The sequence below is a fragment of the Oenanthe melanoleuca genome, chromosome Z (assembly GCF_029582105.1).
Source record: "Oenanthe melanoleuca isolate GR-GAL-2019-014 chromosome Z, OMel1.0, whole genome shotgun sequence".
NCBI lineage: Eukaryota > Metazoa > Chordata > Aves > Passeriformes > Muscicapidae > Oenanthe > Oenanthe melanoleuca.
In genome coordinates this window covers 40,227,249-40,299,337 of record NC_079362.1, presented here as the reverse complement: position 1 = coordinate 40,299,337, position 72,089 = coordinate 40,227,249, and the positions used below count along the sequence as shown (strand labels likewise).

The window sequence follows — 72,089 nt, the reverse complement described above, 5'->3', positions numbered from 1 at the left end:
GTTGTTGCTCAAGTATTTCTGACCAACAGAGCTCAGTTCAGAAAAGTCAGTACCTAGCCATCAGAAGGGTCTGAAGTAGAAATGGCTGCTGAGCTGGTTTCCATTGCACCCAGGCACCATTCAAATAAATGACTTAAATGAAAGCCAAGAAAGCAAGACAGCCCATGAAAATGTAGAAGCCAAAATTAATTTTGGATCCCCTTTTCTGAGGATATGCTCTTTTCAGTATTAACATTATTCAACATTTAAACATGCTACTAAACATGAAGATTTATTTCTGCATGCATTTTAATGCATACAGGTTTATTGAGCCAAAGACTGCTCCCAAAATATCACTGCCCTGAAAAATATCAGACACTCCTATTTGGACAATTCCTATCCCCTTTTGAAAACATCCAACACAGGAGGATATAGCACATCTGGGAACTTTGACAGCAAGGTGATTTGTTAAACTCACAAATGTTTATGTGCAAAAGAAGTGGATAGATTAAATGCTTTGAGATGTTGATCTGTTGCCCTCCATATGTGTGCTAAATCTAGTACAGCCTGTCTGGAGCTGAACTTGTGGGTGGCTGTCTAATGGGAAAAAACTTAGGCAGTCTTATTTGAAGTTCTCATGACAAGTAGACCTTTCAAAAGCAGAAAGCCATCTTCTCAGAGATATTGGCTGGCTAGGAGTTGCTCTGCACAGGGGTGGAAAGTGGAGTGAGGTGAGGGTGAGCCAGTGAAAGGGTATTTCTGAATCTCTCTGAAAAGTCCAACAAGTGGCTTAATAAGGCATCTGCTTTAATAAGACAGAATAAGAGGAAGATTATAGGTAGTGAGAATAGTCTTACATCCCCTCAGATGCTGGGTACCCCACGTTTGTGCAGCATCAGGCAGGGTTCTGTGAGTCAGCCCATGGCTAGAGCAGATCCAGTCCATGGGGAGAAACTCTCCTTTTCTGTCATTCATGGTCATGTATAACTAGCTTACAAGTAAACTGGGAATAATGATCAAATTATTAAGCTGCTTTGTGGACTCTGTCCATCCTGCCACTATCAAGCTTTCCCTGATGTGTGATTGTTGATATGACAGAAAAATTCTGAATTTTATATTCCAGAGCTATACTACAACACTGTTAGACTCTGAAACACAATGACATGTCCCAAAGCAGAAAACAGGGGTTGTTGTTGTTGTAAATAACCAAGATGTAATTGCCAAACACTGTCAGCAATAAATATGTGTCTTTTATACTTCAGGTAAACTCTAATTAATTTCTAACAATGATTCATGCTGAAAGACCACTATGTTGTCTTCCAAATTTTTGTCTTTCTTACAGGTAATATATTGTAGTTAAAAGAAATGAAAATCAAGCTGGCTGGGAATCTTGTGCTTGAATTTCTAAGAGTAAAATAGAGTTCTTACTATATTCCAGGAAAAAAATATACATAGTAGTTAAAAGACAGTAATAATTTTAATTCTGACAGACACAGTTACGGTAATGACATGCACATTTTGTAATTAAATTACAAATCCTCCAACTAAAGGTCTTACTTAAGGAGCGAAGTTGTATTTGTCATCTTCCAAATCAATCTTTTATATTAAAAAAAAAAAATAAAAAATCTGGGAATAGTATATGTCAAAATTATATATAGTTAGTTGTAGCTGAAAAATAATGCAGCAGCTTTGGATTTCTGAAAGTTCTGAGGTTTTTTCTTTTTCTCTTTTTTTTGGCCATGAACTGTAATCCTGCCAGGCACAACAGTCCCCATAGAAAGGGTGACTTGCAAGGACATGATAGCCATGTCCTGTGAGAGAAGGTAGGGATGAAAAAGGCTGCACTCTACAGACAAAGAGGGTCAAGGGTCCTCTTGAGGAGTAGGGAGGAGAGGAGAAATGTAAGTTACACAGATATGGTCTGGTGAGGTACTGCATGGCCTCAGGCGCCACTTTAAACTGGCATTAGGCCACTCTCTGCTGGCCACAGCAAATTTACTAGGTCAGTCATGCTACAGAGGAGCATAGGATAGTTCACTAGAATAATACTACATTTCCTGTCAGGTTTTTGGGCAAGAAATATGTGGTCTGTGGCAGAAGTGACACATCAGAATTTTTCTTACACCTCTGCAGTGATTGAGAGACACAGACCATACTGTGCAAGCAAAATTCACTTTATTACACTAATCACCAGTATTTATAGTTCTCTAATTTCCATACAAAATTTTCCACTCAGACCCCTTTGCTCCTGTTCTCATAGTAACAAGATCTTTTTGGTTATCAAGCCCCTGTTACGTTCATTTGCACAGCAATGTCCTCTTACATGTGCTCTGTCAGAGCAATCAGAGTGACCAGACATGATGTCCTCACTTTTGTTCTTTCCTTGAGTTTGTCTCTCCCACAGCTTCCACTGTACCAGAGCCCAGAGGTCTGCAGCTCTACAGTTCAGCTTCTGTAGCTCTCTGATCTTCCATGCACCTCTTAATTCTTAGTGGTCCCATTCTCTGAGAGAATCTGTTTCCTTCTTGCAGGAGTAAAATTGTAATATTTGTAATAGTTAAAAGAAACATGATGAAAACCCCTTCTTTCTCCCCTCATATGCTCCTTCTGTGAGCATGCCCCTCTCCCTGGGGCAAAGTGCAGGTTCTCACTCTTGAAAAGTCATCTAGTCTCCAGTTAGTTGCTGTGATTACACTGATCTTCATCCTCCTTCCTACCCTCAGTTTCTATTCTCCCATGACAGGTTGCAACCCAGAGATGAGCTCTTCTCTTTGGTATCCACCATTGTATCCTGCTCCCATGCCACCAAGAGCTCCTGATGATGACCCTGCCAGCCACAGACGTGTGATCTCTGCCCTTTTTTGTCTCACCCCAGAAGAAATGGCCCAGCAGGGTCAGAGGTCAGTCACTGAGGACAGCTAATGCTCCAGCCTTCTCTCCAGGTGATGCCTTCTGTGGTGGCTGTTTAATCCCTTTGGGTCATTTTCATAACAGAATCAAATGGCATCTTTTCACAGCTACTATCTTAAAAGGCTCAGTCCCAGGCATCTTTAAAGCCACTATCATTTATTTATTCCCATGCTTAACTGAAAGAGCCACACCAGAGTCTTCTTGATTACCAGCAAAAGCCTTCCCAGGCTCTTTGGAGAAGAAAGGGTCTGAGCTGCCAAAGGCTGCTGAGCTACACCATATAAACTCCTTTGTAAAAATTAGCTTTGAGGTCACAGACAGAATGAGGAATCATGGAGAAATGTATATCCTAGAAACTCTTTCGAGAGCCAGCTGGCAACATTTGTTGAGTTGTGCTTCAATACACTTGGTTACCATTGTATTATTACCATTTTTTTCCCCACCAGTGAAATGAGGTAGGTTGCATAAAAAACTGCTTTTCTAGAAATAATTTCTGTCATTTTTCCTGTGTTACGGTCCTGCTACAGATTGTACAGAGGAAGTATATTATTACCATAATATAAGAATAGTTAAAAATACTGAGAGTTAGCAATCTTTTAGTCTTTGAAAATGCTCTTTGCTAGAATTTTCAGAACTTTCCTAAATATTGTGACCTATACAACAAGAATCCCATTTAAAGGGTAGCAAATAGTGTTTCAGAGAAAAACCTCAGCAAGATGCAGATTCCCTGTTCTAAAATTATTAATTAATTAATTAGCTGATGGAGCACTAAAAGACTCTTCCAAAAGCTATTATAGCTCCTGTCCAAGCTCAATATGATTTAAGAAATCATGAAGTTCTGCTTTAGTTTTACCAGAAGAGTAATTTAGTAAGCCTTAAATTATTTTAGTGAGGCATGAGGAATGGTGTTCTTCTAAAAATTTTGAACATTTCAATAGAAAATATTTTTCTTCTCTTCCTTTATCACAGACTACATAAATTCCATAAATACTTGAATGTATTAGAAGCTAAATAGCTACTAAGTAGTTTGTCATTGCAATTTACTTCTTATAGTTCTATGTCTACAAGAAAATGAAACAAATCTAGACTTAATAATATGGAAACAGGAGCATTGTGCCTCCTGGCAACAGTCCATGCATATGATATGAGCATGCTGCCAATGTACAATGATTACCTCTGCAGGTAATTTTTGACTTCCTTTATAAATAAGAGAGATTAAGAGTTTATGAATGATTGCACCTTCAGATCACATGCACTTTCTGTGATTAGAGCGTGCAATAAAAATTTTAGATTTATTCACACTTGGGTGATCATACTGTATACAGATAACTACTCAGATATTTACTTTAAAATCAGGTTGACTGCCTTCAACATTTTCTACTTTTAATAGTAGCCTGGCTGTCAGGCCAATCAATACTAATCAATAATCAATACTTTGAGAGCATGAGAACTCTCTTGAGTCTGGGCTTTTTTTTAGTGTATGCCACTCAGCCTGGCTTTAATCGCCAAATATGTACTTAGATACAAATAAACTGATGCTGATACACCATGTCCCTGGGCACTACTCCTGCAGGTCAGAAGGAGTTTCCAAAGCATTGTTTGCTTCTCTTCAAGGCCTGACATCATTACACTCTAATGCCAGGCAGTCAAACACCCAGCAGAGCTTCTACCCACACTCTAGCTCATATTTTTAATCTTTTTACTGGTCGTGACAGAACCCTCAGTTCAAATCAATTAAGTGCCTTTCCATGAGCAGACCCAGCACCTCCAGCCTGGAAAACATCTCATCAGGTTGCAAAAGTCACCCCACTAGCTTGGTTCAATTTCATTAAGCCTGGGTCTCGTGTTTCTGGTCTTGATTTCCTCAGACTCTGGTTCAGTTGGATGGACACATAATAAGGTTAAACATCATGCAGCTACTAGCTTTGCATTAAGCTGAAGCTGCAAACCACAACTTTTTAGTAAGTATAGTGCTCAGAATAATAACATGAGGATTTTGATTGTAGTCTAGATGCAAACTAATCCATTACTGAAGATAAGGAGTATTGGCCAAAGCAAGGCAAGATGAACAATTGTATAAAGCCACTTTATAATCCCTGAGTTACATTAAAGTGCACTTCAGAAAACCATAGAGAACATGTAATTACAGAGATATGAGGGTTTTTTCCTTCTCTCTGCCTCGTTTATCTAGAAAACAAATTGGTATACATTTTGTTTGAGAGGTTTACCTTATTTCACCCAGTCCAGCTTTTAATTATTTTTTTTTTTAACTTTGAAACAAAATACAGGCATGTTAGTTCCCTATGGTAAAGTTTAACAAGCTCTGAGGTATGGGTCAGCTTGGAAGCTGAAACAGCTAATGGTCAGAAGTAAGGCACAATCCCAAACAGCTACAGTATGGCAACCTCATTGTGGCATTTGGGGCTGAGCTTCAGCGTATTTGAATTTTGGAGAACAAGCATTTAACCATGTGCTACTGACACAATCCTTTCAAACAAAAGACCTTTTGAGCAAAGTACACAAGCTTTGCCTTCAGGAAACTTGGGAGCTGAAGACCTGAAACAAACTCCCTTTTGTATCAATTTCTTTTATTTCATGGCAAGTTTTTTTTTAATACAGCAAAATTAGTAATGTACCTTTTCCTTATCCTTCTGTATTATATTTCCATCAATGCCTGCCTCCTGTATAGGCTGCACAATTAATAGTTTAGAACCCCAGAGCAGTAAATATTAATTAGGCACTTAAATTATTGTTTTGAAAGGGCTTTTGTGATATGGAGGACAAGTTTTTCTGTCATCTGCTCAATATTTATTTTAAGCATTTTAAGCCACCTCAGGAATATTCAGTGCATGAAAACCCTTTTATGTCTGAATGGAATAAATTTTGAAGTCCAAATTAAAGTTATAAATTGCATTTACATAGTTCATTCTCCACAAAAGGGCATTTGTTTTGCATGTGTAGCTTTTAATATATGCAAAGGAAGGTGAAATACAGCACATATTGCTAATCTGGACAAAGCAGAGTTTTTAGAACATTTCAACCCCAGGCTGATGATCTTTCTTTCGGCAGCTGTGTTTCACAGTTATGCAGCATGTACACACGTTCTCAAATAAAAAGGGTCATGTTAAGTAAACTCAAACTCACTTTGTCTCTGAGAAATATAATAATGCTTCAAAAGCTATTATTAGTATTTTGGGTTTTAGCATAAATAGGAAAAGGCAACTGGGGATAAGAATGTCTTTGAACAGAAGGTTAGGCACTACTGTCTTTCCTTGTTAGCTTGAAATGTCTGCAAGAAAACAAAGCCAAGATCAAATACTAATTAGTATTATGCTTTGATTTAGAAAAAACAGAAAATTTCCTAGAGTTAACCAATGCACTTAACCATTTTGCCACATTTGAAATTGGTGGAATTTATATGGATAAGTCCACCTGTCATTTTGAAGTCACAAATCCCACTATAATTTTGAAACTATGAAGCGACTTGTAAGTTTGGAAAGGTTGATGTTAGCAATTTGTTTGCAAAATAGAAAAGCCTTAATGTACCCTACTGCTCAGTTTTAGAAAACCTGCATTGTATCATACTAACAACAAATAGTGTTCACAAGTATAAAGGATGGGCACTTGATAAGATGTTAGTTGGCCCAATCCTAAGTGATTTGTGTTCTTTTAGATGCACTTAAGAAATCAGATTCCCTTTTTTTCTCTTGTCAGCCAGTGCTAGTTTTTTAGGTCAACACAAACATTGAAATTATCCTCTCCCTTCTGCCTTTAACATGTTTTTTCATGATTAAGGAGAGAAGCTAAATCCAAAAGTGCCTACGAGTAGCTACCTGGCAGTCACATAAAATAATTGATGCCTAGGCATATTTTAGTGAATTAGAAAGCAATATTTATCTATTATTTATCTATCTATTTATCTATTTTAAAGTTTGTTGTCTCTATCTCTTTCAGCACAACATATATACAAAAATTCAATAATTAGAAGAGAAAATTATGCCACTTTCTTACTGATTTATGTCCTATAAACTCACACAGACATATAAATAAAACTTAGGATGTACGTGGTCAAAAGTTCTTGAACAGTAATTATTATTAGTATTTGTATTTGTTACCTGAGGGCATATTTCTGGAGCCTGAATACTCCTGCATTGCCTTGCTTCAGTTATGGGTCAGCTTTCATTTACTACTGCCACCTCATCATATGTAATTTCAGCTTTCATTCCAAAAACTCCCTAAATAATCATGTCCCATTAAAATTAATTCAAATTCATACCAAATATATAAAAGAAAACAAAATTAGATGAACAGCACAGTGAGGATACAGGCTAGTACTTTGGCACAAAGTTTTGTGTCCTTGCATGGTCTTACCCCACACCTCAATGGTCCATGTTACTGGGGCCCCTCTTGCAATGATGCTTACACATTGGTCCTCATGGGGAACAGCTCTCATGTTTAAACATGTTTGCACCCATGACTGTGTAGGACCTCCAGTCAGCAACCATGCTCTCTTCTGGGTTTTGTCTTTTTGGAAAACAGCCGTGAGAATGACACCAGTAAATTGTGCAGACCTGGCAGCTGGGGTCATCTCAGAAAATATACTGTGTTAAACAGAAAGTAGATGTGCTGACTGCCTCTTAGAAACTGTTCAGCAATGTCTGCCCTATGTCAGAGCCTACCTCCTCCAGCAAATGACATGGTGCTTTCTGAATCTGGAGGAAATATTATCAGCAGAAAGCACATTGCAGTTAAATTTTTTTTTTTTTTTTGGTAATGACTAGGTGAGGGTTCATTCACTTCACTCCAATCCCTCACCCTCTGTGGAACAGTTAGCAACTCTAATTATGATATGGATTTTACTGTTCATGGGCTTGGTCTGGTGGCTACTGCAGGACTTCTGCCATATTTCCAGAGGGACCAAAGCAGTTTTGTACTGCAGTCCCCTTAGTTAGGGAAAACATGATGGTGTCTTCCTTTCCAGATGGAAAATCAGTCAAGGAAATTTGCAGCTGGGATAATAAAATAAAACCAAAAGTACTGAGTCTGGTTGGGATTCAGTTAATTCTCTTGTAGCAGCTTGTACAGTGCTGTGTTCTAGATTTGTGGCCAATGCAATACTGATAACACAGCTGTGCTGCTGAGCAGTGTTTTCCCAGCACCCAGGGCTCCTCTGCTTCTCCCTCTGCCACCCATCGAGGGGGCTGGAGGTGGGCAGGATGTCTAGAGGGGACACAACAAGGCAGATGAGCTGAGTCACCCAGGAGATATTCCACATCAGGTCATGCCACGGGCAGCAATGAAACAAAGAGGAGGGGATTAGAGATGCTGGCCATGTTTTGCTTCAGTCTGCCTCTGAGAGGTGCTAAGTGGTTTTGCACCTCTTGTTTTGTTTCAATGCAATTCTTTCTTCTTCCACTCCTCCTTCACTTACTGAACAATTTTTAGCTGGATCCGAAAGGCTTTTTGCCAATACACTTCTATGCTCCCCACTGGAGGAGGGGGCAAAGTGAGAAAACAGCTGTCTGATATTTTTGCTGCCTACCAGGGTTAATTCAGGTGGTGGCAATTAATGTTTGAAGGGCTGAAGTTTCTGTTATCCCTACGTAGAGCTCACTACTAATAGCAGGGGTTGTAAGAAATAAAAATGTTAAACCAATCCTACTCACATTGAATAAGGTAATTCAATTCTGCTTTTTCCCCTGTTAATGATATATAAATTATCCCTTTTTTCTTATAAATACTTGCAATGTGAAGTATATGAAACTTGTTGTTTCAAAGACTTTGATTATCTTTATTACAATAATTTTAAAATAATGACTGCAGAACAGTCAAAGTGCTTTCCCCACTCTACTTCTGAAGATATTTTCTCTGGTAATGGAAAAAACTGATGTCTCACTAATGTTGCACAGAGCTGTGTAGAGGCTCCTAACTTGACAGACTGTAATGTCAAGTGGAGTGTCCTCACTGCAGAGTCAAGCAAGAGCTTTTTCTAATACAGCTGACCAGGCAAGTCACCCTTTCACATGTGTGAAGAGCAAGCCTGTGCAGTGTTGGTGGGCACTGGCATTTGTAAATCAGATGTTTTGATGCTTTAATAAACTCAGATGTTTTGTGATTCCTCCATGCTGACTCATAATAGAGAGTGCTTCTTCCTGGATGTGATATGCCTACCCACAGCTGACTGACATCAGCTGCAGCCTCACTGCAACATGGAAGACTTAAAAAGCTGAGCCCAGGGTTTAATATCTGGTCTACAGTGCAAGCTGGCACATCTAGAGGGTCACCGTGAGGATGAGAAAGGTTTTAGCTGGTGAAGAGGAAGATCTATGTCACCCATTTATGTCAATTTAACCCTATTGTAAATATATATGCACTACACTAACTGGTGGCAAGTTCTGCTACTGTTCAGACAGAGAAGTGTACTTGGAAAGTACACCTAGGTCAGAAAACATGAAGTGCTGTGAGCATATTGTGCTGAAACCTGTCTCTGAGGAAAGTACAACATGGGGCTAACACACAGGTCAGGATATTCCAGCATGTTGTAGGCTTTCATCAGAAAGTAAAGTCTCTGTACAGCTGCCTGAAAGGAGGGTGCAGTCAGGTGGAGGTCAGTCTGTTCTCTCAGGGAACCACTGACAGGACAAGAGGACACATCTCAAACTGCATCAGGAGAATTTTAGGTCGGACATTATGGAAAGGTTTGTCACAGAGAGGGTGACTAGGCATTGGAATGGGCAGCCCAGGAAGGAGGTGGAGTCACCATTCCTGGAGGTGTTTAAGGAAGGACTGGATGTGACACTCACTGCCATGGTCTAGGTGACAAGGATGTTGGGTCATAGGTTGGACTTGGTGATCCCAGATATCTTTTTCAACCTAGTTAATTCTGTGATTCTATCTTCTTCCTTCACTCCTGTGTTGAAGGACCACTTGACTAAGACTGGAGCTGTTCAAGCCCTTATTTAACAAGCTGTAACTAATAAGCACATCTTTTACATTTTCAGAGTTTAAAAATAACCCATTGGATAAAAGATGGTTACCAGCAAAACCATGCTTTCGTTCAACTTTTGCTGTCTCTCAAACTGCACAGAAAGCTCAGGCTGTGCACTGAATGCCATTTAGCTCTCTGATGCCGTGTCCTGCTGATGCACTTGCTCTCTTTCTCTGTGCTGTAATATCAGATGGCTCCCACTCTCAGCAAAACTGCTGGCAGTCAGCCATTTGGAATGGACAGCCACAGCATGCAAAGAGAGTCTTGCTCAGCTAAATAAATGGAATTTACTGGACAAAGAATCATTAAAAGCTGGAATTTTCCTGGGAAGTGGAGTATTTTTTATTTATTTTATGTTTGCAAGGTGCTTTTTTTTTAGTAATAGTAAAAGTTTGCAAGTTCACTAAATAAAGCTTCACCTGCACCATGATTGTTACAAAATACTTATATTTCAGAGAGAAGTATGCCCCTGTTTGACAAATAAACAAATACATAAAGGATAAGCTTTCAGTCTTACTTACAGTTCTCACAATAGGGAATGAAGAATGTTTGTATTAGTACTGGATGCAGCTTAGAGTTGTATTTGAAAGAGAAGAAAATCAGTGAGCATATAGAAACTAGACCCTCAGGAAATTGTTGGAGATTTGCTCTTTGTTCTGTGTGATTTACATGCTGCAGCAAATTTGCAGGAGCACAAGTACCAAAAGCAAGTAAATTCACCACAGAAAACTCCATTCAGAATAAGGGCTGCAGAAATTATAGTCACTAAGTTCTGTTTGGCAAATATTCTCATTTCTTTCATTTGCCTTACCTGTGGCTGACATTGCTCATCAACTGCTTTCTATTCCAGATATGCTAAATCATTCAAAGTAAAGAAATATGACCATGAACTAAATTATTTAAGCTGGATCTTCCAAGTCCTCAGACTTAAATAAAGGACTTTTGTTTCTGGAATCTCTGGATCCAACTACTCATATTTCAGCAGCTGTTTTCAAATCAAGGACTTAAACTAAAAAAAAAAAAAAATAAAACCTTTTTCCTCCCTCCACCTTTCATTTTTGTTTTTGTTTTTGGGCTTTTTTCAGCTTTTTTTTTTTTTTTTTTTTTTTTTTTGGTCAGTGGATCAGCTTTCATTTGAAAGCTTCCAATGAAACTTTTGGAGCTTCAATAAGTAGAAATGCCAAGTAACTTGAAGCTGCATCTAAAAGAATAGTGAAAGGAGGCAAGCATCAGAAAATAGTATGCATATTGCATACTACATATGTCTGTGTAATACAGACATAATGAGAAAGGTCTAATTAAAGGATTTTTGTTGAAATAATATTGTTCAAACAAATAACAGGCCTTTTTTCCCCTACAACTGCTTTTCCTTACTCTGCTACTGTTGTATAATAACCCTGATCCAAAATCCTCAGCTTCCCATCTGACCCAGGTAAATCCCTTCTCCCCTTAAATCCCACAAATTAACCTCTTGAGTCTTCTTCTTAGGTGCTGTGCATGGACTGTGGATAACCACATCTGCATTTTCTGTTCTAGTCCTAGTGCTGCAGCCCAGGTACCATGAGTTGCTTGTGCTGCTTTCAGTTTGAAAGTATGTTCATGTAGCCCTGCATGCGAGGGAAAATAACACACCACAGTATTACTAACATTTTCAGGGCATTCTCAGGCCTCTGGTCTGAGACACACTCTGGTCACAGGGATTTTTTAAGTGCTTTAAGTTCCAGAAATGCAGGTTATTACAGAAATTACAATAATTATTGATCCATCTCAAATTGTGATTTCTGAAACGTAAAACCCAAGGACACATTATTGTGATGGAGAGATAAATCTTCCATTTTACAGCTTTTACAGAAGAAATTGCCTCCAGTCCTAATGCAGGATATGCTAAACATCAGCATTTAACAGAGCAGCACTGGAAAATAGAAAACAGGCAACAAAAAATATCTGGAATGTATGCCTAGAAAATAAAGCAACAATATTAAAGCAAGGTCTCTTTAAATTCAAGATAAAGGCAAATAACTTGAAGAAAACAAAAGGCCTTTAGAAAAGTTTAATAATTGAAAAGAAATTTAATAAATTCAAAATAAAATACAGTAATAATGCAAATAATAATAATAATAGTAGCAAAAAGGAAAAAAACAAGTGATGCACAATCCTCACTGCCCACAGAAGGATGCCAGGCCCTGTTCCCACACCTAGACCAGCTGCCCTTCCAGGCAACTCCCCCCAGTTTATACACTGGACATAATGTTCTATGGTGTGGAATATCCCTTTGTGCCAGCTGTGCTCCCTCCCAGTTTGTTTTGTGCTCCTGCTCACTGTCAGAGCATGAGACACTGAACAAGTCCTTGACTCAGGATGAACACAACTTAGTAGAAAATCAAAATATCAGTGTGTTATCTACACCATTCTCATCCTGAATCCAAAGCAAAGTCCTGTAAACTGCTGCTGAGAAGAAATTAACTCTATCCCAGCTGAAACCAAAAGAGAAAAACATTTATTTTTAACAGATGACAAAACCCATCAACCTGTGAGCTGCACTGTGGCTGAGGTAGTAACAAGCATTCAGCACCTCAGGGTTCCAGTGTGGCAAGCTGCTTGAGAGTCACTTATGATTGCCATAGCATCAACTCCTCAATAAAAAAAATTTTACATTACTACAGCTCCCAGTAATGATTTTTCTCCTTCAATAATATAACTAAAAAAATTCCATTTGAAAATCCTTTAAGCTTTAAAAGCTTCATTATTCAGATATTGATGTCATTCTTTGAGTTTCTTCAGGGAAAAAGAGGCAAAACCAAAAGGCTTTATTCATTAATTCAGATGTAGATCAAAGAAGAGAATATGTTAGTTGCTTAGACCTATATAAACACATATTTACTGTAGATATTTTCAATCTCACTTCAGAGTGACCTTGGAAAGACTGTGTCAAATGTCTAAGCCTACACAGTATCTGTTACATGCAATCTCCTTCCCATCAGTTTTCCCTGACAGTGGCATCTCAGGAGCTCACATACATTATGTTTTTTCCATTCATGTAGTTGCAGTCATAAAATGGCCAGTAACTTAATCAGTTTTACATATACAGATCTATTGCTTCATCATTTTACAATAACACATCACACCTCAGCTACTATCAAACTCAAAAGTCCTCTGAAATTATTGTGACTTCCTCTGACTGCTTGCATTTGAAACAGGCCCTACATTGTTGTGACTTCCTGATGCTTGGCATGGTCTTCTCCCCCTTACATGGTCAGATATTAGTTACATAGACATTTAATTACATATATTTACAGCAGCTCCCTATTCAAAAATAGACTATAAAAACAGGACAAGGGTGAAATTCAGCAGTGAGTGAGGGAAGCCAAGAGCCCAGGCTTGACTGTGGCTGGATGGTCCTAATGTGCTTAATCATCTGAACTGTTTAACAGGTTTGTGAGAAGGGACTAGAAAATAGAATGCAATGTAGCTGATGGGCTCAGAAAAGCATTTTTAAAAGTGGGGAACAACAGAAACAGCACACAGCTGAATCAGTAGGACATGAGTGGAACAAAGTTAGCTTAAAACCAAGGAAGAGGAGCAAAGAACAAATAGTTTAAAAAAAGAGGAAATTTTAGAAGGTGTCAGAAGTTTATAAAGTAGCTGAATTTCCCATTATTCTCAGACAATGAAGAGGTTAGAGATAAGTTTTCAATCAGCCAGAGATGATGAGGTGACAAAAGAGCAAAAGTGCCTCAGTGACAGTCTACATGAAATTTGAGTGTTGGAATATTCTGTTTTTTCATTGAAGCTTAGAGTTTTCCAGAGATGGGTGTTTTAAGTAATAGGACTCTTTGGGCTCAAGAATGATTTCTGCAGAAAACTCACTTGATAAAAAGTGAGTGCACTTACTATTCTATCATCTTCTCTCAAATGTTGTGCTTGTCACTTCTTGATGCTTTGCAAACCTGAGCTTGGAAAACTTACAATTAAATAATAGGAAGCTCAAAGTGAGAAGAGTCATTCCCACAAAGTGTTTGGCCCATGGATACAAACCAGTTTCAAGTCTTTCTTTCTAGAGTGTTTCTCATCACAGTAAGTATATTCTAGCTGTGTGAAGTGATTTTGTGGTAGACAAAACAAACAAACAGACAAACAACCATCCAGGAAGTAAAGAAGTTGGCAAAGTAAAAATTGATTTCAAGTCTGAAAAACATTTCCAGTCATCCTTTAATTATTTAAAATTTTAAATATTTTTTTTGGAAACCAAGTAACACAAGAATTGGGGAAAATATCAGACCAAAATTAAATATATACATCTATGAGAGATTCACAATGAGAGATGGGGGAGCCAAATTTTCAACACTGATGGGAGTTATTGCACATTTTACCGACATTTGTTAAAATGTTGTCTGAAAGCTAATTTTAAATTTAAGCCTTTGCCACCTTCTGCATCAGGAAAAAATGTAGGTTTAAACAAATTGGTTGATTAGCAGCAATTAACCTATCATATGTCAGTTGTGTAACACATAATAATTTTGGCAGGTTGGGAAGTCCAAACACAGAATGCTAAAATAAATGAGTGATGATCTCAGCCATCAAATGGAAAAACAAAGCTTGTTCTGAAAAATTTGTCTCAGAAAATAATAGTTGCATGGTAAATGTACAGAGTTTTAATTTTCCACTGTTTTGAATTTTGTGTTTCAAGTCCACTTTCCAGGCTTTCTTAACTGTTGTCATCTTTTACCATTGAGCTGGTGAGAAATTTCAGATATTTCTGCATATTCCCAGAGGACATTGTACAGAAAATCCTGTTGGGGTATGACAGTCCTGAGCTCATGAACAGTGTTTAAGTTCTTGTTTTGCAAAGAAAGCTTTGAAATGCTCCACATGTGGTCAAAGCCCTCATTCCCATCTCACCCCACACTGTGCCCCACAGCTCCTTGCCCTACACCCCTTCCTCCTTGTGGCACCCCTTTGCCCTCCTTCTTAACCTCCAGAGGGAAAGCTGACAGCTGGGAGGCAGCAGTACACTGAAATGGGAGCCAAGGAAACACAGGGAAGCACGAGGAGAGAACAGAAAAGAGACAGGAAAGTATCAGAGGGAGAATGGAGAGAGGAACAGGGAAGCTGCCATTCCATGGATGCTGGGGGGAGGAGCAAGCCCACTGACCATTGGCAAGCTCCTTCACAAAAGGGTCAGAGCAGACATGAAGGACAGAAAAGAGGTCTGAAAATCTTACAAAGATGCCACAGACTTAAAGGAATATCTGCCTAAACAAGGAAGGTTAAAGTAAGAGAAGGCATCCATCGTGCCTGAAGATGCACATTCTTCCCTTCCTCTCCACCTTCTTACTCCTCAGGAGAAGACTGAGGCTCAGAAGCTTTCACAACATATGCTGCAACATATGTCAGTGTGTCACCAGTGCCATGTGGATCATTACAATCTCACTGTGCAAACAGCATGGAGAGGATTTTTCAGATCTTAATAGCAAATGATGACTAGAAAAAGCTTAAAACTGTACATATGATGGGTTAGTGGTTAGGATCCTTCAGTCTGGAGATTTCAAACCTCTTTTCAATTGTAGAATTCATTTCTTGAAATTATGTCATTACAATAAATTCCATGGCATAAAGCTTCACATTCCCTCCAGAAATCCTGTGAACTGCTGCTTTGTCCTTAACTAGAGCTGAAATCCAGAGGAATAGCCAGTACTCTCTGCCTAGAGTAGTAGGCATACTTCAGGATACTTTGGAATACTTTATTACTGTTGGATGAGAGGTATAAAGCTGTCACACTGACCTCTCAACCCCGGGGAATGTTTCTCATTCAATCCTGCATGCCCCATGCCAACATTGCTGGTTGTTTGCTGTTCTCTAAAGTTATTTTCTTTCCTGACATATGTTTGTGAAAGAATCATAGGATTCCAGGGCTCTGTAGAAAAATCTGATGAGGAAGATACATTTGAAAAAAACCCTTGGCTGATGGCAGAGACCACCACAGCTCACAAGCCTGAACTCCATGGAAAGTCTTCTTCTGACAAGCTTAACCAGGGAAGAATGCTGGTACATGGCCAGTTTGGAAGGGGTGCAAATCTCATTTCAGCATCAGACATGCAAGACTCTATTCTGACCTGTCTGGCCATTCTGGCCACGTTTGCCAGGATGCAAAGTGCTTGATGATGAGCATCATCATCCAAGTTACCTGTAAATGAGACATGCTTGAAAAGGTGTCCCTAAACCCAGCTCTTCTAACATGTTCACAGCAGCATAGCAGCTCTGAGCTCAGCCACTTCTGTTGTTGCTGCACCCAGACTTCTTGGGAGTGGAACCACAGGGCAGCCCTGGTGCCAGCATGGTTGAAATGTCTAGGCAGGAGTGCTGGAGTGGGTGATCTTCAATCTAACAATTCTGTGATTCCCTGAGCTCTGTAGAAATGTGTACAGGAATAGAAACAAAGCCTGCCTCTATAGATGTCTCTTTCCTTCATTAGACTTTAACAGGTTTTAGCTATTCAAGAATACATTGCAACTTAAGTAACTGAAATGAAAAAAAATTAACTTTATCCTTAAAGACTCTTAGAATTTATATGAGAAAAAATAGGATAGATCAGGATCACAACTAATTAGAAGGGTCAGATTGGTTCGTGTAGTCCCTTTTTTGTTAAATAATATTGTTAAACTGGCTTCAAATGAGATAGAGGACTAGTATAAATAGTAATATTTAAATCAGTATTTTTATGTTATTTGTAACTCCTTATTAATAGACAACACTTGGAATTTGTTTCCTTTTCATGTCTAGACTGCTGGGGCATTCAGACCAACTTTCATAACGTGCATGTTTTCCACAGCTGCACATAGACAGTCTGTGGAGGTATTTTCATATATAAAATATGTGGACTTCAGTGGTGGGTCCATTTTTGAGCTTGCTGTGTCTGACACAGGGGAAGCCCTTGTCTCTTCTCACAGAGGTCAAAGATGCAGCTCCCCATTACCCTAACCTTGCCACATAAAAGCAATATACAGCTTCCTGGGTGCTTGTGTGCTGAAGTGCTCCAGCAAGAGCAGCTTCACAACTTTTGACATTGTTTTCAGAAGAGCTCTAATGGCAGCACCTATGATGGTTTACAGTGGAGATCTAGCACAGAGCCACCTACAGCTCATGGGCCAGCCCTAGACCCAGCATAGTGCAGAGCTGAGCAAGATAGTGCAAATTCAAGATATTTTTTACTTTTGATCATTATCAAGCTGACTAGTTATAAGCAAACAAAACCTCCAAATGAAATTGCCTCCCATCCTCTCCCTTTACAAACACTTATGAAAAGTTTACAGTTTTTCAACCCTGCAGGTGTTGCCAGCAGCACAGCAAGAGACATATATGCTCAGTCCTGGTCTACCTAGACTTGTGGTGAAGAGACCAGGGCTAAAACTGGTTAAAACAAAATACTCACCTGAAAAATGTCACTGATTCTAGAGCAATAAGAGTCTCTTCAGAAGACATATGTATATAAAACTCAAGTATCAACCCACCAAGAGGCAGTGTTTTTCTGTGGTGCAAACAAAGCCCCATGGGCCCATCTCTGATAATAAAATAGACCTTTGTCTCTTATCCATTGCCAGCAATGGAACTGACCAGTACAGACCTAGCAGTGGGCCATTAAATGTTGTTGAAAGCAGGAGATTATCTGATTACAGCACATGATTTTAACAGCAGGAGGACTACACTGCACAAATTATATACAGGTATAACACATTCATATACCTGATTAATAAAAGAGGCCTGGTCATATTTGTATTGTGATTTATATTGTATCATTAATGGCTACTTAATTTATACTGCCTTTATGGTAGCACTACTCTGATTACTATTGCATGCACCAGTGTCTGTTGTTGCCTTGATCTCTACACATGCTCTTGTTTCCTCTATAAAAACTGATCAAAAGCTCTCGATAATTTGGTCCATTTTTTTCTATAATGTGAACTAAAAAGGAGATTAGTGCCTGTTCATTGATCCTGATAAAATAATATACTCAGAACAATACCTACTGTTTTAGAACATGTTTTAGCCAGAAACAGTGCCATCAGATAGAACAGGTATCATCAACATAGTCTTATTTTGTCACAATCAGGAAAAAGGCACCTAGTAGCAGGTGTTTTGTTTTGATTTTTTCCCTCTATTTTCCTGTGGTATTGTTGTAGTTAAAGCCCAGATGGAAATTAAGCATGACAGAGCTGATTGCTTGCTCAACCCCTAATCTCTCCCTCTGCCATCCTGGTGGAATGTGGAGCACAATCAAAGTACAGCTGTAGGCTGAGAAAAGAACAGCTTCATAATTGAAAATAAAGTAAAATGCAATCATAATGGCAAATAATAATAATAATAATGAAAAAGAGGGAAAACAAGTGATGCACAATGCAATCACTCACCACCTATTGATGGTGCCAGACCCTGTTCCCATTCTCAGGTCAGCTGCCCTTCCTGGTAACTCCCCCAGTTTATATACTGACCATGATGTTCTGGGTGTGGAACATCCCTTTGATGAATTCAGGCCACTTGTGCCAGCTGTGCTCCCTCCCAGTTTCTTTTATGTATATCCTAACTGTCAGAGCCTGAGACAAGGAAAAATACATCTTTGCCTCAGTATAAGCATGACTTAGCAAAACCCAAAACATCAGTGTGTTACCTACACCATTCTCATCCTGAATTCAAAACACAGCTGCTGAGAAGACACAGCATTGTAACAGCTGCTAAGAAGAAATAAGCTCTACCCTAGCTGTGATTACACAAGGCATGTAAGCATAAGAGGGTCTTCCAAAAATTCTAAATGAGATCACTTTTATAAAGACAGCAGTAAGGATTCCCAATGTCACTCTAATAGTTCCTCAGTCATTTGTATCAGCACAGCACGTTAGGGCTCCATCTTCTCTCTCTGAAATGTCTATATTTGCAAAGATAATCTGCAAGTGGAAGATTTCTTGTATTTTGAAAAGTGGTTTCTTCCATCTCTCCTACCAAAATAAGCCAGGAGGAGTATTATCATTCTCTCATGCTCTGGACGGCATAATCAAGTTTGGTTCAATGGCAGCTTTCTTTGGTAGATTCATGCTTGCCAGATAATGTGTTTGTTATTTGATTTTTTTCTTGATTACTAGTGCAACTAAGTCAAATAGTTCTCAGGTATTAGGCTAGCTCTCTCTTTGTTGGCTAACTACCTACCTGGATTTGTGTAGAATATAACAAGCATATCTGAGAAAGCATAAAGCATGAAGAGCATGCAGTTCACCAACTACAGCTCCCTTATGCAGTTTTAGTTGGGAGTCAAAGACTTGAAAAATACTTTTTTGCCTAAGCACATGCAAATGAGCATAGTGCAGGAGCCATTTTTGCTTGATGTCTGTGTTGTAGGATTTTGGGAGATGTTTTCACAGACCAAAGACCTTGTCCCAGAGGAAAAATAAATCTAGATGCAGCTGAAAGCACCTATTACTATTTTAGGGATTATTTAAAGAACAAGAAGGGGGTGAAGGTAACTTCTAATCCAGGAACAATTTGGTACATTTTTAGCATCCTCCTGGATTCCTAAAGATCTGCAAAGGACAAGGCCTTTATAGATTAGAATAGCAATGGTTAGACTTTTATAGTTACTGCAATATACTCAGATGTGAAAAAGAAAGTTTTTCCCCTTGGCATGAGTACTTTGAAGGAACTTTAGGGAGCAAGCTTTATGGAAAATAAAGCTACTTCTATTTAAGGTCTAGCATTTCTCTGTTTAAAAAAATAGAGAAAATACATGATGGATAAGACCAACATTTTATTTTTTTCCTTTTGACCATTATTAGGCAAAGTCTTCTTTGGAAGCAGTCAGGTTGAAGTGTCCAGGGCAGAAATACACTTTTTGAAACCAGCTGAAATTATCTTTGAAGAATACTACTCTCTTTCATGTCCAAATGAAAATGTTTTTATGAACAATTTTCCAGAAGAGGGAGCATTTTTCAAAGATGGGTGTTGCTAGTAAGAGCAAATACACCACCTATCCTCTACTGCTCCCAAGAGCTTCAGTTCATTCTGTTGACAAACATACACAGCAGGCTTTATAGAATTACATAAAGAATATAAAAAAAAGCTAATGCAAGAAAGCCAAATCTATCTAAGCTCTCAACAGTATATTGTTGTTGAAGGGCTTTGAGCCCTTCAATTTTTTTGACAGTATTTTGTGGATGGTTCCTGAAGGGTAGGTGCTCTTATCTTTTGTATGCCTTCCCTGAAGTTCCCATTAATGCAGTCATAGATCTGACAGATGAAGAACAGCCCGAAGCAGCTGCTGCCTTATGTTGTTGGATGAAACTTTTCTCAGTTGGAGTGAAAGTAATGGTGAGACCTTTTCATTTAGGTATTGAGAATACTATACCCATCCAAGCACTTTAAGGAGCCTTTTAACTTCTGCTGAAGATCTTGCTACTCACTGTGAGCAGGTAACTGCTCTGCAAAGTGGATTACTTTGCTGTATTTAGAAGTAAGCATTTAAGCTCTTGAACAGTGGCTCTAGTACCTCTGGAAGGCAAGGAAGGCTCACTGTTTTTCCCTCTTTCTTGTAAATAAAGAGTTTGCCAGACAGTGCGACAACCAATGCTCCAGAAACAAACCATTTACTTGAGTAAATGAGTACATCTCATAAGGATGTCTTGTCATTGTTTTCTCCACAATAAGCTCCCCTCTCCTTTCCAAGGGTACTGTTTTATAGGACTTCTACTCAAGGTTGTGTCATTACTAGCATGTTTGTCTCAACCTTCTCTCCCACAGTAGATGATCCTTCCTGTTCCCCCTTACCTCTACAAGGCAACAAAGGAAAACTATATTGTTGCCTGGAATAAAACATATATCTTTCCGAAACAGCATTAAAATTATAATATATAAGAAATCCATAATTGAAAGGCTTTCAAGGTGCACAATATAGTGATATGCACACATATGATAGAACTCTTCTGCAATTTTTACGAGGGCAGTTGATTAGTATACCTATCAAATATTGTCCATTTAGAAGAACAGTTGGTTAGGTAATTTCCCCCTGTGTTCTGCTCCAGTGGAGCTATTCTGGAGGCTTTGTTGTTATGTTTTTAAGCTCTAGTGGAAAACAAAGTGTCCTTGTTAGCCTAGAAAGCAGGACTAAACAGAATTCCAAGAAGATAGCATAATATCTAGGAAAGTGCAGCTACTATGCTAAAGTGACAAAGAGTCAGAAACTATACAGATACACACAAAACACAAAAATCTTTAGGCATCAATATCAGCTTGTGTCCAGCAATCCTGAAGGCAGAGAACAAGCTGAGAGTTGGACTAGTGGTGGGGATTGTAATAAAATAGACTTTGGTATTATTATTGCTGTTGCTACTCTAAGCCATACATAGTTTTTAGAAACCTTTAGCCCTATATAACCTGCAGGTAAATAGAATGAGAATTTTGTACCAGGATACACAACCACCCTCTTCACACCTCCATCTATTGAGTTTTTTCAACATCTAAACTTTATATATTTCATAATTCATTCTACTACTTTCTCTAAGATTACTACAGATAGGACCCTTCACCACAACCTACAATGGTGATAAGAAATGTAGGGGAACCAGCAGACATCATTTTAGGAAAAGATGATCCTCAGGAATGCCTATGTGGCACTCTGGGAAGTGGAGCTCTAAGGTGCCTAGAGGGGCCTATTAAAAGCAAACTACCTTAGTCAAAGCACATAACATTTTTTATAAGAAAAAAATTCCTGAAAACAGGGTAAAAAAAGTATTCAACACAAAATTTTGATTAACAAAAACCCTAAATGAGCCACATAAGTAAAAAGGCTACATACTTGCATCCCTATTTTTTTGGGAAGAGGTTTTGCTGAGTCTCTTCTGCCATCTAGTGATCCAACAAAAGAAAAATTCCAGCACCCCGTTCCCGTGAGTAAAATCAAAATAAAGGTGATCAAAATCAGCAGGTACAGAAAGGAAGATGGGAAGAGTGCTTCTGTAAAGTCATGGAATGATCAGAGGAAAAAAGGAAGAGAGAGAAGCAAGATGCTTGGGAATTCAACAGTTATCTGGGAAATGAGGCCTGACATGAAATCTCAGTCTGGGCTCTACTGTGGTTTTATGATGGCAGTCAAGAAGCATAAGGGGCAAAGTGATCGTTATGGGGAGATCCCTTATTTTTTCCTACAACTGGTTTCAGGTGAAGCCAGGTCCCATAATCACTTGAATGGAAAAGATATATAGTACAGAGGGTGCCTTAGCTGACTTCAGCTGAGCTGTCTGCAAGAATAGCACATAGCTGCAAGCATCTGTTCTTTTTTTGAAATGCCTGAGCATGACTATTCAAAAAAATGTGGAGGATGGATGTCTTCTATGTGGTATTCCTGAACTGAAAATAGAATATTTTTTTCAGTGGCTCCTTGGGGAAGTGACAAAGAAAGTATTCCAAATAAAGAGTCAAGATACTTCAGAGACTTTCCCTATATAATAATTATTGTAATATGGCCACATAGCCAGCTAGTCAGATAAGAGTTTTGTGAGACAGTTTCAGTCAGCAGTTAATGAAACTTGGATTATTTAGGGTTATAAACAACTGTGGGATAGGTGGGATTTTGTGATGAAACAGTAATTGTTAGTACGGACACCAAATTTGTGTCCCTACGTTGCTTTAGCTAAGATGCTGCAGCACTGTGAGAGTTGTTCTTCGGGGAGAGGAGATAACACTGGTATAAACCTATCCATAGTCTTGTTTCTGAACCAGAAACCAGAGCTGTTAGCTCAAAGTACCATGATGAAGTTATATCTGTTTCAATTCATGTATAAGAGACAGAAACTAGGCATGCAGTGTATAGTTTCTCCTTGCTTTCCTGCACAGAATCAGACAGATGGATTTCATGGGTGGATAATCCTACATCTGCAAGTCCTGCTCTCTCATTTTTGCTAACAACTTTGGTTGTGACACAAATTCCAACAACACATCCAGGTTACTGCTTCATTCTACAGATCAGGAACAGAGATGAGAAACTTTCTCAAGTGAACATGGGGTAAAAAACTCACAACTGGATACAAATCCAAATTTATTATATGTGTGGAGCTATTGTCCCCAACATGGGGACTCCAAACATTGCAATGCAATTAGTACTGAAGTAGGAACATTTCCCTAGCAGGTGGAAAATAAGAAAACAAGAAAACTCAAATTTGATACTTCATAATTATGTTTAATTCTGATAATTAGCAAAATTTTGCATGTAAAAATTCAAAAATTTTCTCATTTCATCTAGACAAACGCGATCCTTAGATGTCATCTATGTTTGTCACCAGAGAACATGCAGAATATCACGTAGGGTGCTCCCATCTCCCTCATATTTCTAGCCACCTGACATCAAAGGCATCAATCAATATAGCAAAAATAAAATATTCACTGTGGCAACCATGGCAACATATGCATTCTGATCAATGCCTTATGATGTAATGCACTGGTTGCTAAAGTGAATCCCTATGCTGCAGAATACCATAGCAACAAGAAAATGCTTTGATTTTCCCCCCCTCTATAAAACCATAAAGAGATAAAGAGTGAACTGTTTTTCACCAGTCAGTTTTCCAGTTTTGTATTCTCTTGTTTCAGATTTATAGTTTCACAACATAAAACAGTAGCATGTGTACAGCTGCACACATATAATAACAATATTTTATTAAATTAAGTACTTTTATTGGTTTCTGTGCTCTGGTAGACTTTAAAATCAGCTTGAAGTCAAAATCAAACCTGGGGATACAGCTCCTGTCTGACTTACATTGTTGTAAGTGTATAACTCCAGCTTCAGTGAAGATTCACCAAGTTTAGACTGATGCAAATGAGAATTTGATTCAGCCTCTCAGATATGAAAGTTTTGTGACCTGACACTTGTTTTTATGTTGATTCCAGAGAGCAGCCTAGGATTGCAGCAGACCTAATTATTTGTCAGTCAGCTCACAGAATTGAGATGGTCCCACATGGATGAACTGTCACAGTTGCCACACTTAAGGCTTCACACCAGGCTCCCAGGGCAAATCTAGCTGTGCTGGTGACGGCCAAGCAGGGCTGTGCTCCCTGTGCCATGCACCTCACAAGGACAGAGACCTTCCCCAATGCACTCGACACACATTTATCTTCTATAAAAACTGGTGGGGCTGAGGTTCAGAGACACCTCCACACCTATGTGGCACTGCTAAACATGTAAAGCAAGCTGTTTCCAGCTGAAATTTGGAAGTCTGTCAGTGATCCACAGATTCACAACTTTTGGGAACAATGAATTTATGGCACTGCATATCGAGAAGTAGACTGACCACTGCATAGCAAAAAACAGTTTCAGTCTGTAAAAGAATTTGGATTAATATTCTGTATCCTTGGCATCTTGCCTTTCTCAATTCATGTCTTTTGTAAGAAACAGGTGGTACCTAGTTTGGAGTACTGATTTAGCTCCATAACTTGCTGTGTATGACATGCCTCTTTGACCATTTTGGCTGGGATAAGGTTATTTCTCTTCCTAATAGGTGGTAAAGTGCTGTGTTTAGGATTTAGGATGAAAATTATGTTGACAACTGATGTTTTAGTTATATTTAAGTAGTGCTTACCCTAAGTCAAGGACTTTAGCTTCTCATACTACCCCAACAGTGAATAGGCTGGGGGAGCACAAGAATTTGGGAGTAAACAGTCCTGGTTCGCAACAGGAGAGAGTTTATATTTGTTGTAGCCAGGAGAGGGTGTGGCCAGGACTTGGGAAAAGTTGGGTGGTTCTGGTTCTGACACTGACAGAACAGTTGGGGTGGTGCAGCTGCAGTCAGGTCGAGCTCTGTGGGGACAGCATTTTTGCATGTGAATCACTCTCCCTCCCTTTTGTACATTTTTGCTCTTCATATTGCTGCTGTTATTGTTTGTTTTCTTATCTCATTCCTGTTTCCATTAAGTTGTTCTTATCTCAGTTTGTGATCTTCACCTTTTGAGCCTCCAATTCTCCTCTCCAGCCACGCACAGGGAGAAGGGGGAGCAGGAGGAGAAGGGAGTGATTTGCAGTGTAGTTTGTAGGGTCTGAGTGAGAGCACTACGTTGGGGAGTACCATTCCTAAACCACAACACACACAAAGCCAGAGCAGCTGACTCAAACTGTTTGAAAGGATATTCCATGCCATATGGTGTCATGCTCAGTTTATAAATTGGAGGAAAGGCTAGCTAGGAGTGACAGCCTGGGGACTGAATGGGCACAATGTCCATGGACAGAAAACAATTGCCTTATGTATCACTTCTTCTGTATATTTTATTGCTATTATTACTATTATTACTACTACTACTACTACTACTGCTATTGCATCAAACTATATTTACCTCAACCCAAATATTTTACTTTTTTTTTTGCTTAGAATTTTTTTCCCTGTCCCAGGTAGCAGCAGGGAGTGAGCAATGGACTGGGTGGTGTTTAGCTGCCTGCCAGTTCAATCACAACATATAGTCAACTACTCACTTGTTCATAAAGATGTATAGGTTGTAATGGCTGCTGTGATATGTAAAATTTGAAAAAGTTTGTTTCTAAAATGTCCTTGTTTTTTCCAGCTGCCACTCATGTCAGCCAATTAAAACAGAAATATTCCTGTTACCTGCCAGACATCCCTAATTAACATATTTCAGTTCTTTTCTAAATTGGGTCGAGAGAGAACTTTGCCTTACTTAAAGGGTAATTTTCATTGATTGTACATGTTCTGAGCATGATGAAGGCTATACAGTAGATTTCCTGGAACTGCTGCACACAAAACTGCGTAAAAGTTTTCCTGGAATTATTACCAGTGACTTTTAGTGACTAACACCCTGAGAAAGGTACAGCACAAAGCTATTAGATATGTGCTGACATCCAGTGGGTAGCTTGTGAGGGTGAGAAATTGAGTCATGTCACTAATGCTTCATTCACTTGTCACCTTCATTAGTTCTAACCTATTGTGCACTGTCATTCTGATAACTTTAAAGAAAGTTAAACTCATTTTTGCAAGACCTTTGAGACAGCTACCTCCACACAGACTTCAACTGTTATTCATGAATTGACAAAATGTTCACTTACATCTTTGAGTCTATAGGTGTAAGATGTGTACTGGGTTTACGTGGCCAGGCATCAGGAGTGAAGGGGGTGAGGTAAATATGCTACTGAGTGTCTTCTTTGAGAAGTTACTGGAAGCTTCCTCCATGTCCAATGGAGCCAATGCCAGCTGGCTCAACTATGGACTTGCCACTGACCCAAGCTGAGCCCATCAATGACAGTGGTAGTGCCTCTGTGATAACTACTTAAGAAATGGGAAAAAACTTGCTGCAGAAGAAGCAGCCTAAAGAGAAGGGTGAGAACATATGAGAGAAAGTCCATGTGGGGAGGTCCATGGGCATGCAGAGATCCACCTGCACCATGCAGAAAAGACCCACCCAAGACCAGGTGGATGCTCAAAGGAAGCTGGGACCTTGTGGGAAGCCCTTTGGAACAGGCTCCAGGCAAGACTCATGACCCTATGGAAAGAAGAGTTGGTGCAAGAGTAGGGTCCTGGTGGGTCTGTAGAGAGAGCAGTCCACACTGGAGCAGATGTGCTGGCAGGACCTTTAACCCTGTTGGGGATTAACACTGAAACAGCCTGTTTCTGAAGGACTGCACCCCATGGAAGGGACACATGCTGGAGCAGTTCATGAAAAACTGCAGCCCATGGAAAGACTCAAAGGACCCGCACTGGATGAGTTTGTGGGGAACTGTCTACTACAATCCCACAATGGAACAGATGAGGACTGTGGGATTCTCTTCCTGAGCTAGAAAGAGGGGTAGAGAAAACCTGTGATGAACTGACCACAACCCCAATTCCTCACCACTCTGGGCTACTAAATGGTAGGGATGGAGGCAGGGCACAGAGGGAATATTTTTAAGACTTGGGTTTTTTCCTATGTATTCTACTCTGAATTGATCAGCATTAAATTAAATTAATCTTCCCCAAATTAAGTTAGTGTTGCCTATGACAGTACTTGGTCAGTAATCTCTCCCTATCCTTATCTCAAGCCATAAACCTTTCATTGGATCTTCTCTTGCCTGTACAGCAGAGGAGAAGGATAGAGCAACTTTGGTGGCACCTGGCATCCATCTCACCACAAGGTCAACCCATCACATGCTAGCAAGCATTTGATTAAATCAAATGTTTCTTTTGAGGTCTGTGATGCAGACTTATTGCCACTGCTATTGTGAGAAATGAGTTCCTGGGCATTGATAATTCAGGGTCCAAGCTGCCAGGGTAACTCCAAGCTGGTGAAATGCACTATTACATTTTCATGTTCAGAGAAACACAAAGAGTTCTACATAGGACTCCTAGCAGCATCACAAGAACATAGGGGAAATATGATACATTATGGTACTTAGTAGCAATCCTCTCCTGCTTTCACTGCTCTTTCTGCTACACTTAAGATGTAATGTCCCACAGATATTGTCTTTTGATTAAGCAATCATCAAACCAGGTGGGCAATCGCTTTGAGCAGGTATAGAGAAATATTATATATACTCTGCAAAAATTTCCTTCCACCTAATCCGGCTAGAGAGAAGCCTTAAAAAGGAACAGAAACACACTGCATCTCTTCTGCAGGAGGAAGGCTGCTACCTTTAGCTATATGAAAGGCTTTTCAAACAGTTTATGCATGATTGTATTTACTAGTACAAGTAGCCCTTTTACCCAGCATACAATTGTGAAATGGAAAGTACAGCCATTTCAAAAGACTGTTGTTAAATTGAGCATGGTAGGGAGTAGCAAAGAGGGAGAGTGCCAGTGATGATTTGTAAACAGAGGACATGAGGTGTGCACTTCTTGACAGCGAGAACTAATGTTCCTGATAAATTTTCCTTGAAATAATATTACAGATTCTAAACTTACTTGAAATCTAAACCCTGCTATAACCAGAATACTGGATAAAAATTGTGGAACAAATCCATACATTTTCTTTAGCATGGATTCACATTAAATATATGAGCATATATCTGTCCTAATCAGGATTATCAACATTTTTAAAACAACTGAAAATTGAGAATGGCATATAGTCTCCAAAACCTAGGTGGGTGAGGCCAAAGAAAAACACCTAACAATACATGACCAGAGATAAAAAAATCACAAGTAATAGCAATACTGACATTTATAACTTTTCTGGGGATTAAGTTAATAAACTGAGCTTTACAGGAAGCTAGCACTTGCACAGTAAGTTCAAATAAACACCCCCTGGAAATAGCTGTACTAGCAGCTGTCTAAGTTAATGAACTTGGATTTCCTGGAAAAGATTCTGCAGTAATTAATGGAAGATTGAAATGTTAGTAATTGCTTTACCTGAACAGACCATCTGCAGAATTTTTATTTGCAGAATGTGTCAGAATTTTTCAATGTTCCTGTACTTTAATTCTGACCTTTTTCCCTAAGCCTTTAGCATTAACGATGTCATAGGATAGTAATTGCTCTCCCTCTCTCTCTCCCCCTATCTCTGCACAGAACTTATCAGTTTTCAAGCCTATGAAAGTTCTGAAGCTTAAAATCATAACACGCTTTCTTCTTCAAGGGCATCCTGTAAAGGTCTCCTACATTAAGCTTGCTTGAAAGGGAAGAATCTTGGTATGGACCTGATTTTTCCTGCATTTGATAATGGTCAAATGTGTATAAAAGTTCCTGATTGGTGACCCCAGGATCAATTTTTGCAATGGTTAAAAGCATAGATATAGAAGAATTAATACAGGAAGCTTTACTTGGAGTCTGGACATTTTCATTCAGACGAGTTAACTCTAAACAGGGACCAACTTCCTGCACTTTCCTGTGGGCAGAAGAAGAAGGATTGTGGCACAGAGCAGCTAGCCCCCAGTTTAGGTGCTTGAGTGGCCAAGCTGATGAGGTAGAACAGGTTTGCAGCTCAGTTCATGCGCAGCTATAGCTACATAAGTACAGGTAGGAATATATATATATATATATATATATATATATGTATGTATCTATATATGTGTATATACATAGTTATCTTGGCAGAAAATGCAAATTTCTGAGAAGAGTAATTTCTCTTCATGCAGTAAAGGCTTCTTTGCCATCAAAAAGGGCAGAAATATTATTAGAAATTGATGGCAACTATGAATATTATTTCTAGTTCATAGATTTCTGTAAGTGGCAGCCAAATCTTCTGAATCTGATTTACTTCATGCCTATAGCAGTTTAATCTGGCAAATTAGTCAGTTTCAGGATAGAAATAAAAGGAGGAGAATCAGGCTTAGAAATGTTCTTCTATTCTGATTTGTAGTGGGAGAAGAACTCTATGGCAAGAGCTGTCTTCTATTTATCCCAGTTCAATTTATAAATAATTCCAAGCAAGTCAGAGGAATTGGGCTAGTAAGAGATGAAAAATAAAGACTGCATGGGGGAAATTCGCACTCTTTCTGGTGAAGGAAATTTATTTCCATTTTTTCCAAGGAACACAGTTCTTATTTATGATCTAACCAGTCAAAAATATTAAAACTTAACCTAAGTGCAATGAAGAGCAGGTTGACCCAGTATTTTGCAACACACTTTCCAGGAATTCAGACTGTAGTTTCCTCCAGGGAACATCACCTCTGAATGATTTGCACTGGGGAAGGAAATAAAGCAGAAATCAGATAAAATTCCTTTTCGGAGCATCACAGAATTTTGTCATGGGAACCTCTCTCTGCAGTATATGTATATATATACACACACATGCACATGGGAACACACATTTTTCTCCAAAGCAACTTTAGATATGTTAAAATTTTCATGAGAAACAAAACAGAGAGAAGACTTTCCAAACACCAGCCAAGTGCCAGATCCAGATGTGCTCCCTTTTTTATCAGGATAATTTCTGTTTTTCTGTATGAAGCCCTCATGCCTCTGGTATATCTCCCTAGATAACTGAAATGTTTGAGGGTATCACCTCTGTATTCAATATCTTTTTTATTTCCAAAGCATCTGCTTAACATTTGTTCTGTTGAAAATAGTGCAGGTTCTTGTCTTCATAGCAACCTGACAGAGTTGAAATTACTGTGATAAGCAAAAGTTGGAGTAATGAAGAAATAAGAATGATTGATTATACCCAGAGATTATTTTTCTAAGTTCTGTTTTCTATATCATGGGAAAAGGGTGAATTAAGAGCATTTATTTCTAAAGTAATAAGTTGTGAAAATAGGGGGAAAAAAGCAAAAAAAATTCATACCAACAACAACAAAACCAAACCAAATCAATCAAACAAACAAAAAAAAAAAAAACAAAAAACAAAAAACAAAAACAAAAAAACCCGAAACTCCAAACAGACAAACAAAAAAGAACACCCACACAAAAAAACAAACCAAAACCAAAAAAGCATCACATTAGGATAAATTTGAAAGGTTCTTGCCATAACCTGAATACACAGACCTTTGGTTCTTTGTGAGATAGTGTTAAGTACATCTGAATATATTCCTGAATTAGTATCAGTATTTCTTCTCTGCCTTCGATATCGGAAAGAAAGCTGTGAAATATATTTATCTTTAAATAAATGTCAAATGCTTCTTGAACTCTGCCAGGCTGGCGCTGTGACCACTGCCCCGGGGAGCCTGTTTCAGTGTCCAAGCGCTCTCTGGGGGAAGAACTTCTTTCTGATACCCACCCTAAACCTCCCCTAGGTATTTACAACTTCAGGCCATGGCCTCAGGTCCTGTCAGTGGTCAGCACAGAGGAGAGATCAGAGCTTGACCTTTCTCTCACGAGGAGATTTCAACATAGATATTTTGAATTGTCTGTCGGTTCTGTAGGTGTTTGTCATGCAACAGAAAAATTCTCCAAGAAGAGGAAAATGAATCAACAGCACTAAAATAACCATTCCTCTAAAAGATGCTAGTTCACTGAAAGCAGATGCCTAAGAAAAAAGGCTAAATACATAAAAAGAAAAGAATAGGTTTTCAGAAAAGATATGAGCTTCCTGAATTTTACTCAGAGGATAAAGTGTTCACAATACCTGTTGAAGAGACGCTGGCAGCATTCAACTAGCTCTGTGCTGTTGGGAGGGAAATCTGTGAAGTTGGAAGCATTTCCTAATAAAATATGGCAAGGAACTTCCATACCAGGGACAGTCAGCATTCCTGTGAAGTAAGTTACAATTTTCTTAATGAGTAATGAAAGAGGAAGATAAGACTTGAGAATGTTAGTCATGGGGTCAAGATCAAATGAACCTCCTGGCTGATGCAAAATCACCATTTAAGGAGATTGTGTAAAGGTACAAGGTCAAAACCCTTGAACTGCAGGACTTCTAATCTGAATAATTTTAAAGAACTGAATTAAGGAGCAACCACAGCAATTTATTTACTTTTATATGTAGAAATGAAACTACAGCAACCTGTTTCACTTGGATAATTTTGGTTTTCTTCCCCACTGCTAGGTCAGTGTGCTTTCATCAATGAAAATGAAGATATGCTGCATTTATAGATGTGCAAATAAATACAGAACCTCTATTTTGCTCTAAACTGAGTTTGCTTTGATAGATATTCTCTAAAATTTCCTATAAATACTAATGTCATCATTCACTGGAGTAATGGAGGCACAAAAGTATGAATGTAATAGCTCCTTCTGTATGTAATGTTATGGAACTTGGGCATATTTTTAATATATTCTTATCCTAACTGGGGTAATAGAAGTAGCTTGACTTTTCTACTTTCTCCTGAGCGTAAGGAAAGCATTTGCCATGGCAGGAGTGGGTGGAATGCAATTTTCTTTCCAAAGCATATTCTATTATCTTGGAGAGATTTTCTCAGTGGCTGTTCACAATATTATTCTTAAGATCAGTATTGTGAAATGACACATTTTAGTAGGGCTTCCTGGTTCCTCAGTTATGCAGAATAGTGTCATGTATTAAAATATTACAGATAGCTGTGAGACTAATGTTATTTTAAGTGTGTTGTTCTGTAGCCTTCAGAAAACAGTGTGGGTTTATCTTTAAAATGTGTACATTTCTGCTGCTACCATGAACACAAAGGTGTAGAGAGGTTGTGGTAGAAAGGGACATTGTGGTTTTAGCTGCATAAACTACCAAGATCTTTCTTTGCTGTTGAAATGTAAGTGCTTTAACCTCCATGATACAATTTTGTATATTACATGCTCAGAAAAGAGAACTGGAAAAGGGATTATGAAATACTGAGAATAAATTTTACCTACTGAAACATATAAATTAATCAATCTTTTGAATAATTATTTTGTTCTTTTTAATTTACTGCCTAAAATGACTGTTGGATTGTGATTGTTTGCTCAGATTGAAGCTGAAATTTTAAAAATATGGATCAGCTGTGGAGTCCCATTTTAGGACCATTTCATGAGCCTAAGTGCTGTGTGGAAATAATATCCACTCAAAATATTGGCTTAACATTATGACAAAGAATTGTTCAGGTTCTCCCTTACTCTTTCTTTTTTACACCCTTTCATTCCACTTTTCTGTTTCTTTTCCAAAAGTTCTCTATTCCCATATCTAGTGGTGTGGAGGAGGGATTGTAATTCACCTATAATATGCTTTGTTTATGAGTCATGAATTCCATGCAGACAAACAAACTAACTAAAAAAACTCCAGCAAAAAACTCCGGCATTAAAACACCATACCACCCTCCCAAAAACATAGGCATAATGGAAGAACTAAAATCTTTACATGTTTTCATATTCTAGTTTTCAAGAACCTTCTGTCTGATATCAACTTTTAATCCTGCCAAGAACAAAAATACTCGAGTGGCAGGGGCAGGATATAGTATGGTGTTGGTGCAGTGCCACGTGGTGGTCACTGACTGTAGGGGACACCAAACCCAAGCACTGTACCTGCAACACAGGCTGTCATGAAACATGCCACAGTTCCTGCAATCATTGCTCTGAAAGCACTGTCGGCTATTTCCTTCTTTTTTGAGGGAGTAATGCTTGCTACAAAGAAAAACAAAGTGTATGTCAAACAGAAATACATGTAAGGAAGGTGAATCCACCAGCTTCTATCCCCATAGGAGTTATTTACCACCCTGTATTTTAAACTAAGGGAAGCATGGAGGAAAAATGTCACATTTTTTAGTGGATCATTAAGTGCCAGTGTTGACTCTCTCTGTTAAGAGGGTGGCTTATATATAAAATGCTAACTTTTGTTTGCTTTGGCAGTTTGCATGTCTGTGCTGGATTGTGCCCTTGAGAAGAGTCTGGCCCCATGGCTGGGTCTTGCTCCTCTATGCTGCCCCACTGCTGGCACTGCAGAGCCCACTGTGGCTTCAGGCTAAAGAGGACTGCCAGCAATTCTGGTTGCCTGATGAGGAACTCAGGTGTTTTCTCAATTTTTCTTTTTCCATTGAGATCTGAAAACATTTTTTTTTTTTTTTTTTATTTCTTTCCCTACACGCCTACTTCATATATGTGTTATTTTTACAGGAAATGGCCAAATTCATCCTTCAAACCAGCATGCTATGGAGCTGATCTGCTCCTCCTGAAGCTCATGGGTAGTAGTAGCTCAAGCTCATGTTTAAGGGCTAAACAGGGAAGGCTATCAGAATGGCTTGGTTCCTTCCCCTTGCCTTCAGCACCCCTCCCAGTATCTCCACACCAAAACCTGTGCCCCTCTGGGTGCCCTTCCATTCACAGCTGAATGCTAGGCCTTGGCAGAGCAGCTGCTCAGACCCTAATGTTAGTAAGCTTCACTCCCAGCCTGTTCCTTTGGGTGCTTTTTTTGGGATTTGCTCGACAACTGAGAGAGTGGTTCTTACTCAGGCCTCCTATTACCAGTCCCAGGGAGCCGAAGTTGGCAAAGCCACAGAGAGCATAGGTGGCGATGACTTCAGAGCGAACCTGAAAAGCAAAGACATGCCCTCTGAGTGGTTTGAAACAGCTCATTGTGATTTAAAGGTCTGAAAACATGGCACTGTGGCTCTGAGTACAAAAATAACTGTTTTGCTTGCTTGGTGCCCAAAGCGTGGCTTTCATAAAGGTAGACTTGTTCCCTTATTGAAAGTCACAGGCTTTTACACCCACTGCCCATGTGAGGACTCACAAACCATATGATGATTTTATCTTTCACGTATACTGTTGTGCCTTTTTGAAGTGAGTACTAGTAATTAAAGAAAAAAAAACCCTCTTATCTTACTAGTGGCAATTTAGCTGCTGTTTTCTGAAAGTATGAGTCAGATAGCTATAACTCAACTTGTTTTTCACAGCTGGATGCTCCTATTAAACTCTTTTGAAACCTCAGGTTTTGGTATGCATTCCTGACTTCTTTGTCCCTGAAGAAGCAGAGGGCTCTATATACAAAGCTGCTTTGTGCATGCTCCACTCCGTGCAAAGAAGGCAAATTGGTCTTCTAGAAAGTGGATACATTGATGTGTTGACAGCCAGGAAGGGACATTATGATTTTGGAATCCCCATCAACAACTTATTTCCATACTGACTTCTGCCACCTTTCTCCCCTTGGGTAACACCCTCTAAGCCTGGACCTCAGGCAATTGCCTTTGCCTCCACGGAGGGACCCTTCACAGGACACCAAATAACTTCACGTGAAATCAGGCTACAAACCTTGCAAGCCTTCAAACAAATGTAGTTCAAACATTTTGAGAAAGGAGGCAACATATCTCAGCAAATGGATTTTTGTTCCCCTGGCAGCTCTGAATTCGTATTTACTGTGGTTCAGGTTCAAGCTGAAAATGAGCGAGTGTTCTAGCAGGTTTCCTGTTTATTAGGAGCTTCTCTGGTTTAATTCCTCTTTTATGAACATCAATTTGGAGGTACTTTCAATCAATCTGTACAAATGCAGGAAAATGTTTTTCAAGTACACACTCTACCAGCTTTTCCTAGAAAAAGCTCTGTGTACTCTGATCTCCCTGCTTTCATTTGCACTTTCCTAGCTCCGAAAACAGGAAGCCATGTAATTAATGACTCAGGTGAAGACACTTGTTTGCTCAGTCTGAGTGAATGTCTGTGTGTGGATGAATTAGAGAGCTCTGCAGCTGAAGAGAAATTAAAAATGGAAGCCAAGCACACCCTCACCTGAACCCTTGTGCTGTAATTATAATGGGTACTAGCCAATTTTTACCAGTGTTATGAATCAAAATTGTTTACATTTCTCAGAGCTTTTTGCCATGGAGGGTAATACAGCTCTTTAGAGGTACTAGAAATGAATGTGGAAGTTCTATATGGCATCTTCTGGGGAAGAAAAAGTGAAATAAAGTTCCTAGAATCTGTGTTTTAAGACTGCATTTCATACTTAAAAACTCTTATTCACTCATGCAGGAATACAGTGTCATATACACATAGTAGAAGGAAGCACAGCAATAGCAAAACACATCAAAGGGTTATTGTAGCCCAGAGTTCTATTGCCAGGAATTTCAGGAACACTGGTAATGGACGCTCAGGCAAGGGTGTGAATATTTCAGACCATCTGGCTGTCTACCTCTACATGTGAAATATGTTCTGTTAATTGGGAATGAAAGTGGTCAGGAATTTGGTTTTGGTTTTTAATATAAGAGATATCCACACCATCCCAGCTGATTCCAAGAAGTAAGTAAGAGCTGTACAAAATACTTTCTAATTCAGGGCTTCTCCACAGTGACAATCTGTCTTGATTTGAGAAAGAAGAATCAGTGGAGATGCAAAGTTGGATACCATGGTTTTTGTTATCTGTGCTCAGGATGCATTCAGCATGTGCTGTGTGTGTGAATGCCAGATAGTGGAGCTGTCATGTCTGCAAAGGTCAGTTTTGGTCACTTTGCATGACCTTTGGCCCCATGCACACATGCAAGATGCTCTTAGCATTGCCTTCCTCAGGGCACTGTAGTAGGATCTACTGCTTGCCCAACAACTTATGGCTATTGGGTAAACTGTGAATGAGACGTGGGACAAGGCTGAGATTGATTGAGACAGACTGGTTAGACTCAGTGTCGCAAGGGAGGTGTATGCCATGTCTTTTATTACTGCCCTCTGTGGAGGGAGTGACAGCCTACAGCAAAGGTGTGCCAGTAATGCCACCTGCTAGAGCTTGCTGCATGCCTCTCTTCCAAGTTTAATGTTTGGACAAACCTCTAAGAGCAGGAGGATCTTCAAGTTCTTCTTCAGGGTTTCTTTGGGAGAGTAGGTCATAGATAAGTGCTGAGAATCAGGTAAGAAGAAACTTGCCTTGAAGACAGCCTCTGTCTTAAGTGTAGTGTCCTGCGGGACACTGCATGTTTCCCAAAGCCACCCCCTTCTGTTTGTATGCTTGTTCAAGACAGCCAGGGCAATAACAGTCACAGCAACTGCACAGAGCAATTTCATAATTCCACTTTCATAATTGAACTCTGTTGTTCAAAAACACATCTTAGAGTAATATGCAACCATTTTATGCCAGTATTAAAAAATAAGTTGAGTTTCAACATTGGAGTACTTTATAAAATAAATCTGTAGAACAGAAAATAGTACTTACTGTCATATACTGTTTCACACCATTAATGTACATGCTTCCACCATTTTTTCGGTTTTGAATCAGCTTTGAAAGGCGCTCATAAGCCAAAAATTCATTGAAGAAAGTTTTGTAACCCAGTAGTCCACCAACAATAAAACTGTCTTCCCAGTCTACTCCCATCATGAAAGAGAATGGCATGAAGACATACGCACAAATGTTCTGCAAAATGTATAAGAAGGTCAAAAGACATGGTCAAAGAACAATAGCAGGCAGTAAGTTCTTTCAACTTAAAATAAGGATGGTTTTATTTTAGCAAATTGGAAAGTTTGCCTTGACTTTTTCCTGCCATGAACTCTGGGAGTGTTTTTAACTGTCAGGCATGCTTGAGTAACTTTAAAACATTAATCCAGACTCTAGATGTAACAAAATATTATTATATGCCACTAATTTTATGTCTAAAATAAAGCAATGGTTTTTGTGCCTTCTTTTCCCTCAATAATGGCTTCAAATTAGGCATGGTGTTTGATGAAAAGAAGGAAGATTGAACTAAAAGAGCTGATAAGAGAAGTGAGGATTCTAATTCTTCTGCTGATTGAATCAAATGTGTTAATGAATATGCTTAATTATCACATTATTGGACTCCAACTGGTGTAAACAAGAGTTGTCTCTGCATAAAATCTGTGCATCTGATACAATTAAAGCTGTATCTATTTTTTCCTGGCTTCATAAGATTTATGCAAATTGAAAAAGAAATCGCATATCACCGTATAGCTAATTTATATATGAGAGAAAATAGCTCCAGCTGTGAAAGGGTTTGGTCAGATTGTCCTTAGGGAATGTAACAGATGTCTTTAGGCAATTACTATTTCTGGCTGGTTTCTCTGCCCACAAAGGGTTACACACTAGTGTTTCCCCAAAGGGAAGACTGGCTGCATGCATTATGTCTGTGTGCCTCAATTCCTTGTGGACTTGCTACTTGTCCAAATCTTACACCACCCAGCAGTTATGAAAATACGAGGCCCTGATGAGAATGCCTGAGGCATGCTTACTTGTGCCTTTCCTCAGCTGTGGGTGTCTGGGGCACAGCGAGATATCTGTGAAAGCTTGGCAGGGTAATAACTTAGTATTGCTGAAGCCATATCTATTATGAGTGGCTATTCACCTCTGCAGCACCTTTAACACAAGTTACATCCATATTTCTCACAGGGCTTTTATTAGGCTCTTGCAAAACAAAAAGGCTGAAACCACTGAAACTGGGTGATTGCATTGGGTCAAAAATTATATATAGACCTAGGTTCAAACAGAAGTCCTGTTTGAAACCCATTAGCTCTGTTGAGACATTTGGGTACAGTTTTACATTTTAATTGTATTGTGAACTAAGTCAGGTTTCAGGCAAATCCAACCTTTCCCCAGTGTCCCTAGGTTCATCCTAGTGAGCATCAAGGGTTTGATGGGACCTTCTGAAGCTAAAGCCACTTTTACGTTTAGCTGAAGGAAATGTTAATGGCTTGGCAAGTATGTAACTAGCAGCTGTGCTGCACTGCCAAGTCAGAGAAGGCAGGTGTTAGCCTACTCTGTGTAAACGTACCCTGAGGGCTGGCAAAAACACCGCAGAGGGAAACTATATGCCAACTAATAGATACAGAAGTACTCACATGGCAAAATTTTTTTACTTTAACCATTAAGAAATTTTTCAGAACATGCAAATAAGATGTGGGTTTAGATCATGTTAAAACACAAAATGAGAACCAAAAAAAATCCAACTACAAGCAAACCACACAAGCACTTAAATTTGAGAAAGACAAATTATGCATGTATGTCAGCTGGAAGAACCTGGAGACCATACCTCAAAGCTCAGCTGTGGATAGTCAAACAAATTGCCCACCCAAGAAAGGGCAGAGTCAAGGAAGCTCAGCAGGGCAAGGAAGGAGATCACATTTACGGCGATGTTTGCTACCAGCCCGATGGACGTAGAGGCACCCTGACTGGCTGCTTGCAGCAGGTTCTTTGATTCACTTTGCCAATGAAGAGAAAACCAGAATGTGAACATCTTTAATTCAAGAACAAATAACAGAACTAAAAGGTACATGCACTTCATTAGAATTCTAGTACAGAAGCTGTCTGTACGCTCACAGAGAAAATAATGAAGAGGAATGATGAGGTGAAGTAGGCTTTTCCTGTCAGTCCTCATGGCAGACACTTGAAGAGTATGCTTGCAGTGCCCTGAGGATTCTGGTACATTCAGGGTTGGGCAGGATATGGATCAGATCTCAAAACTGTAGGACTGCTAGGATTAGGCAGTGATCACTGCTCTTCTTCCACCCAGCCCTTGCAGAAAAGCCTGGGCCATTCAGGAACAGGTCCTTCCAAGCCTTTTTCCTTTACCTGTCATTACTAAGAGAAGTCCCCCCTGCAGATGGGCAACGAATTTGCTGCTGTTGTTGAAATTATTACTTTGCCTTTGCTTTTTATATGTTTGCATTTGCAGATTCATTACATAAAAAAGACAGCAACACTACATGGGAAAGCCTCCTGGCAGGTCACTTCAGGTAGGCATTTCCCTCTTTTTTTTGGAGAGTTTACAGTTTGGCCCAGGTCTTTGGCATATGTTAGATTGTAATGGGGTGCACTCACTTGAATTTATAAATCAACAGTTTAGTCTGTAACTACTGCTTGCACACCTACAACATAATCCCCTTAAAGTTTATGCGTGGGGAGTTATTTTTTCAGATGTCATTTTTGCAGTAGCATTAACTAGTGCCTAGAATCAGCTTACCTTTTTGCCATTTGTATGCCACTCCTCAGAGTTACCAGAGGCTTTTCAGTTTCAGGCCAGAATAATTTGGAGACAGCTAATGATGCTGGTGCTGACATGACAGAAGCAGTCAGTAGATGAGAGGAGGAGACCTAGAATTCCAGGTAACAGAAAATACTCCATTATAACTATATTATACCCAAACATGTAGGAATGCAATTAAATTTTTTAGTTGTTTGGATGGCAGGAGGTCATTAAAAGTACATATTGCTCATAAGAAGAGAATGAGCTGTCAGACCAGGGAATTTTGTGGCTAATTCCTTCAGAGACAAAAAAACTCCCAAAAAAACAGTGGGAATGCTTGATGGATATCTTTAAAGAATTATAGCTGGGCTAAATACTTAGATGATTTCAAATAAACCATGTATTTTCTAGTTCTCTTCCCTTGTCTTACCCCAAAAGAAATATATGCTCCTAAGACACTTCCAGCAATAGTTGCGAATCCTGCTGTCATGACTGCATGGAGTTCAGATTCGGTGATATATGGCAAGTAAGGCCGTACCAGGAGAGGAGACTCTGTCTGAAAGTGAAAAACAAGCACCAAATTCAGAAATCCCTAATAAAAGCCCAAAGATTTCTTTTATTAAGGGCAGAAAAATGAGTGTCTGCATCATGTTTTCCTAGGCATCTTTGACTAGTTAATCCTAGTGCTAACGAGTGCTCAAATTTCAATAGAGTGGGTCTTTTTTATCCCAGGAAACAGAATGTCTGCAGACAATTCTGGTTAGTTTGCTATCTCCCTGAAAGGCACAATGAAACTGCCAAGACAGGGACAGCCACAGGTCTGAGCCACAGATAAGACTGTCAAGTGAAACATGTCCCTCTGGCATGTGTGTGAAGCACATCCTGGAGGCAGTGTCATGCAAATGTACGACTCTAAATCTTGAAGCAGTGTGATATGGTGATGCACCACTGCTAAATGTCATGCAAATAGAGCATTTGGGCTTGAATGTTAATTATTGATCTTTCTACATTGCTTTTAAGCTTGGGACAAACGTTTGGGGCTTAATGCATTTCCCATTAAAGTGGTCTGCTAGAATAAGGCCACTGGATCTGTTTTCTTCAGTCTCTCTCTCCGGCCCTTGCCTGCTTTGCTTACCATCTTTTCATTCCACTTGCCTGTTCAACTGAAAAAGAACCCTGAAATTGTTATTTCTTCACTGCCTTGGAGTAATCTATCAGAGAGATCTATTATCTATCTACATTTTTGCTTGACCTTCTGTTGGGAAAACTTATCACTTCCCAAATCCTTTCCACTGTGCATCACTGCCAACATATGAACATACTGCAATTTTGGAAATCAATCATCAGACTTGCTATAGTGGAATCCTACCTTTATAAGAGATTATTTTTTTATTACACAAATGCCCATGAGCAACATTATTTCCCTATAATCTGTAATATTGTTACATGTTATCATGTTTTTCTGTGCTCCAACTCACCTGTCCCACAAATATGTTACCCGCAGCTACCAGAGACTCAACAGGAGTTGTCCCCATGAAGAAGTGCATTATCCAACCAACCTAAAATGATTTTAATAAAAGAAACAAAAATTTGTTCTGCCTGTTCCGTGCCCTTTTTGAGTTATTAATATCAATCTAAGAGTTCAGAGACATGTTACAATACTTCCTGAGTTAATGATTTCAGTTTTAAGGTATAGCAGATTCATATAATTGTTACATGCTAAAATAAGACAGAGGAGGAGTAATTTAACAGAACTGAAAGTACTCCAGGCTCCTTCTGGGCATAAAAGTGTTAAACTAAATTAAACAAACAGCTATTTTGATGTGTTCTTATTACTTATCTTCTTGCCCAAAAAGACTTGGATCATAAGAAGAGAAAAAGTGTGAAATTTAGATTAAGGCTAAAAATGCCTCATTGTGATTTTTAGCACACAATGTCAGCTAGGCTATATAACAATCCTATGAATGTAAAGGGCAAAGTACTTTTAATTTAAGAATATCTTTAAATTAGGTTTAACTACCATCGTAGAGGAAGATCTTTTCCCTCATATAATAGGTTTTTTGGACAGATAGGACAAAAAGTGGACTTGATCTTATCTTAGTATTCAGTAGCACTACACACAGATGCTGACAGAAATGAACACTCAGAGAGTGAGGTGAGGAATCTGATTTGATCTTATCTGGGTATCTGTGATAGGAAGATATATGCAATCGCTAGTGAAATGCTTAACAGAAATCCATTGTCTGTGATTTAATCTCCATCCTCCACTTTGAGAGCTGGGAGAATGGCAGGCAGAAAGGAAGGTTTAAGCAAGAATGGCATCTGAGGAATGCTAAAGCTAGCCAGGCAAATCAAACAATTAATATGACATGAGCAATGAAACCAGACTGAGAGAGAGACAGCGTGTTTTGTGATGCCAATTAAGATTTTGCAATGGTAACATTTGGAACTATTTCCAGGCTATAGTTCCTCTGCACTTGCTGAAAACATTTCTCACACTAGCCAAATGAGCACCTAATTGGCAAAAATGCGTACCTTTCCAATAAGCCACTGCATGAATCCAATGTGGTAAAGCATAGACATAACTGTACTGAAGAAAATCACAATTGGCAGTACCTGATTGGAAGACACAAGAAAATTAAAACCTCTACAGTGGTTTCCTGTCCTTTGGCTATTTATTCTTTGAAAAAGAGAGTCATGTTTTTGGTGTTCACTTACAGGTATTGAAAACTTATCATTAAGTTTACACTTGTGCTATAAAATTGTTGACTTTCCTGTTTGTGATGTAATTAAATAATTTTCATTTGTCTACATAGTTTTCTAACACAATTGCAATTGTTTGGAATTAGAAACTCTTTAGCTTAGCATAATATACATTAATTTATAGCCATGTTTAAGCCAATTCAAACATTTGCATCCTTTTAAAAGAATCAATTTAAATGTATATACTTACTAAATACAAAAAGTGAATAGGTCTCTTACTGTGGAGACTGAAAAATACTTTCATTCAACATCATTTAAAAGAATTGCATGAATGTCTAACCCACTCTCTGATGGACTATTAAAACCACTCTCTGATTGGGTTTTCATCCTGAATAAAACTAATATAACTTGATTTTCAAGTATGTGAAATACACAGGACAGCCCCACTTCTATGCTAGTATACAACAGAAAGAAATTCCCCCACTTCCACCCCTGTAAAAGGTCCAAAATTAGTCAGACAGATTAGTTACAGCTAAAACAGTACCACTGTCATGTGAAAAGGGACTTCTTTGACTCTTAATGTGGAGACTTATTTTGCCCTTAGTGTTTAATTTGTCTGTCAGGAAAAGCCAATTTGTCCCCAGGAAAGCCAAGACCCTTGTACCTGGCCAGTCTGTCAGCATCCCTTTAGGGTGAGAGTCCTTAAGTAAGCAGTCCTGCTGGATTGGAGAGTGGTTGGACTGTCTTAGGGAAACATACCACCAACATAAGGGAGACCTCTCAGCAGGTCTTGCCCTTTATACTGAAGTGTGTTACCCACTGGCCAACTGCCAGCATCCATAAACGGTTCATATGAATAATTTAAGGAATTACATTCTTATTAATATAAAATTGTGACAGGTTAAGGCTCAGATTGCTGCTGATTGTATCTGACTGCAAAAATATGTTTGAAGGAATACACAGACAAGCTCTAGTAGTCAATAAGAATATTCAGGGTGCATAGAGCCTGGTTCTTACCCAATGGGCATGCCTATGGGAAAGAAGACAGGGTGAGCCTGTTGACTGATCCCAGCAGTTAAAATGAAGTCTCCCCTAACATTCCCACCATTCTCAGCTTACTTATATACTATTTGTTTGTGTTTTCATGAGTTTGAGGGATTCTAGTCATACATACCTTTGTTACTAATTAGTGCAAAATTCTCTAATTAGTGCAAAATTCTCTCCCTTTGCTTTTAAAAATACATTCAAAAAGAATTTAGAGTGCATTCCAGTGAGGGTTGGTTGTACTCTAAGGATTGGGAGCAGATAATGACATGGAGGTGTACATTAATAATATTATTAGGCTTTAATAAAGCAAGCTTGTCTAAGGAGAGGGATTTTGCCACAGTTGCTGTGTCACCAGTGGGATATCTTCCCCTCTTTCCCTGAGTTGAACTGGTATGTGGTTTATCAGCCACAAAGTACTGCCAAGTTCCCTTCCCTGCAAGGACTTCCACAGGGCCAGGCCTTGGTGCCTCCACTCCACCACACCCTCCATACCATGCCCCTTATAGTTGATGAGGAATCATCATGGAAGAGGTTTCAAGTCATGTACCAACCATATTCCATCCAGAAAACATCCACTGTGATCTACCCTGTATTATAACTCCCATTAAAATGCAACTATAAGCCCTCAGTTTCCTCTAAGTGTATCTCCAGTTACCAGTACGCAGGGTCAGCAGTCATTTTCCCACAACCACGAAAACCAGGAAGCTTTCATGTGTGTTCGCTAATGACATAATGCATTATAAATAAGATCAAGGAACAGAATGAAAAACAACAAACCACTTTGTTAGTTCAGATCTTTTCAGTACATAGACTATGCCTTTCCAGAGGAGAGTTGGTACTATCAACAATTTTGATAAACATTTAGAAACTCAATTTTGATGATCAGAACCTTTCATTGAAAGGACAGAGTGCAATTAACCAATATTGTTGTGCTGTTCAACAAGTTAATATAATGTTGCTTTCTCCAGTTTGGTTCCTTGAACCTTTTTTGCAATTCTGTAGAAATAGTTTGCCATGCAGTAACAGCAGACAGTTTAGTTCAGTAAAATTAATATCTTTCTCCCCTGTCTTTTCTTTTGTTATTACCATACAGAGGAGGAAGTTAAAATTGTTGGCTGCTCTCAATTCCCCTCCTATTTATAGCTTGATGTTTAACTTTTTTCTTATTTTCTTTTAAATAAGTTGCTATTGATATTTAAGAAACATCCTGCTTTTTCATACACTCCTAAAGCTTGACCTTCAAAGCAAAGCCTTTCTCAGAGAACCATAATTCTCCTGGTGTATAAAAGAAGCTACAGATTTAACAGAAGCCTAATTTCTTCCGTGTTTAAAGCAAACTTTATCTTTCATAGTCAACAGGATAGAAGACTCAATACTGAAAAGTGGTTTTCATCTACATAAGTACTTGGAAGTGCTTATTTATTTGGGCAAGTAGGTTTTTTCAGAATCCGGAAACTCTGCATTTCCTGCATAAATACACATTTAAAATAATCTAGTTTATAGATGGAAATGTGTGTATTTTAGACTAATTAGTCCTTCCAGAACCATGTGCTCAAAGGCACTGGGAGACTGGTAGAACTGGTCAGACCATATCCGAGTGTGCATATGCACATATGGGATATATCTGCTCTGGTAACACGTCCACTTCACCTGGCAGAAAACTGATGTATCCCTGCATATTGCTAGGAATGCAGTATGGATACAACTGGACTCTGATAGTTTTCTGCAAATATATTCTGTCTCTTGTCTAATCTCTCAGGAGCTAAGCAATGTCTTTTGGATGATACTTTAAAACATCTTGGGGCAAGATTTAGAGAGCTCATCACAACATGCAAACCCCATAAAATATCTGAAATACACAAAAAAGCACTTTGGACCAACTTAATATCTAAATAAATGACAAGTGTTTCAAGAGAGAACAGGGTGGCTGGCTGTCACTCACTGTTGCTGGAAGAGGCATTTCCTGTGTATAGGAGGAGCAGATGGAGAATGTTTTGATATTGCTGTACACTTGTCTGTCACTCTGTTTACCATATATATGTATATATTCCTACATATATGCAGCTTTGAAAACTTATTTTCTTGTTTTTCAGTGTGAGAATAATCTACATGTTCCTGTTATCATCTTCTAGAAATTCCATGGTTTTTCTGGCCAGAAGACTTATGGATGCTTGCCAACACAGAAGCAAACTTTTGGCTATCTAGTCCCTAGATATGGCTTTAGTAAGAAAAGAAAAGTATTTTTCATCATCAGTGAGGACTCAAAATCACCATGAAAGAATAATATTCATAAAGCATTGTGAAAAATCACACAAAAAATTGCACGGGATGGGGGAAGGGGAGGGGAAGGTGGGGGTTAAATAATTTAATCCCTAAAACATGTAGTTGGGAATCAAAATTGTTATTTGAGTGCTCATTAGAGTAGAAGGAGCCTGGAAAGTGAAACAAAATGTGCAAAAGGACTGCTCTCAAAATGTAATTAATATTTATTGATGATATGCCTAAATTTTTTTTCCCTTCTAAGACATTCTGATTGTTCTTAGTAGCAGCCTATTTACAGACAGAACCTTCTCTTCTCAAGTAATGAAACGACTAAGTTTGCAGAATATGTAGTTTGGAATATCTCCTCAAGAAAAAGGAAGATAAAAGGCATGTAAGCCCAAGGTCAGCTATCTGAAATAACAAAAGAATGGTCTCTGAGTAAATCATGATACATTTCTTATATTTATTTAGTTATTTTGGTTGGTTTGGGGTTTGGGGTTTCTTTTGCTTTGTATGTTCTTGATTCCAGCCTAAGCATGCACTCTGGCATGAGATACATCTCAAAGAAAAACCAGGAAGGATACTGGTGAAGACTAGAAAGTACAGAGCAGATAAACTGCATCCCAAAAAGGTCTCTTAAGAAATGGATGGGAAATCTCCCTGTGATCTTACCAATGCAAAAGTAATGCAATTTCCTGTAATTTTCCTGCTTATGCAGCTTCTAGCTCTTCTCCCAGGCATGAATAAATACACATCTAAGCTCTCCATTTCTTCAGGTGGAAAGTCTGTGAATCAGTGGTATGTACAGTGCTTAAGGGTACAACAGGATAGAATGGCAGAGCACTTTTACTCATGGAGAGATGGGAAAGATAGGCAGGAGGTAATATTTCTGTCAGTGGCCAGGTACAAGCCTTTAAACCTATTCCTTTGTAGAAAGATACTCTAAAGTGCTACATGCAATATGTTTTTATAAGTAGACTAAATAAGTACAATCTAACATTCACTGCCATAGGCAGTGAATGAAAATGTTACCAAATTTTCTATTCAGAATATCACATAATATGGAGTAGTTTAAACGTTAATTTCTGTGGTGACTACATAGATATGACACACAATCTATTTCCCAGCTATACTGTTCCTCTTACTGTGTTTATCTGCCACGTACATCATATACAACCATCTTACCTTAAAAGCAAAGAAATGATCTGTGTATTTGTCACCAAATACAAACTTGGCACCTGTATCAGAGTACTCCAGAAAAGTCTAGGGACAGAAAGCAAAGTAAATTAGCTATAAGCTCTGGGTATCTGCCAAAACTGAACAAAATATTGCTTGTTGTCTTGCAGAGAAATTGTGAGGTCCAAGAAGCCTGGGTTCTAATTTGTAGGGGTCCAAGCCTTGCTGACTATTTGGCTGAACTGAGGGTCTCTGTTGTGCTCTGCTGAGTATCCAATACAATAGAGGAGTTCCAGCTACACTGAAAAACACATCTTCTTTTTAATCTCAATGCTGTGGTGCATTTCCATGCTCCAGCTGATGCAAATAAGTACAATGAATTATGCAGCTTAAAATAGAGATTTGATGGCTGAAGTAATGAGTTTTGAAAGGTGTAGCTAAGAGCTAGCCTGAGGGAATCTTCTACTTTTAATTTTTGATCCAGTACATTTTTATACTTCTGATGCAAATATATGCATTACTGTTACAGTTTAAAATACAGTTAAATATACAGTTAAAATACAGTTTACAAGAGCTACAGTAATTAGTTCTGACAGGAGAAACTGTATGCCATGAAAATATAAAGCTAACAAAAGGGGGCACCAGACCTGCTTCAGTCTGAGAACATGGTGAGAAAACCCAGATGACTCCCAGTGTCTGCAGATTAGACAGGCATCAGATCTCTGCCCTTGCTCCTTCACAGAGACAGTACATTCTGTACTGTCTAGTTTTACCTGTGCTTAATTACCTGTGAAGAACAGCTGTGAGAATAGTATCCCTGAGGTGAAAAGACTGAATGTCCTTCAGAGGGTAGTCTCTGATCTATATTTTGGATATTGCTTATTCATTACTTTACTGTGATGAAAAAAAGTAACAGACTTTTTAAATAACTTTATGTCTGCAAGGATACCTGTGGGTAGATCCCGTCCACTTTCTAGAGATTCCTTACATCATGCAGATCTGGCTATCTGTATGTAGCTGAATTAATTTTCTTATATGTCATGAGGACTGTGAAATGTCCCTGATGCTATCAATTTGCTGCTCTGAAGGTATTTAGGCCTGTGCCCTAAATCCCAAGGCTTTTCAGCATATCGTGTTTACTGCAAAGATGATTTGCAGTTGAGCCACATCTAAGAGCTCCTATGAGTGCTCTGGCACAACAGTAATTTGTTTTTCAAGAATGCCAATTTATAACTTCAGCCCAACAACAGTAAAGCCACTAATAAATGGGATTACTCTTGCCATTGTATTAACTGTACAAAAAAATAAATGAGAAGGTTGCACTCAGGAAGTTGATTACCTTTCTGAGAATCCAGCTTTTCTCAAGAGAAGAAAAAATCAAGGGGCAAATGGATCCTTGAACATCCTGCTTATATAATGTAAGACTCTCAGGACAGACAATTATATTAAACAAATAAGGATTTTGCTCAATAACTTACCTGGATCTGAATGCCTAGCCAGTTAAATACATCAAAACCCACTTTGGTCCTCAGAATAAGAAGCCCAAGAATAAACTGCATTCCTATTCCTGAAAATACTGGTCTCCAAGCAACCTAGATAAAAAAATAAAGAAACTGCTCATTATTTAAATAAATAATAGTTTACTTTGGTTGTTTGTTTAAATAATGTGAGGGGACTGTCTGACTATACTGCAGGATGGGAGCAGCTGCCAAAACAGGTTGTAGGAGTCTTGGATCTTCACATATCTGGACACAGAATAAGGAGATTTTGCTACAGGGTTTGTCCTTGGGTAATTTCAACTCTGTTTCTGTCCCCTAGATTTAAAGACTTTTGATACTTGAGAACTACTCAGTTTTATATTGAGATTCATCATGTAAAGGCAGTCATAGGAGAAACTGTGTCTGCCTATGATGAGCTCCTCTTCACTACACTGATAACTCCTGTTCTGCTGCCTCAGAAAACATCTTTGTTTTGTGAAAATTTAATCAAATCCCTTACAAAACAAAGAGCTGAGATGGCATTCTCTAATTCAATCAGATCATATTTGAATAACACAAGCCAATTAGATGTAACAAGGGCTCATGGGAGAACACAAAGCACTTGGAGTATGAGTTTTCACCTCAGTTGGAGACAGCAGCAATTGAAAAGGATAGGGCAAGTTCATTAGTCCTTGCTGAGAGGACTTCACCTGTTAGGAAAGTCTCAGTATTGACAGAAGACATGAAAAGTATTGGGAGGAATTGGTGACCTGGACAATGGATGTAATGATTAATGAAAGCATGCAGAGGTACCTGAGGCATACAAACAGGATTTTGTGAAAAATTGTGGTGGCTTAACTAAGCCCTTTGTAATACCGGAGCAAAACAGAGTGCACACTTCTGATGAAAAACTAAAATAAATGGATTTGTGAGCCTATGGGAGTGAGTGAGCAAAAAGTGAGGGTCTCAGCTCAGCCTCAGCTGCTGAATTTGTAGAGGGAAACAAACTTGTGGGAGGTTAAGAGTTACACAAGTCTATCATATCTCTGGTTCCAGGCAATTTGTATTGACATGATGACAGCGTCCTCAAATGAGTGACTGTGATGTACTGAGGACTGTGGTAAGGCTCCTGTATGTGAAAGCATGGAGGAGGTGTATCTTGGCTTGAACAGCATCAGGGCTGGAACAGAAGATGGGCAGCAGCTTCTCAGATAGAGACAGGTGTTGGTACAGTCCCATACATGGTCCCCAACAGCAAAATTATTTTCCTCAGAAATTAAATACAGTGCTTGGTCTCAGGCAAGTCTATATTCTTACTTTCCAACATCTTGTTACTCTTACTACACTTGGTGCTAGGGTAGGGGAATAGCTTTTTAGATGCAGAATAAAAAAATTCCCCAAAGATCCATCATGGAATAAATACTCACTCTGGTTGGATATTTGGAAAAGATAAGCATCAGGAGAACATACAACACAAGCCCACCAAAGGAGATTAGCGGACGGGATCCTCGTTTTGCTGTGTCAAAGATGAGCCAGAAAATGATCATTATAATAAGAGTTGCACACAGCACCCTAGGAAATAAAAAGCATCCTGAAAAAGATATTTGGGATATTTCTTTCCCTTCCCACACCCAAAACATTTACATTTTTATTTGTGAATAAACTCCTTGTACAATGTATTGTGCTGAAACCTGTAGCTCTACACAAGCAGGAACCTGCCTTTGCTGATGCATCTTGGTGGCATCTGAAAGAAACGTCCTCCAAGCCAGGGTATGGGGAGAAACCCAAAACGTCATGAATGCCTCTTGTCTGGGTGCTATTTCTATTAAATGAGGTGTGATATCCTCCTCTTTTCTCACTTCATCCTTCTTTTCCTACCCTTCCTTCCTTTATTGAATCTTTCTTTAGTTCTGAGCAAGAGAGGCTGTGGTATTATGACATGCACTGTGCTGTTTAGCTGGTGGGCTGATGAAGTACGCTCTACTGAGGAGCTGGCTATAAACAGCTCATTTCTTTGTAACCATTTGTAGTCTCTTCAGCGATCTCAGAAACAATGACATGAGGTGTGTATATCTGTTTATAGTGGTTGCTATGGTCACCACTATCAGAACCACATTAAGCTTATTTATCGAAGGTAATTAATGCAACAACAGCCCGGAAGGCAGCAAAATACATCACCCCATATACAGAGAGGAACCATACACAGTCCCAAGTCTTTAATGTCAGTTTTGTCTAAGAGTAAACTTTCACTGATTTCAGTGGTGCTTAAATTCCATCGTTAGATGAGGATTAAAATTATTGCAGGCAAACTCCACAAAATAGCTTGGCCATTGCAATGCTTTCTACACCTGAAAGACTTTCTGTCCCTTGGAAGAAAACAGCTGAGGACATAATCTATGATATGTACAATTTAAAGATTGCAGTCCAGGTAAATAGCACTTACTGCTCCCATCTTGCTCCATCTGCTTGTCAGGGCTTTCCTGCTCCTTTGGCTCCTCCCAGATAGGCTGCCTATCCCCAGAGACCATCTAGTGGAGCTGCCTATGCGTGATTGCTCTCTAATGTGGCTCCTGAGCAGGCTCCTGTACCTTTACAGCACCTTTCTAAGCTATTTCTAAATCTTAAGAATAATCTGGGATATTTTCCTGAACTGAGAATGACTCCTTAAAACTCTTTGTCAGTTAGTAGGTGACCTAGCTGAAACAGAAGGTAGCTGGACAATTTCATTTTCCTTTTTAAAGAGATTTCCTTTGTTTTTTCTTTGGTCTGCAAGGTTCCTTTGTCTCCTCATTTTGCTGGGGATAACTTCAATATCCCCGATCACTGCTGAGGAACACTTAAAATAAATATCTGACAGGTCTAATTATCTACCATTTATCTACCAGGCAAATGTGTACCACTCTAAATTAAAGTCATACAACCTTACCATGACATTAAATCTTGCTGGCATGTTTTGATTCCTGAAGGTCAAGTAAAAATTGCTAGGGGGATATGTGGAAAAGTAGTGTCTAGATAATATACTCCAGTCTTTAGCAGTTTGCAAATGTTAGAGTTAAGGTTTTTATGAACCTAAGAGGTCTGTGAACAGTGGAGCGCTTTCTGGTTTGCAGAATGAACGCAAAAGGTTGCAACACACATGAACTTTTGTGAACATATTCTCTTTCAACCACAAACTTTTCCCATCTCAATTTGTGGTACTTTTCTATGTTTTCTGCCAAGATTTTTCATCCCTAACTACTGCATTGAAATCCTGAATGTGTTTCTGATCAATACTGAATTATTCTGTGATTTTATTGAGATATGTATGATTGACCTATCTCCCTGTTCTCACAGGGAAGTAATGTGAAATAAAATCATAGGAATAACTTGCCTAGCACATTGTCCTTCTACATAAATAGAAAGTAGTTAATATTTACCATTTCAGCCAAAACCACTGTTTTTTCAGATATTGATCTCCAGGGGAAAAGAATGCAGCAATTCTGTCTTCATATTTAGCTATTAAATAATCCCAGCAGATGAAGAAGATGAATAGGACAGTGAAGACAAAGAGTGGCAAAGCTCTCTGAAAATTCAAACTGCAGGCTGCAATGACTACTGCCAAGTATGCTGTCACAGAAACAGAAATATAAATGTCAGTTAGGCTGGTCTTTTTAAAAACAGAATAAACTTTTAAATTTATAAAAGGTGATCAAAGTCAGGCCTGTGCTTATCTTTTTGAAGCTTTTCTGACTCTCAGCCTAAATACTGAGAAATTTTGTTTGTGTTGTTACTTATGATATATGCTCATTCACACGACAGGTGGGTTTCATTCTGTTGAAGCAGATTATATGCTTTTGCCAAGGTAAATTCATATGAAACATGTTAATCACTCAGAAAAATTAAACACATCTACAAGAACTTCTTTTTCTTGTGAAGAAAGTATGAATTAAGAGCATGAGTATTATTCCTTTTTTAAAAAGAGGATGAGTTTATCCAAAACTAGAAACTATCCAAAACTAGAAATAAATACTTATATGTCAATTGACTAATCTGATGACCTCAAGTAATTGTGAAGCATAAAAGTAATTTATTTAATAAAGTAGCTATGAAATTATTTATTTGACAGTTCACTGCTGGTAAATATTGGCCCAAAAATATTCAGTTCTTTTAAAGAATAATTTTATTTTGTCTATGGAAAATAAAAAGGAAGGACTACTGATTATTGTAATGCAAGCTGGTTTTTATGGAGTTAATGTATGAAATCCTGACATATTCTTATTCTTAGCTCTCTTGAACCAGAATATGTGTGTACTACCACAAAGCAAAGCAAGATGATGTTATGAGGGCAGGACAGTCAGCACGTAAGCAATACTTTTATAACCACCTCCTGGTGTGCTGATGCCTGTTTCATAGACATATTTCAAGTCTCTGTGTTCAAAGTAGGAGGATCTCAAGAACAAACTTGGTGAAGTAGAAGGAAACAAATCAACCTACTTATAATTAGAAAATTTTAATTAGAAAAAGGAGAGAGAATAATATCGGAATGATTTTGCAGTGCAAATTGTCATAAGTACTCTAGAAAAAATATTTGCAGTGAATATTGAGTGATATGGGTCAGAAAAGAAAGCTTGTTGACTTCAGTTCAGTCCTATTTGGTGCCTGACAGTTTTTAAAGTGATTTCATGGTCCTGGACAAGGTACTGAAACTGTAATTTTGGAGTCAGCTGGTAATGGAGTAGACACAAAGTCTAAACTCTGCTGTTATCACAAGAGTAATTGCTAGTCAGACTTTAAATATGCTGGAGAAGCAGTTTAGCAACATTTGTGCTTTTGTTATGTTTGGGAATGAGTGGAGGTTTTGCAATCTGGAATTTTCTGTAGAACTAAATTCTTAAGTACTTCGAAATACATCATTAAAGAAAGTCAAGAGTTTTTTATGTCAGACAAAGACACAGCACAGCCTATAATCTCATACAGGTAAATAAATAAGGCTTCAGCAATCCTGGGTGTAGTATATACTGTACCTGTTATTAAAACTCCATAGACCACATAATGAATTCTGGTTTTATGTTTCTTGTAAAACTCACAGACTTCATCATACTTTTTTTCTAAATGCCTGGGGAAAAAATTAACAAAGAATAGAAACATAAGCTCTTGCGGAAGAAAATTGTATTAAATTGGTCGACATTCCTCCACTAAAGTTCACTGAATTTGGAAAGGATTAAATTTGGATCTTAAAGTGCCAAATAAAATTGCCTTTTGAGAGGGATTTGTTTGGGATGCTGTTGGACAGGTTGAGAAGAAAAGATGGCAGATATTTAATAGAACAATCAGTCATCTACATAATGGGCCAAAGTCAGCAGGCCAGTTCTGCTATCCGCTGAAGTACAGCTCTTCTGTGAAGAGATCTGTCAACAGGGTTAGTGCAAACTGAGTAGGTAGTTAAAAGATTCAGTGTCCATTACTAGACCCACAAAGTCTGTTAATACAGCCAACTGAGTGTTACTATGTGGAACAGTAGTGTTGCTGTAACTGTGAAGGTCTAAGGCTACATTTGTGCCTGTGTAAAATAACCAATATCCCTCTAAAACCTTATTACAGTGTGCATAGATGTTTCTGGACTTTTTAAAATTTGCTTGTTAGTACACTAACTTTTATCTTATCATCTCATGGAAGTTAAAATTATTTGTTATATTTGAATGTCATGCTCTAGTATCAGTTCCTTCAATTATAACATATTTCACTTTCTTCATTTTCATCACTAAAGGTAAAAGCATAATTTCATGAAGGAGGTTGAAATTTAGGGAAATAGCAGTTAAGGGAGTTAATTCGACACAGATTTCTGATGTTAAATATGCTGGTGACGTGGATGTATATCAATTACAGAAGCAATGGCTAAAAAAGCACCTTCACATTGTGCAAGCTCGAAAAAAATTATAGCTATGTCTCTGTCATCACAGAGGCACTGCTTTAGAGAGGCACATCTCTGAAGCAGTTTCTCACATTCCCAGTCCATAAAAGCAATGTTATATTTAGAAATGCTAATTATCCAGACTGTACTTGTTTGGAAACTAAATGCAGCTGGAGTTAGATGCACACTGAAATCCAGCACGAATACCCTTCTTTTCTGCACTCAAAAAATAAAAAATCAATTAATTTAAAATAAATTTCTGAGAAACAAGAAATATTAATTTAAATTATATCAGTACACAGAAGAACAGAGCAGGAGCACACGCCTTCGCAAGTACAAAGAGTAATAGGTTCTCAGAGAATCTTGATTGCTTTTGATACTTCAATTTCAGTTCTGGGAATTCCTGTTGCTTCACAAATCATCGTGCTTTTTTTTCTAACTTGTGAGAACATTAGGTTATCTACCCAATCTCAGCAGAAAGATCAGATACACAAGGAAGAGATAAAAAGGAGAAATGAGAGACAAATAAATGAAAAAGGCTGTTGTTTTATCAAATTTATGGTTCATCCAGCACCCAAGAAAAGGAAAAAGTGCTACCTACTATCTGTCACTGCTACTTGTGAGTCTTTTAGGACTTAAAATTTTTACTTTCAGATTACAATTTCTTGTAATTTCTTCTTTTATCTAACATCTCTCTCTCTCCTTTTCATTTTATTAATTTAGGTTATTATGACATTGGTACACCAGAATATCCTAAGTATTTAAGCACATACATCATAAGTATGCAGCTCTGCTCTGAAAGGTGGCAGAAAAAATATGTTCCTTATGAAATATTGTTAATTTACTAAGGAAAAATTATTTTCTAAAAGCTGATCCTATAGGCTTGAAATGTAACTGAAGATGTTGAAAAAACAGATCTCACTTAAGCACATTAATGTGAAATATTTCTATATGTCAAAACTATTCTTGCTTGCATTTTGTAACTCAGAAATCAATTTTCTCTTGTGCACGTACTCCAGAAGGGAATGTTAAAATCTTGTACTTGCAGTGAATCTGTGTTATCAACAGACTGGTCTTCCAAAAGGGCTGTCTTAGACCACAGACTATTCAGTCCTATCAGTTGAAAGAAATCAATGACACATATGAACATTTAGTGTGATTTTAAGTATTGTGTCTTAACTTTTTCAAACAGGGTTTAGTTTTTACAAAAACCCCTAATCCTTAACTAAAATGTGGATGTGTGTTTTCATTCTGTGATCACTTGGAAACAGCACAAACACAATGTAAAATTTCTGCTCCATTAAAATGGCTTTTTTCGACAGTTGTTCTATTCTTAATTTGTACTGGAGCAAATGGCTATGCAACTGAAAGAACTTAGTGAACCTTCAACTTCCTGAAAGAGACCACTCTTTAGGACCTCTATTTTAAAAACACTGCTCTAGAAATACTGGAAAAGAAGTTTTGTACAAGAAGGAAAAATATTGCTCCTTTAATTTGCAAGGCTTTAAAAGCCTTGTTCCACAATGACAGATGTAATTTGTAAGGTATAAAAATTTTAAACATGTTGTGTTTCTGTATTACAAAAATTGCTAGGCAATACAAAGGATATGTAGCATAGGGGTAAGGCAGTGAAATTTAGAGCTGTCACTCCAGAAGCATAAACACTGGCAGCTTTTTGCTTAGACCAGGATGAAGTGAGTGGAAGACTTACTCATGCAAAAACACATTACCCTTTCAAGCGTGGTTGCTCATCATCTACAGAGGCACGTTTGTTTTCATGCAGATCACTCTCAATATTGATGTATTCATCCCCCTGGAAAGCAGATCAGTGCCGAGGTTGTCAGAGAGGTTCATGCTCCTCCAGTGAAAAAAAGCATCCCCACTGGCAGATGGTTGAAGCAGTCTCTAGACTTTCCTGTCTGCATTGCTTGCATGGCTCTAGCTCTCCCATCTGCCACCAACTCAGTGTTTAGACCAGCTGAGGAGTTTCCCAAGCCATTCACACCATATTCAAAAGGGAAATAAAGGGGGGAAAATACCGGTTTTTCAGAGCTGAAGAGGGCAGGGCCTCCTAGATAGTACTACTGCACACAGCTGAAAAGGGCAAGCTGTGAATTAGCCAGCTTGCCAGGCGCTTCCTGTAGACACCCCCTGGTTTTGTTGCTTTTCTCTTTGCAGAACTTTATTATGGTGGAACTTTTGTATGTGGAGACTGGTTAAACTGGGCAAGGCTCAGTGTTTTAAAAAATTTAACTGAGACAATAATTTTATTCCTAAGAAAAATTGTTGCCTGGGTCCATAGAAGCATGGCACTGTTAAAGCTTTTGTAGGACTAGAGGTTGGCCTGCGCCCTGTCTGAGGGCCCTGAGGCGGCCGGGAGGGGCACAGCTCCAAGCTGGCAGCACACCCGTGGGGGCTGTCCTGCCCTCGCTGCACCTCCTCCCCCTCCCGCTCTGCTGGGGCACAAGGAAGGAGCCTGTCCCACGGCTACTTACCTCCATGCTGATGGTGAGGCCTGCCGAGAGGCCCGGGCCTGGGGCAGGGGACCATTGTGCTCAAAGACAGCAGTGTAGCTGCATGAGGCCCTCACGCCTCTCGCTCTGAGCGCCGTGCAGGGCACTGTGACCAGCTGGCTGGCCTGGAGTGTCTCATGACCAGGGCCAAGACACACAGCCTTTGCCTGCCCTGCTCCATACGCCCTACCCTCTTCAGAATAGCAGCCCACAGTGCTCAGCCACTTTTGGAGCAGTGACAATCTGCAGGTGGGTTTACCTTTTGTTATTTTGTCACTTTTGTTTATGCTAAGTCTATTCCCCGGCCTGCTGTGGAAAGCCAGGCCCACCGCTGACCTTGCTCTGGTCCCTGCATTCCGTCTGTCCTACTGCAGGTGCTGCCAGAAGCCCTGGAAAGCCCTCAGTTAGTTGCCAGGGGGAGACTTGGACCACAGAGTCCTAGAATGGCCTGGGTTAGAAAGGTTAAATATCATTAAAGACCATTAAAGAGAACCAACTCCCTGCCACAGGAGGGACACCTCCCACTGCACCAGATTTCTCAAAGCCTTATCCAGCTTTGCTTTGGACACCTGTGGGGATGGGGCATCCACAACTTCTCTGGGCAAATTATTCCAGGGCATCATCACCCTCACAGCAGAAAACTTTTTCCTAATATCTGACTAAACCTACCTCTTTTTCCATTAAAGCCAGTGCCCCTGGTCCTATCACTACATACCCCTATAAAAATCAGCTCTTACTTATTTTTTTGTAAGCCCCCTTTAAGTGCTAAAAGATCACAATGGGATCCCCAGAGCTTCTCTTCTCCCAGCTGAGCAGCCACATCTCTCTCAGCCTGTAAAGTGTCTGCAGACTTTAATGATCTCAAAGGCAAAACTAACACTTGGCAAAACCAGAGTATATACATGGAAGCTGCTGTTCACTCTCCTAGGGAAAGCTCAGTGCAAGACCAGCAGGAGTCTGTTGAGTCTCTTGGCTGCACTTTTCAGAGCAGGGTGCTGTGTGGAGCTGCACTGCAACATATGACCACATCTTCACTAAACTCATTTTCTTTGCCTTATCAGTCTTGACTGTGAAATAAAGCAAACCTAAAAAATGCCTACTAAGTTACTTTTACTTTTGATAAAGGGCAGTACTCTTCTCAGTGGCTGTGCAAGCTAGGCTTCTTATCTGATGGATGCTGAGTTGTGATAATATGTAAATATCATTTATTCCTGAGCCTAAATTTGGAATATATTGCATACCAGTTCTTCTCACAGATCTTTTAATCTACATTACAAATCAGGAGAGTCTCAGCCCTCCGGATGGAAGCACCATGCTTTTACCTTTGCAGGCAGCTACATACCCTTTGGCCTTTGGCACTGTGTCAACTCTCCTGATCACAGCTGGAAGCTCACATCCTACAGATACTCCTTTCATCCCCTCATCATTCTCACTGCCACCACTTCATGCACTGCCTAGGCCAGGCCATGCTCTCCTATCTCTTTTCTCATGCCACAACACATATCCCTGTGCCTAGATCACCCACAGCCTGAACTCTCTCTCTCTGAATTTGTGAAATATAGTTTGTCTTGAGAATATAACCTATTTTTCCTGTTGAGTATTTCAATTACAAAAGCATCAATCTACATCTTTCCACATTGCTTACAACGTATTTAAATATGCTCAGAATATTACTATGTCACCCTTTCATTGTCACAAATGCTTTCCTACAATGACATTAAAAGGTGAAAAAATCTGAAATCAAAGGACAACTTTGTGTGAAAGTGTGTAGATACAAAAGGAAGTAGGAGAATGGATGCATAACCTTTTTGTTGTTTTTTCATGGCCAAACATGGTACCAGGTCTGGCTTATGGGGAGTGTTGTACCTTGCTGAGGGTTACCTAAGGGCTGTGCAGAGCATGTGGACTTCTGCCAGCAAAGTGAGACACTGTTAGTCTTCACACTTTAAAGACCCTCAAAATAAATTCTTATGCCTCAGTCACCAGGCGCCTGAGAAACTGTTGGCGCAAATATAAAAATCTCTGATACTTTTGCATCAAAGAGTGGCAGAATGAACCTTTTCAGTGGGAAATTGATTTCTGATAAAAATCAAGCTTTCATAGATGTCACTACTTTTCTCCAATTTTCTACAGTTTCAATCAATTCTGAAAGAACTTTTTTATTTTTTTTTTTTAACTATTTCCTTTTTGCCAGTTTTTTTGAAGATTAAGGTGTAGGTACCATCTACCACCTTTCTCTCCTAGGATCTCAGATTCCAGTCTAGTTCCCAAGAGTGCTTATCAGAACAGCCTAAGTGATCCTTTCTATCACTGTATATCTGGAATTAATTGAACTTTGAGAGCAGAGACATTATTTTGCAGCATGCCTTTGCTGGCTCTGATCATATCCAAGAAAACAATAGAAGAGACAAATGAGTACCCACTGCATCAATTATTTCTTAAATGCTGCTTTGAGTACCTTTACCAAACTTGGCAAGTAGATATGATTACAAGAGAATAAAATTTTTAAATCAGCAAGTTATTTCTGGAGTTAGGATGTGAAAATATTAATATTACCTGACAATGGTAAAACACCTGTGGATTTTTTAAACCTGACTCTTATGTTTTCATAGTGAGATACTCACTATGTGGGCTTAAACATACAGAAAAAAGAAGTCAAAATGAAAGTGTTTATTATTACAATAGTCTGTATTGTGCTCTCCTCTTCTCTGTTCTACACAGGATCTCTTGCCTCAAGTTTGTGTTTGTTTCAAATTTTCCCTGTTTAGGATGTTTATTTAATAATTAAATATTAATTTATTATTACATATTTAGTAATATTAATTCTTTGACTGAAAGATTGTATCTCTAAAACCAATGATTACAGATTCTCTTTTATCCACCTTCTTGTGAGAAAATGCTTCTAAGTTAACTCCTCATCCTCAGTCTTGCCTCTGATTACCATTTCTGATGCCTATTTTGTATCTTATCTTGTATAAAGCCATTAGAACATTGGCATACATTTTTTTCTGAACCCTACACATGTAGTTTTGTTTTTTCTTTAATGTATTTTTGAGAACAGAACTCACTTCCCTGTCCATTTATACATTTTAAATTATATTCAGATTTTGTTAGAATATCTGTCTTGGATATACTATTACATTGCTGACATTAACTTTGAGGTTTCCTAATTTTCATTAGGTTATTTGGAATGGGGAAAAAAAAGAGAGAAAAACATACCTGATTAGCATGCACTGTTTTCTCATTTTGTGAATTCTTCATTCTCTGTGAATTGTCTCCAGGGCCTTTCTGATTTGTATCATCCACACCATCATCATTGTCATTCTAGGACCAGAAATCAGATTGGTTCAAATCAGAAGCTGAAAAACTTTCTCTTGTACAGTAAAAACTGATTTCTAATCTGATGCCTGAGCTGCCATGGAAGCAAGTGAATGGGTGGCAGGAAATGGCCTCAAATTGCACCATGAGAGGTTTAGATTAGATATTGGGAAAGATATCCTTGCTGAAAGAGTGGTCAGGCATTGCGACAGGCTTCCCAGGGAAGTGATAGAATCACTATGCCTGAAATGTTCCAAAAATCTGCAATGTGGCTCTCTGGGGACACAGTTAATTGGTGAACATAGTGGTGCTAGATTAATGGTTGGACTCAATGATCTTACAGGTCTTTTGCTGTATAAATGATTCTGCAATTCTCTGTGTTACTTTACTGGAACAGGGAGCCCAAAACGCACAAAGCTTGGCTGCTCAAGTCACTGCACTATTGCACAGAAGTGCCTTGGTCACAGATGGTGCTCAGCTAATGTGAATCTGCTGTTTTCTCAACTAAATTCACGTCTCCCGTGGTGATTTGTGCTGCTCATTGTCTCAGGACTTGGTTCAAGTTTATGAAAAACAGACCTACTCCTCACCAAGGGTGAAATGGACTGTTAGGGGCCTTCCCCAATTGTTGGTACCTTTGCTCCAGCATTTATGCTCCTTACACACGTGGAGTAAATGTGATCATATACTTGTACTGCTCTTAGAATAAAGCATTCAGAGTATCTTTAAAGAGACGAGTTAGCTTTACCACACTGATACTCTGGGGTATACATTTTATCAGAGATTAAGACAGCCATAACCAGCTCAACTATTTCTAATTTTTCTTTTATTAAATCCCAAATCTCAGTTTGCTTGTTTCTCGATGTTTTGAAGGGTAAGTTATCTCTTTTTAATGGTCCTAGAACATCTGGTTCTTGTTTTTGTAAGAAAGCTGATTAAACAAAATTTCAGGTAACTTATATCTGCAATTACTGTGAATGCTTTATATTTCAGTGGTTTCTTATGGCAGCAGTTACAGTATGGTCATTTCACTGGGTTTTATTGCATAAAGCATCTCATTATTTACATGGTAATAAACCCAGTAAATTAGTATTTACAATAAAAACAATCACTTCCACATGAACAATACAAAATAAGCTGAATCATAATAAATTATGATAAAGGCATGAATAAGCAGTACTACTAGAAATAAATTGAATTTCGCCTCTTAGCAGAAACATGACCTTAGAAGCAACTAGAACAATGGTCAGTAACATTTTTCCTTAAAAATACTTTGCCTCCAAACTTCATAAAAATCAGTTTCGGTCAAGTATTTCTGTAACACTTTTGTGTGTCTGGGAGAAGAAAGGAGTCACAAGAAGTTGTTTACTCAAGCGCTGTGGCTTTATACATCAGTTTCCTCAATTCTAAGCAAAAAAGCATCTTTTCCTTCCCTTAAGAGAGGTAATTCTCTTTCAGAAATACTTGTCACTTGTTTACCTCCTAACCATGCCATCATTGGAGTTTGCTGTAGCTGCTGCTGCAGTCAGCAGCAAATGCAACTACTGAATACTCCATACAATTAAAAGAACCCAAACAAACAACTAAATACAATAAGCAGAGATTTGCTGTAGCATTGAGATATAATGTATTAAAAATACTACACAGTGAATACTACATAGTGAAGTCAAAGCAGTATAGTTCTGTAATTCACATACACACACACCCACACAGTTCTGAGAATAGTGTCTTTGAAAATTCCTATACTTGTTGCTGAGAAAGAAAAAGCAGAGATTTCCTAGAACTTTTGTCAGCAAATGTGTGAAAAATTATGAACACGCAAGCTGCTGTCTATGAAATACACAAGAATAATCTGTGTTGGAAGCAACCTCTAGAAGTCACTTTGGTGAATCCACTGCTCAAGTGCAATAATTACATAAGAGTTTCATTTATAACATAATTAAAATATATGAATATATGAGAAATGTAACAAAGCCAGTAACAGCATCACACATAGAACTCAGTAGCCCACACTGCAGATTGATAGATTTGTGTCCTTCTCTGTGAACATAAAAAGGCATTATTTCAACTTATCATATCACATTTCTAGATTATTACTGATCCAGTAGAAGCTAGTTAATTACATTTGATAACAAATTAATTTTAGAAAGACTTCTGCTGACTAGAGGAGTCTTTGAATCAGTACCATGAAGCATTTTAAAAGTACTTCTCTTCATTCTCCTCTTTATACAATTTTTTTGTTTGTTTTGTTTGGTGACAACACATTATTTAACCCAACTGCTTGAGGAAAAAAGCTATTTTTGATTTCTAACAAGAAGAGAAATATTTAAGTGACAAAATGCTTATTCCCTTTTCCTACTTATTTAGTGTCTAAGGTGCTGTAGGAACTCCATAACAAAATGTCAGTCTGTGCTTATCACCTACTGTTGCTGATTGCTATGTAAGCAACTCAGCACAGGCAGAAAACTTCTACCTCATTTACTCAGTATTCTTTTCCAGCTCCCCCTAAATATCTGGAGAACAAAACAGTGCATGAGAAAATGGGAGTTCAAGCCTTAGGAACTACAGTTAGCACGGTCCTGTTATGAGCAAGGTCTAACAATATGTAAAGTCATTTCCGAACCTACTCGACCTCCAGGTGACATGAGAGAGCAGGAAGTTCACAGAGAAGCTTAGATGGGAAAATTCTCTTTGCTTTAGTGCACAGTTAAAGAATTACAGAATTGGTCCATCTATTTTGAATGTTTATAGTATGAAAAGTGTTTCGAAGTTGTGCTTCTACTTTCACAAACTGCTTTACTTTAACTGATTGGAATTCCCCTCTTGTAAAACATTTGATTAAATGACAAGGACATTGTGGTCTCAACTGTGTAAGTGAAATGCTCTTTCAATATTTGTTTAGTTCCCTCTTGACTAGCTGTTTCACCACTACATTCATTGACCTTCCCTGCCACCTCCTCCTTGATAACTCCTATTGTGCTTTTCACAATAGCAGACACCCTGGAGTAGATGGTGTTATGATAGTTAGGGAGGAAAACAGGCTGGTCAACAATTCACCCAGGTAGCTGCTTAAACTGATTTATGGTTTAAGGCTGGGTCCTTCCATTATGTGGGAGATTATAATGTGGATACTCAAGGAACTTAGTGAAAAACAGATGCTTCAGAAGCAAATAATTCAAATTCTAATGTTGGATTTTGTTGCATCTCATTAGATTTCTAATTGTATTTGCCCAGCAGAAGCGAAGCTGTCTAATTTACCCTTCAAAACTTGCTTTTCTTTAAATATTCAGTGCACCTGAACACCATTCATCTAGGTTTTCCCTCACGTACTGTCTTTTGTTAGCCAGAGCCATGATTCTGAAGGAGTTTAAATGCGTTTTAAATATTGCAGAAGAATTTCTTTAAACTAATAATCACAGGACTCATAAATACCTGTCATACAGAACTCAGTCTACAAGGCAGGAAGGATGAATGTTCACTACCCATGTACTAAACTACAGTAAACAAGCTGTAGAAACAACAGATAAGAAACAGGTTCTGCTGGATTCAAATTTAGCAGTCTATATCTTCATGGGCTCTTTCGGAAAGGACTGTAAATAAGACTCCCCAGTTCTGAGTACATTGTTGTTTTTTTAAAAAAATTAGGTTATCAGAGTAGGAAACTTGGATAGTATCCTGAAACGTAGGGTTTTTTTATTAAACTCCCGCCTCCACCCCAAGCTGGAAAACAAGCTTAGAAAGTGTGGAAAAGGATAATTTCCTGTCTGAATCTGGTTAAGTAATGCAGTGCAACACCACCTTTGTTTCCAAAGGTAAATATAACAGTGATGCTCATGAAATATAAATTCTTAATAGCATCTACAGTCTTAATTAATCAACCAGACAAGAGTATCTAGGAAGCTATGGAAAATGGCAATAAACAGAAATGGCATTTTTTAGGATATGTTTTAAGCTCGTTTGAGTGAAATGGAGTACAAATACTGCATGCATTATGGCAATATCAATCCCCTATGCACTGTGAGTAAAGGGCAGAGTTTTAAAGGGGATTCTTCCCCAAGTCAATTGTTTAATTAAGAGTATGGTGAGCTTTGCCACAAAGCAGGTACAAGTTGTTTAATGCATCATAACACCAGGAATAGGAGGCAACAATAAATATTTATTAGTTGTTATCTTCCTTTGGCATTGTGTTTATTTTATGTTTGCCTCCATGTTGCTTGAAACTGTAGGGCAGTTTATTCATCCACCTACCATTCCTTTTAAGATGCAGCTTTTACCATTCCTTATGGAGTAAATGTGACTTGGATGCTTAATGTTACCAGAGATCTGAATCATCAGAACTGATTAGATAAAAAAAATTGCCTCTTTAATAAAGCCTAAAGACAAGCTAGGTAAATCCAGTCTCAGTTTTGGGTTTATTGTTAGTGATACAGGGTTTCTGAGCAGAAAACTGTGGGAAAGTGTAGCGGTCCTCCAGCCAGCCAGTGCGATGTATGAGAAGTTAACCACCTTGAAGACAAGAGACACAGTAGCATTTCCATGCATTATGTACGACATTATTGTAGCTATAGATACACAATCTGTTATGCTGGTACATAGATGCTTAACAAGAAAATTTTCTGAATGGAGGATAATGATTTAAGTTCCTTAAATTACATTACATTTTTAAGATGAAAAAAATTAACAACCTGAATGTCTCATTATAAACAGCACAGCAATCTGTTGATTCTAGATAATGAGGCAGCAACCAAAGCAAGTAACTTTGGCATGTAGGTCTTAACAACTGCATTAGGTTTTATTAACGTAAATACTTTATTATTGAAGTGTAGGAGCATGGTAAGAAAGACTAGCAGTATGGGTAAAGATAGCTATGCATCTTAAAAGCAGTAGACATTGTAACACACCCAAATGGCTTTTGGTAATTGAGATTTTCCTAAAATCAAAAGGAGAGCATTAAACAGCAGAGATGTACTTTTGGGGTTTATAATCTGTTTTCTTTTGAGACCATTTTGACCTGTTAATAAGGGGGAAAGTTGCTTCTGGGTCTCCCAGGTACTGATATTTTCACAAGACAATAATGCAGGACCTGCAATTTCAATGCAATGCTCTAGTAGAAACTGCATAGTGTACAAGAGTAGCTGATATTTTGCAGAACCAGGCATTTTTTTAAATGCAGTTAAAGTTATTAATATAACTTTGTGTTACACGGATGCATGGCCTACTGAAAGTTAACATCAGTTAACTGAGGGTGTACTACAGTACCATTGAAAATGGTGATGCAGTGAAATGCTTCTGTGATGCAATGAAAATCCTATCACAGTACAGATGGATGTGTGTGTTTACATGTCAATAGCAACTGAGGAATAGAGAAGAACTCACAGTTATCTCCCTTTAACCATTTGTGTGACAAATCAAAAACCAGACCATATTACAACTTTATCCTGTTTGATCCCTTTGCAACAGAAATTACAGTTCTTCTCATTCTTGACTTAATAAAGATCTGATATGATCATTCATCCATCACTTGTTAGCCTCGAGCTGCTCTGTATTACATTGAGAGCTGTTTTACTAAGTTAGGTACTTTACAAAGCAAATTACCTAACTCAGATTTACTTTGTCCCTCTCTTACTTCATCCCTATGTGCATTAATCATTTAGTGGTTAAGATGCATCTGAAGGTACCTATGGATACATAAAATGGTACCTACACAGATACAGAAAATGGTTTAAATTACACCTTTTTGGGAACACTTTTATATTTTGTGGTTTAGGTAAGATCCTCATTGCTTAATACATTTAGACACATTTATTTTGGAGAAATTAAAGTGATCACTCTGTGCAAGAAGGGCTTTAAACACAAGAAAGAGTGGGAAATTATGAGATTGTGTACTTTTTAGTGACTTTACTGTGAAGTGATTTGTTTATATACAGAATTTTACCTATTTCCTTCTATGTCTTATTTTCTATAGGGAGTGAACATATTCAAACAGAGACAGACAGTGTAAAAGTAAATAAAAATAGGGAAACTTAGCTGCATAAGGCAATGTTAACCCGGGTCACTATACTGTGCTCCACCGATCTCTGAGGAAAAAGGTGATTTTCAGCTTATGCCATTCAAGAGAGTTCAACACCGAACTTTTGCAGCTAGAGACTCCACACTCCTTTTTGATTTCGTTAGCACAGATTTAGGAAGCTGATTGCACTAACTTAGGCACATGTTTTGTGTGAAAACACAGACAGGATGAAACCTCTTATCTCACTCACTTGAACTGAGGGAGACTCAAGTTCAAATTGCTTATCTATCCGCTCCGAAGCACAGATGCTTTGAGGGCCCTCTGATCATCCCGGAGAAAGCCCTAACCACCGGGCTATCATGTTTTAAGAATTATCTCACTTGTCTACATTCTGTAAATATTCCGACGGGCTTGTCTGTCCGTATAGCGCAATGAATAAATATACAGAGCGGTTGAATGTCGCTGATGTTATGTAATAGCTCACATGCTTAGCATCTACAAAGACCTTTCTGTGTCATTTGGATAGTGTCGGCACATACCCACGTTCGCTACCCACATCCTGCAAGGTGACATCAGGGGCAGCGTAAGGATCGGAGACTGCAAAGGGGAGCAAGGGGCTGCTTTGCTAACACAGCCTTCTTCAGACAATTTCACAGCCTCTGACTTTCCCCGACCTCTTCTACTTTCAGCAACAACGCAGTGAGCCAGCCCGGCTGCGGGTCCTCAAGTTTCTGTTTGTATTTGCTTCAATTCCAATGAAAGCACAGGGATGCTGGGCACTAAGAAACAGTAACTAAGTGGGGTTTTTGTTTGTTTGTTTGGGTGGGTTTTTTTTGTGTGTCTGTGAGTGTGTGTGTGTGTGTGTGTGTGTGTGTGTGTGTGGTGTTTGTTTGTTTGGGGGGGTTTTTTGTGCTTCCGCTTATGAAATCCGCGTTTAAAAGGCTGTTATTTATATCTAGAAAACGCAAAACTTTCTGGGTGGCTCTTTATCCTCTTTGTGCCCTTCTCGAGAGCAGAAGACGATTGCACTTACTTTATGCACGGAAGGATGATATGCCCCACAATGATTACATTATTACATTATTATTTTTCTCATATTATTGAAATACATTGCTTTGATGAGTTATATATCTGCTGCATAATGCAGACCTATACATTTCTGACAGAACTGTAAATGACCTATCCTTAGGAAAAACCAGCAACTCATGCAGCAGATGGGAGTTGTGAGATCCATCAGCCCATGAAATACTACCAAGTCAAAACACTTTTCAAAGCTAGCTGTATACCATTGAGTAGAACATACTCCTGAATAAGTCAATTGTGCTCAGCATTTTTTAACAAGAGCCGTGTACTTTGGCAGGGTATCAGCACGTAAAATGTTGCAAAATACCTGCAGGCAGAGTGCAGAAAATGCTTTTTCTTTGTTCGGGATCTGAATTCAACATTGTTCAATGTTTTAAAGTCCTTCCTCTTCCCCAGAAAGCAAAGGAAACCGCACTTACCTGGAAGGCCAAATTGTGCGCTCCTGAGCCATCACGGTTGGTCTCCATCAGCTCCATGTGCCTGGTATGGAGCTTCGGAAGAGTGTTGGAAGCTACTTGCACCACAGGGCAGAATCAGCCTGATTAATCCATCCACTGGATCGGTATCACTTAAGTCAGGTTAGCTACAGGCCTTCTCAGGTTGCTCTTACTCCCACTTAGCTCCACCTTCTCGCTCCAGTAGCACAGCCCCTTTGGGCCAGCGTGGGAAACGGCCTTCAGAGGCCAGAATGGAGGATACCTGCAGGCCAAGAAGCATATTTTACCCGGTATATCTCTGAGTGGTCCTGAAGGCAAATGTGTGTACTTATATGACTTCTGTCCTTCCTTCTGTCCTCCTTGCGTAGGAGAAAATCTTCCATGTCCAGATTTTGAGAGGCCTTTTTTACAGGTATTTTTAAGTAATTATTTTTTGTCATATTATTGTAGCTTCATTTTCATAGTAACTGGGGACTTCACCTAAAACGAGAGTGTAAACAACACTCAAAACTCTGACAAGTGCATCAGTTGGCATCTGTATTTCATGGCACAGAGTCTTTTGGTTATCTGTCCACAGATTACTCACCTTTAACTGAAGAGTTTTTATGGTACTTTTGAGGCTTGCTATTTGCAGTATTGCAAATAGATGTTCTTAAAACTATCAGTTGGGTCTCTTGCCCATGTTTTTTGTTGGCTATGGGCTTTATACAGCTGTATACAGCTTCTTCTGTATAAGTCCTGAAAATACTAGAACTATTACAGACACTAATGTCAGACAGGATTTGTGTGAATGTAAATTTTGCCATTAAGAGCAGCAAAAATGACAGTGTTCTGTTTCTTGGAAATACAGCAAGGTATATTTATGAATTCATTAGCTGCCTACATTCATAACGTTTTACACGCAGATGGAAAATGTCATGAGTTATGCCTCACCCTGTGAAAAGCAAAAAACTATGCACTGTTTTACGTACAAGACCCGAATGGATTGGCATGACTGAATATTTTATTTGAAATAATGAACAATTACATGAAAAATAAGATGATGCATCTTTCTGAGTAATCTTCCAACTGTTTTACTAGTATTATAAATCATACTGTTGCAATATGTGCTTTCTGAATATAACCATTACTCAAAAAGGAGGAGTAGCTGGGTTTTTTTGCCAAGGAGTGCAGGGTTTTTAATGATTTTTAGGTTTGCAGTGTTCAGAATAGTTTTGGTGACCCAGCTTTTGAAATCAGCTTGTTTATTGGTAATTGTATTTACCCTGTGACTAGATGAATTTTTCTAATTACTTCTCTATGCTTAATAATCTTCAGCAAGAAATAACTGCAAATATCTTTAACAGGTTTTTATGCAATTGCCTGCTGATTTCTGCATACCTCAGCTGCTTTACCTTCCTTTCTTACTTCTCTCTCCCTTCCAATTTTGAACATACTATTACTACAAGAAGGTTGAGGAAACAAGGCAATGAATAATTTTCAAATCTAGTGCATGCAGTCTTAAAATCTGTAATCTCTATAACCTGCATTTTCATGATTGGAAGGAAGTTCTGCCCTGCTAACAATTACAAGACACAAGTATTTTCTGCTACTGTTCCTCAACTTCAGGCAACCTATTAGATAATTTTTAAAACTGTTTTTCTCATTTAAAAAAAAAATCTCAGAATAGCACTGACTCAATAATTTCAGTGTGGTTTTCTCCTTTGAATTATATTTTATGTTAGAAAACTCACAGGATATTTAAAACAAAAATACCAGCACATCCAAGAAAAATCCTGAACTCACTATAAAAAAACCTATGAAATATTGCCATTTCTCAGTGGACAGATGACCATATATTTCAAGAAAGTTAGGTAACTCACTGATATTTTTTGACATGATCAGTCAGAGTTATATTTAGTGATTGATTTACAGCAAACCCTTCCTGTTTCTGGTTAGATTAATACTTACTTGAAAATATGTTATTTTATGCCAAAGCATGTTACGTGGCTGAGGAATACTGCATTGCATGGTTTCAACTGCTAACAAGCTTGGAAGCCTGTTTTCCTCTTATGTAATTCCTTTGGCTGTGAGAAAGCATTAAAGATTCACGTTCTTAAATTTTAGGGTGTTTTTACGGCAAAATATTAAAGGCTAGGCTGAAGCAAATATGTGTCGTCAAAATTCTACTAATAGCAGAGAAAAAATTTACAATAATCTTAGAGTTTTTCTGAAGAACAGTGTAAGAAACTTTATGTTCCATCACACTATTTCTGCATAAACTCTAGAATCTCTTTGTCTTATTTTGAGGAAGACCAATCAAAAGGCCTAATTGTCCCACTAAATTTCATATATTAATGAGATTTATATTTTCCCAAGTGTAAATAATACATAGAGGGCGTTTATTTTCATTTGAAGGAATAATTTTCCTGGGTGCTTCTCAGTTCCATTTTTAATGATAGAAGTTTATTAATTTATTGAAAGAATGCTGCTTTTTCATTTGACAGGTCTGAGAAACTAGGGAAGAAAAGCATTTTATTCTATTAAAACAACAATCTGGAAAAGCAGAAACTGCTTTTCATATACAGACTAAGAAAATTTTAATGTTAATGCATTGGGTATTTTTGCAATATTAGGTAGAGTTGACACAGTGAACTACTGTTTTTTCATCATACCTATGGCCAAAACATAGAAAATGAATAAACTTTTGTAATTAATGTTTTTTAAAAAGTTTTGAATATAACCAGCTATTTTCTGAAATCCTTTTCTCAAAACATGTGAAAGATGATTTCAGTCATTCCCCAGAAATTTTTTAAGGAAGAAGAATGTTATCACATTCTCAGAGAGTTTTTCCTTGTATTCTAATGCAGATGAAGGAAACAATAAATCTTGTTAGTAGGAGAGGCTTTCAGCTGAGCTTTTTGCTCAGAGGTCTGAGTGGCAAAGAAACAGAATGCTGTGTCAAGTAAATAAAATATTTTGTTAGCAAATGAAACCTTCGCACTCCTATATAACTCTGCCGTGAAATCGTAGTCACATGGTAAAGCATTCAGAACCTCTTTGTTCCTCAAGTAACAGCACAGCAATGCTCAATTTGCTCTGAAATTGGCACACAACTGATGAAAGCTAGAAAGGTTTTTTTAGGTAGTATGAAAATATTAATCAACAGCACAGCTTACTGTACACACAGCAGGCAAATATATAGCAGCGTGATTCTTAATAATTTGCTAGGTGCATAGAGAAGATGAGCAGGAGTATGAAGAAATGAATAAGGTATCTAAAAAAAAGTAAAATCATTCTGGGTTTTTTTCATTGTTGAACTGTGAGAAGCAACTTCAGAGTTAGAACCTAAAAAGTTAAAAAAATCAAAATTTTTACATTCTTAACTGATCCTATTCATTATGTATAGTTTTGTTAATATTACTCAGCTATGATTTCAAGAACACGTCACTTAAAATTTTCAAAAGCATTGTGATAATCAAATCCCAATTTTTTCATACATGTCCTGAGTAAACTGCACCTCAGAGGAAATTTGAGTAAAAAAAAACCATGGTTACTATTGACAAATGGTTGGCAAGTAGAAGATTGCTTTATATTTTGCTACATATTCTAACATTTATGTAGCCAGTCCTGCTTATCTCTCTTCTGACTTCTCTGAGTGAAAAAGCTGTCTTCCATATTTTAAGACATGGGATGAAAAGGTATTTTTTATGTCTATAACAAGCTTCAGGTGTTTGCATGGCCTTTTAGGTTTTTAGAAACCTATTAGTATGGCCTATTAAGTTTCTAGAAATATTTTCATACCAGTGTCAAAGATGAACTATAACTCTCCACATCATCTTGAGAATAAAGGTCAAAGAGAAGAAGGTACTGTCTTGGGGGAAAGAAACACAATTTTTTATGTGTGTGAAATTGTCCCTCAACACACACTTTTCTTGGGAATTGTGACCCTGGGACTCATTTTTATCAAAAGGGAATTTCCCCTCCAGATTTTCAGGTGTGGCTCTTACATTTTTAAGGGAAAAGCAGATAGTGAAAAGCTCTTAGTAAGATAAAAACAGCTAAAAAATCTGAATGGTGTCAAGTTTGATGAGGTATGGACACAAACCCCTGGATCTCCGTATTTAAAAATCATTTGTGTTTGTACAAAGTGACTGTAAATGAGGTGGCTGAGTGGCCAGGTGCTGCCTCCATTTCTCCTAGGTTCTGATCTGAGTTCAGTGTTAGGTTCTTGCTAGTCATAGACTCTTGGCCAGTAAATCTCCAGCTCTTACTCTGGCTTGCAGCTCTCCCTCTGAGACCTTTTGAAATCATTATGAATTTGTTCTTCCTTGTTTCTCTTGTTTTGTTCACTTCCTCGTTTTTCTGTGACAGTAGAAATGAAACATTTTCGTAATTCCCGGTTGAACTAAAGTTGCCCCTTCACAGGATGGAAACACTGCAAAAGAAGTGCATGTTTAAAAAAACCAATTAATTAAGGGGGAAAGACTTCTCAGAGGAAAGCCAAAGGCTTTGAGGGCTATTGCATTTTACCTTGGCAAATACCCGTGTAAAGTTCAAAAAGAATCCTGGGCACGTGTTTATATTTACTTTGCAACAATTTTGCTTTTCTGCAAAATTCCTACTCAGTGCGATGAAATGCTACAGTGAGTCAACAAGACAGCAACTAGACCTCTGATCTGGAAAGTGAGTCACAGGTACCATTACTTGTTGAACTGCCTGCAGAGGCAGGTGTGACCAATCCCGTTAGGAAATCAGTTTATAATAGTGACATAAGGAAGAAATTCAAATTCTTGATGTAATTCTAGTTGTGGTGTAGCTGGCAGGCATTTGCAAGGACTGTATATACAAAGGTGTGCCTCTGGGCATACCTGTAATACTTCACGGGAACTTCCCAGCTTGTTTCTGCACAGATGAAAGAGTAGACTCATTTGTGACAAGTTAATTCACAGATTTACTAGCTTGCTTTGTCTCAAAGCAACTGCCTAGTTGACACTGGATCTCCCCAAGTCCTGGATTCCCAGAGGTTCCAGGCCTTGTGTTGACAGCCCCATACAAGACTAAGACAAGTTGATAGGTGTTACATGCACATTGAGATGTGTCAGTGGATACC

General features: G+C 38.5%; 1 protein-coding gene across 2 annotated transcripts; it reads right to left on the bottom strand.

The window, feature by feature from the left end:
- Positions 1–29,306: 29,306 nt before the first annotated feature.
- On the bottom strand, positions 29,307–67,119 carry SLC28A3 (solute carrier family 28 member 3). Of its 2 annotated transcripts, XM_056513680.1 has the most exons (18): positions 66,980–67,119; positions 59,369–59,473; positions 55,367–55,449; positions 52,750–52,841; positions 51,163–51,352; positions 49,174–49,318; positions 47,747–47,860; positions 46,278–46,355; positions 41,616–41,696; positions 40,559–40,639; positions 39,511–39,636; positions 39,078–39,208; positions 38,148–38,316; positions 36,323–36,520; positions 33,639–33,720; positions 32,719–32,817; positions 30,881–31,004; positions 29,307–29,500 (listed from the first exon to the last, which is right to left on the bottom strand). In XM_056513680.1, the coding sequence occupies exons 1-18, from the start codon at positions 67,034–67,036 to the stop codon at positions 29,398–29,400; spliced, it is 2,058 nt and encodes a 685-aa protein (XP_056369655.1). In that variant the 5' UTR covers positions 67,037–67,119; the 3' UTR covers positions 29,307–29,397. The 2 variants fall into 2 exon arrangements, with proteins under 2 accessions (XP_056369655.1, XP_056369654.1); XM_056513679.1 differs by lacking the exons at positions 59,369–59,473; positions 66,980–67,119 and adding an exon at positions 56,132–56,516.
- Positions 67,120–72,089: the final 4,970 nt, after the last annotated feature.

What these genes read in the sequence shown, in the direction of transcription:
- SLC28A3 (XM_056513680.1), bottom strand. Translation starts at nt 67,036, where the DNA reads ATGGAGCTGATGGAGACCAACCGTGATGGCTCAGGAGCGCACAATTTG. An exon ending in AAACAGTGCATGCTAATCAG is followed by an intron (nt 55,450 to 59,368) that starts GTATGTTTTTCT and finishes TCTGCTTTCCAG; the next exon opens with GGGGATGAATACATCAATAT. An exon ending in GGCTAGGCATTCAGATCCAG is followed by an intron (nt 46,356 to 47,746) that starts GTAAGTTATTGA and finishes TTCTGTCCCTAG; the next exon opens with ACTTTTCTGGAGTACTCTGA.